At 40.7% G+C, this 72089-nt stretch overlaps 1 protein-coding gene and 1 pseudogene across 2 annotated transcripts; both read right to left on the reverse strand.

Annotated features, from left to right (window-relative positions):
- Nucleotides 1–22478: 22478 nt before the first annotated feature.
- Nucleotides 22479–31509, reverse strand: LOC308689347 (protein NLRC3-like; annotated as a pseudogene). The gene is made up of 4 exons: nucleotides 31257–31509; nucleotides 30888–30935; nucleotides 23382–25193; nucleotides 22479–22656 (listed from the first exon to the last, which is right to left on the reverse strand). The product of its transcript is annotated as a protein NLRC3-like (transcript).
- A 7131-nt stretch (nucleotides 31510–38640) lies between these two features.
- Nucleotides 38641–40564, reverse strand: LOC308689348 (piggyBac transposable element-derived protein 2-like; the record flags this gene model as incomplete). Its single annotated transcript, XM_081362997.1, has 2 exons — nucleotides 38641–40262; nucleotides 40366–40564. The coding sequence occupies 2 exons, from the start codon at nucleotides 40562–40564 to the stop codon at nucleotides 38641–38643; spliced, it is 1821 nt and encodes a 606-aa protein (XP_081219123.1).
- Nucleotides 40565–72089: the final 31525 nt, after the last annotated feature.

Consider the following 72089-nt stretch of genomic DNA (forward strand, 5'->3'; position numbering starts at 1 on the left):
GGGAGTCACGTGGCCAGGACCAGGATGGCAGCTTAGCGGAGAGGCTCCAAGAAACCATGCACAATTTAATATAAAAACCCCTTATAAATACGGCCAAATGCGGCTTTCCGTGGATTTCAGCATACCGCTTTTAAGTTCTACAAAAACATCCCACAGTCATCGTAGAATCTACAGTTGGGCGATCTACGGTATTAAATGACACATAAAAAATGTTTAAGCAGCTGTGAATAATGGTGGACAATCAAGATGTACAGCAGGAGTGAGTTTAAATAACTTGAAGTATGCTTCAGTTGGAGCATGCAAAGTTTTAAGTATGCCTATTGTAATCATTTTCAGCACGACGTGTCGGGTACAACTGTGTTAACTTTGTTCTATATAGTTCTTATTTTAGGGATATTAGATTATGAAGTATTGTTTTGAAATGGTCAAATTACTTAGGCTATTCTTACAGTTAAAAGGGGGAGATTAATATACTAAATTGAATGTGCATGGTTGACAGGTACTGACTGTTTTGTTGGGATCTTGGGCTGAGCTACGCTGGCTACACTTCAGTTGGAAGTGCCGGGGTTAAAAGTCGAACAGTTCGATGTTCTGATTGTGGGTGTGTGCCTGTAGGGTGGGGGGAGGTTCGTCTGCACTTGCATCTGTAAGGGTGGATTCCTGCAGTGGCTCAAGTTGCAAGACTGCTGAATGACTAAAGAAACGTTATTAGCAAGATGGTAGAAAACTGCACATTTCTTGTCTATTTCACCCACTGCCACTTATACCAATGACGGAAATAAGCGCAGTTACAATAACTAAATATGTGGGAGAGCGTTGCTATATAGAGTGACGATATTGTATTGCAATATGTAGCACTTCAAAGTCAATACCAATTCAAAACTAGTTAGCACATTAGTTGTAATTGAAAAGGTTTAATGGCAAAATATGGTTATGGTTACACTTAAAATAGTTACAAAATAGATGTATGAGATGATGATAACTTATATTATTAATTGTACCCAGCATATGAAAAATGTTACCATATATACAGCATATATGTTAAAAATGTAGAGAAAAATAGAGAGAGAGAGAGAGAGAGAGTAAGAGGAAATAAGGGATAAAGGAAGAGAGCCCCAAGAAAAGGACCCAGAGAAGAAGAGAGCCAGAGCATCAAAGAGGCAGAGCAACAGTTTCAATCTTCTTTTATCCTTTCCTGACCATGTGACTAAAACCCAGATGTGAGACATTCAAACTGACCAATCAGATAATTACACTTCCACCACTGTACTAAATGTGTGACAATTCATGGACCCCCAAAGTACAAACATATTGGCCTACAGGCCTAGATCACTGTCAGAAACCTCTGTGCCTTTAGGAACTCCAAATGGTCCTTGTGGTAGAAAGAGGGGGTGGAAACAGTAAAGCAAATATCTTTGTTCATTTAAAGTATCTTGGATTATTTTCAATCCTATAGAAAAGCTGCCAAACTAACTTTCGCACATCCACCAAACTAGATAGAGCATGTTTGACTCCCACATGGCATGGAGCAAGGAATTTATCTACATTTCGTGCTAGGGTTTATCCCTGATGTTTATCTTCCTGCTGATTATCTTTAATTATCTAGTCAAACCAGTCTGTGACAGTCACTGATTTATCAAGCAGCTCAAAGTATTATTATGGGTAGATTCTCTGTTCAATAGTAGGCCTGAAAAGGTTGGACTGTAAGTAAGGGTTAATGCCCGACGAGGTGTCCATTGTCAGGTATTAAGGGACTGTTCGTTATTTATTTAAGGGGCCACCGGAGGAGTTTTGAGATCTGTTGTCAAAAAAGACATGACCCTCCCTTCGCCAGCAATAATTTTTTCTATGACCCTCCAAAAAGATTGTGAAAAAAGGCATGACCCTCCCCGATAATTTATTGATTAGCCTAATTCTGTACTGGTTTGCGCTTGGCAAAGATGTTCAGATAGCCATTGTTTGTTTGTTTTTTAAACCATAAACTCTTGCTTTCTCATCTAGCTGTAACGATAGACCAAACCTACGATTCGGTTCGTATCACGATTTTTTATTTTAGATTTGAAAAAAAAATCATGTTTTCGGTGCTGATGCGGTGTGACTCGTTCAACATGTGGGTGGCGTTGCGAATAAAGCATCTAAAAGCTGTCACAAAGAACCGGCAAAAGTAATGATTATTAATATGTCATATATAGCTAGACATTTTAATTGTTTTTAATAAACAAGTGTTTTCTGTGTCTACTGCAAAGATGAAGTTGACGATGCGTCGCGATCTTCTCAGAACGCGCCAGAGAGAAATGCACATTTCATAAGGAGAAAGCAGTCTGTTTTCCTTCGTTTTGAATTGTTCTGCATGTTTAAAAGTAGACATTGCAAGCTTTCTATATATTTCTCAGGTCTATGAGGCAAGTAGCATAGGCTACCTTACGCTGAGTTTCGGTTCATTTATGAGACAAGAGTCCAGTTCACTCGCCCGCGCCTCCGTGTCATGATTATCTATTTTCTACTATATTTAGACTACTTCTTATTTATTAAATCCAGATGAAACATTGATTAAAATTAAGATAAAATTAATAAAAAAACGAAATTCACTTTAAAGAAAGGCTTTGTGCTTTCTGTTTGAGGTCTCTGTGCAATTTTTAAAGTCGCTTCAGAGCAGTCATGTCCGTGCGTAATGGAGAACTGTCACGTCCGTAACATTTATTTTTTTTCACATAAATGCAAACACGAAAAATAAAATAAAAATAATATAAAATTTAATTTTCTGTGGAGGCCGATCTTTATTCATCCGGTGGGTATATATATTTTGGTTTGCACAGTGTAATTTATAGAATTACTGAAAAAATATTTTGCCACCTAAAAGTTAAAGATTTTTTGTGTGTCACGTCACATGTGTATTTCCCTCATATTAAATATAAAACGCATGTGTAGACTGATATTTTTCTAATGTCTTGACTCCTTTCAGACGTTTCAAATAAATGCATTTTCTGAGAATTTTTATTTTAAGTTTTGACTGCAAATGTCACGTCCATTCACTGGAATCGCCCAATTTTAACGAATTTATCCTCAACTAGTTTTTGTGGTGTAGGTCTATGTATTTTATGTTAACTTAAATAATAGCCTACTAATAGTGATTTAAAGATGTGGTAGCGCTGCGAAGATCGCGAGTCGTCAACTTCATCTGTCTAGCCGACACTGACATAAAAAATAACTGTTTTATTAGTAAACAATTAAAATGTCTCCTGCTGTATTGAACATATTTGCCTGTTCCTTACAAAACACTGACAGTGGGGTTTTTGACTTTTTTTTTTTTTGAGCAGCTGCGGACAAATTATTTCGACACACACACACACACACACACACACACACACACACACACACACACACACACACACACACAATATTGATAAACAGGAATTTTTTGTTGCTTTTTTAATACAATAAAAATTTCATTTAATTTATTGTTTAATAAAATTATAAGCCTATTATTTTTAGTTTATTAACAGCAACAACAGCTGTAAAGATGAAGTTGACGATCGCCATCTCCGTAGTAGTGAACAGGCCTAGAGAGAAATGCACATCATTACATAACCAGAGAGTAGCCTATTTCCTTTCGTTTTAAATTGTTAAAAAGACATTTCAAGCTTTCTTAAGATATATTTCATGTATGTGAGGCATATGCTGAGTTTCGTTAAGTTAGGATGAGATGCGCTCCTGTTTACGAGCAGTGCAAGTGACCACGCGGGCGCCTCTATGATTGTGTTGTCTGCTATATTTGGTATTTGGCAATTGGTTGATAAAAAAAAATAATAATTAAAATTAAGATACAATTTATACAAAACGAAATTCACTTTAAAAAAATCGTTTTCTGCAAAACAAAACTTAATTAAGTGGTCAAAATCATGTCTGACCCGCTCCATGTCTCTCGATATTGCGTATACTCGTGTGTGCGGTTCACTTTTCATAATCAACATAGATGAAAAAATAACATTATTATATTTTAACAAAAATTAAACTAAATGAGCTTATTTAATGGTAACAACACAGTAGGCCTACAGACTCTGTATTTGTACAAATTGCTGCACATTCATTTTATTCTGAATTTTGCACACACAAGTTGAAAGGCATTTGTTATGCATGCATGTAAAACATATCTGCAACATTTATCAAGTTCACTGATAATTATGCGTGCATTTATTAATTATTATCTTAATGAATAATGTAACAAGGACGAAGCATGTAAACTGTTTGTTTAGAATTTGGATCGATCATCGTAAATAGATCCGAATGAAGAAACGTACAAAACCATAGGCTATAGAAAATGGGTGGGCCCGGAGCTAAATGCCCACCCGGGCCCAATGGTAGCGCCGCGGCTGGTGGTAGCCCTACATCTTACACATCGTGGAAACAAAATAAGAATGGAAACTAAAATATGGTAGTATCGCGCTACAGCGCACATTCTATCAGCAGTTCTGGCGCCTCAGTCCCAATACTGTTAAACTCGACGTACGTTCACATCACATGTTAATCCAGCGGTAGAGTTACACTCACAGGTCACTGTGCACTTAACAAAAGTTCATTATTTGCTCGTGCTTTAAAGCTTTGCCGGGTAAACATTTCTTTGGCATTCTGTTCTGACATGATGCTGCATTTTTTCTAAGCGCGAACTGAAGCGCACACTGTCAAATAGCGCCAAACTGGATTTTTGTTGGGTCAGACCCATCTGATATCGAAGGGAGGCTGATAACGCGAGATCAACATGGAGCTAAATGGAAAAAAATAGCACCAAACAAGCCACTTTGAAATGTTGCTGTTTTAATGAATATAAAAGTTGGGTGACCCTCCCCCTAGACTAAAAAAAGTTGGATGACCCTCCCCTCAACAAAGAAAAAAAAGACATGACCCTCCCCTATTTTCCTCCGGTGGCCCCTTCCATAAATACCGAACGGTCCCTAATGGACGACGGTAGCCTGACTTCATCATACTCATATTCTAGTCACAATGTGAGTCTGATACTGCTCCATAGAGATTTGATTATGGGGCGTGTCTCAACCGAACCAGAAAAAAACAAAAAACTCTGCACTCGATTGGATAGACCAACAACCAATCAGAGCAACAGAGTAAATGACGCATGTTCTTCATTCATATTTCTAAATATAATATTAACTGCTCAATTGTGGATTACAACAAAGTAACACAGAACATTCCAAAGGTCCTTATTCAAGCAATAAAGAATAATCTTTTAAACATTGTATCACCAAGACTACACAAAATTAAACTCGATTATGTGGACCTGGTAGATACAAAATGTAATAATAAATTCCTTAAGCAAACTCTTGTTAACATTTTGTACCCGGGTAGAACAAGAAGCACTCTCTTCTTTCTTGGTTATAACAAATCTGAAATATCTTCAATTAGAACAAAATTCCAAAAATATCCAATTCCCCCTAAATTTAAGGAAGTACATTTTAAAACAATAAATAATATATATCCCTCTAATGAGTTTGTAAAGAAAAGATTCAAGTTTGAGGTAGACAATTGTCATATCTGCAACATTAATGTTGAAACAACTGAACACCTGTTTTATGAATGTCAACTGGCTCAGAATTTATGGAAATCTCTTCACAACCTGTTGTCCTCCAGATCTATAAACATAGATTTCTTTTCATATCAAAACATTCAGATGGGTGTAATCCTACAAAATAAAAATGATGAATTTTTGGTCAATAATCTAATTATAGCAACAAAATATTATATACATAAATGTCGATTTACTAAGTCCTCCCCCACATGGTCTGCACTTAAAAATGAACTTTTGCTGTTTCAAAACTGTCTTATAAAGGTTGAGAATGCCCAGGCTAAAAAACTGCATAAACGTTTAATAACACTTCAGATGAGCTGAGTCCCTCTTATTTGGTTTGTTTTATGTTATTTATTTTGTTTTAGTTTATTTTTATTGTTTTGAGTTCTTTCAATCTAGTTTGTTCTCCCTTGTCATGTGAACAGTATAGAAAATGTCTTTTCAGATGATTTGCAGGAGGTGTGTGTAATGTTGCGGAGGAAGACAGACGAAGACGAGGATCTAAACGCAGGGTGATTTAACAAAGTAACAAGTGAAACACAAGGGCTATAAATACACAGGGACCAACAAGCTAAACAAGATAACAAGGGGGTGTGGCTAATTAGAAACACCTGGGAAGACTAATAAACTAGAAAACTACAAAGGACTACAAAACATGGCACAGAACAGGAAATAACAAGTCCACACAAGACAAGGGGAACACAAGACAGGAATCATGACAGAGCCCCCCCTTTAAGGAGCAGATTCCAGACGCTCCACACACAAAAATAAATAAAGGTCAAGGAGGGTGGTGGAGCAGAGGTGGAACGGGGGAGGGATGGAGGGCCAGGTCCGTGGAATGGAAGAGGACCTGGAGACTGCGGCAAGACGGGAGGCCAGGGCGGAGCAGGCAGTGCAGGTGACCAGGGCGGAGCAGGCGGTGCAGGCGACCAGGGCGGAGCAGGCGGTGCAGGCGACCAGGGCGGAGCAGGCGACCAGGGCGGAGCAGGCGGTGCAGGCGACCAGAGCGGAGCAGGCGGTGCAGGCGACCAGAGCTGAGCAGGCGGTTCAGGTGGCCAGGGAGGAGACGATCCTTCAGGCGGCCAGGGCGGAGACGACCCTTCAGGCGGCCAGGGCGGAGACGACCCTTCAGGCGGCCAGGGAGGAGACGACCCTTCAGGCGGCCAGGGCGGAGACGACCCTTCAGGCGGCCAGGGCGGAGACGACCCTTCAGGCGGCCAGGGAGGAGACGACCCTTCAGGCGGCCAGGGAGGAGACGACCCTTCAGGCGGCCAGGGAGGAGACGACCCTTCAGGAGGCCAGGGAGGAGACGATCCTTCAGGAGGCCAGGGCGGAGACGACCCTGCAGGCGACCATGGCACAGGAACAGACACCGGCTCAGGCACAGGAACAGACACCGGCTCAGGCACAGGAACAGACAACGGCTCAGGTACAGAAACAGACACAGGCTCGGCGGAGACCATCTTGTCCTGAGACACTGGTTCGACGGCGGCGGCGGCCATCTTGTCCGGAGACACTGGCTCTGCGGCGGCCATCTTGTCCGGAGACACTGGCTTGGCAGCGACCATCTTGTCCTGAGACACTGGTTCGGCGGCGGCAGCAGCAGCCATCTTGTCCGGAGACACTGGCTCTGCGGCGGCCATCTTGTCCTGGGACACTGGTTCGGTGGCAGCGGCCATCTTGTCCGGAGACACTGGCTCGGCGGTGGCCATCTTGTCCGGAGACACTGGCTCGGCGGCGGCCATCTTGTCCGGAGACACTGGCTCGGCGGGCCTGACGTGAACAGTCTCTGGATCGGCAGAAGTGACGTGAACAGTCTCTGGATCGGCAGACGTGACGTGAACAGTCTCTGGATCGGCAGACGTGGCATGAACAGCCTCTGGATCGGCAGACGTGACCTGAACATTCTCTGGATCGATGGTCTCGGCGGAACGAGATTCTGGCATGGGGGCCTGGGGAATTGAGAGCGCTGAGACCAGTGAAAATCTCGGGAGATCAGCTGCTCGGGCAGATGTCAGTGGCAGATCAGCCAGCTTGGACACCAGTCCTCTCCACCCTCGGACGGGTCCAGTGGACGCAATTGTGCTGGCTGATGGTGCGATCTGCGGTTGACCACTCTCCACGGCCGACGGAGCTTCGGCTGTATAGCCCCCCCCCCAAAAAAAAGTCTTAAGGGTGAATCCTCCTCCACTTCGCCCACGGTGAAGGGAGATCCACACAACTGCAGAGTCAGATTTATATATTGGGCCAGGGTCCAGCCAGGATATTCCTCCAGCATCATTTGGGCAATGTTCTCGTCCAGCCCGCTCCAAAAAAGGTCCATAAGCTGGGATTCATCTAATGGTGCTAGATGACAGCAAGTCAAAAACTTCTCCACATACCCTTCAATAGACTGACCGTCCTGAAAAATGGAGCAAAGCGCTTTCAAAGGATCCTCTTTACCTCCTGCTAGATCCATATTTTGGTCAGTTGTTCTGTAATGTTGTGGAGGAAGACAGACGAAGACGAGGATCTAAACGCAGGGTGATTTAATAAAGTAACACAAAACAGAGAACACAGAACTCAAAGAACAAAAGAACAAAAGAAGAACAAAAGAAGAACAAAACCTTGGGAATCACAGAGAGATACAACCATTACACATACAACAACTGACAAAGTAACAAGTGAAACACAAGGGCTATAAATACACAGGGACCAACAAGCTAAACAAGATAACAAGGGGGTGTGGCTAATTAGAAACACCTGGGAAGACTAATAAACTAGAAAACTACAAAGGACTACTAAACATGGCACAGAACAGGGGCCTGTTTCAGAAAGGAGGTTAAGAGAAAACTCTGAGTATGTTAACCCTGAAATGAGGGAAACTCTGAGTTTTCTGTTTCAGAATGGGAGGTATGTTAAACCTGAGAAAGCAGAGTAAGTCAAGCCTGTTTCAGAAAGAGAGGTAACTTATACTCAGAGTCAGTTACCATGGTAACTTACTCTGTGAACCTAACCTGGTCAGGAGCAGGTTTTCTTCGGTAAACCCAGAGTTTCTATCGGTCTCCTCCCCTTTTTTAAAGGGGAAGCGGTGTTTAAACACCTCATTCATTCTTTCAGTAAATTTTTATTAATAAAATTAATATTTTATTAATAAATAAAATATTGCTATTTTTACTGCAGTTTTTTTCTATTTTTTTTTATAAGATGAAGTCTATATAACTCCTTAACTGGCAACTGAAAATACAGTAGTAGATTAGAGTTATATAATGTAGTTCTAAACAAATTCTACAGAATTAAACTGTGACATTTACTGGAAATCACTGAAATGTGTTCATCTGTGCAACAGAAGTTGATGGACCGTCCCCCTGCTGTTCTTCCACACTCTGAGGGCGCGGGGAGAGATAAGAATACCCGTTTATACTTAGATTTAAACTTAGATTATCCACATAAAAATTTGAAAAAATCTGAATGGGTAGATTGTTTGATGTGTAGACACATAATATTAACATTACCTCTGTAGGCCTCTCTGTGGCAGCAGAAACTATTTATCCTCATCGTCCTGTGAAGATGAGCATTTGGTCGAGTGCACTTTATAACACTATTTAATTTCGGGTGTATTGAGTAGGCGACTTACAACTGCCTGGGGTTCTGTTGGGACAGGAGGCTCCAAAAGACAGATATTACCATCAGAATCTGTTAGGACCAACAAAAAACCCAACCTCAAAGTAAAATAAATGGAAATATCAAAAATAGCCTATCTAAAAAATAACACATATGTAAACCTCTTACATTTTATGAAGGCCCTTGGATCTTTGGGAGTGACTGGCTCTGAAGTCCCTCCAGGAATTCCCTCAGCTGTAAATGCTGCTGCTGCTAGACACTGGATGCTATTTAGTTATTTAATATGTCAAATGTTTGTAAAGTCAGGTAGCCTTCACCCATGATATGCTCAAGCCTTACCTGATTGAATTATGTTTTTATATTTAATTTTCAGCTGCTGCCATGTTCTTTTAATGCCTGCAGGATTGCTCCACATGAAAATTAAAATTAGGTTGAATAACATAGGCCTACTGTTCTTCCAGTTTCACCTCTGATATTATAACAGTTGGGTAAGTTACTCTAAAATAGTTATCAATGTTATCTTCAACAGTGTAATTAGATTAATGTAATACTTACTATCTTTAGAAAGTTTTGGTCTACTTATTACTAATTACTAAATCCCATATCAACCTCAACCACTTGAACAATACAAGGAGAGACAAGAAACTGCACTTTTAATGCTTTCAAATAAACAATATACAATTGCATGAACTATTCTTGATTTGACCAAAGTGTGTAGAGGGAGAACGTTGCATAAAAAATATACCTTTTAAAAATGTATGTTAAATCCACTATTGTTTTATACAGAATTGTTCTCTATAGTCTATGCAGTAGCCTATTTAATGTAATTACATCAGATTTTATTTTAAATTACAGAATAATTAAGATTTATCCCTTTAATTAAATAACAATATTTAGATTACTTGGTAATTAATTACACCCAACACTGTATAACAGTAATTCCTCTTTTTGTTTGGCGCTGTTGCCATGGTGACTCGTAATATCTGCGCTCCATTGATAATGGCTTTTTATAGTTGTGGTGCACGCGCTTAACTCAAAGTAGGTCAACTCAGAGTTGATTGAACTAACTCATTTCAGCTGTTCTGTAACCGAAAACTCAGAGTTTCCAATCTCAGGGTAAGTCAACTCAGAGTTCAAGTTTTAACTCAGAGTTGGTTGAACCTCCTTATTGAAACAGGCCCCTGGAAATAACAAGTCCACACAAGACAAGGGGAACACAAGACAGGAATCATGACAGAGTGACTCTTAGTTTATAATACAATAAGATTTATATTGTACATTTTGAGGATGTCATATTTTTCTTCTTTGTCAGACGTCTTTATTGTTTATTGTGATAAGGAAAAAACTCAAAGTTGTTATAAAAAAAAAAAAAGTTCTTCATTCATATTTTCAACCAACAAAATGTTGTGGCTCTCTATTCCTCTTTTAAAATGAATGTGCTGTGGATATCTTCTATAACAGACGTGATGGCGGAATAATTGGATAATTAACTTTATACCGAAAACTCATTGTCGAGCACATTAAGAGTGCATGGTATTCATTGTGTTTCTATATCTGTATTTTCTTGTTGTTTATTTTTACACTTACATTTATTTTTTGACAGTTATGTGACCGGATGAGCTGTAATTCACGTCTGTTTGGTGTCATTTCATATGTCCTCAGGTATGATGCAATGTTTGTATGATATTACGTTTTCTGTGTTCAGAAAAAAGACTGAGCTCTTAATTATTGAAACAAATGGTTTATTGTTTGTTAAACTGGTGAAAAGAGTTTTATGCAAGCTGTTGAGGAGAATGTTATCTGACCGGATGAGCTGTAATTCACGTCTGTTTGGTGTCATTTCATATGTCCTCAGTAAACACGCGATGATTGAGCTCAGCATACATCTTCGTGTGGTCCTTTCTGGAAGGGTTGGAAGCAAGAAATAGAGGGGGTTACAGAGGCGTGAACTGTCCGACGCGCAGCGGAGGTCCATTAATACCTGACAATGGACACCTCAAAGGGCATTAACCCAAATAACACATTTTTAAAACATTAGTTTATATTTTAATTAGTTTTACAATCGAAATCTAAAGTTTTTACAAACAATAACTTGGTTTCCCTGGTTACGCCTGACGGTTTATTTACTAGGTGTCCTCTATCACTTTTTAATGGACACCTTGCAGCCAATCAGAATCGAGTATTCACCCAGACCATGGTATAGTAGGTGATGGTTTATATCTAGCTTTCCTCAATGGGGTGTCGATCAGAAAACACTGGACTTGATCAGTTCCAGGCAAAGGAGGTTTGCTGACAATCTTTGGCTGTACACAACACAGCAGTACACAGGTTTTACAGCTTAATAGTGTGTTTAGGTTTTACAGCTTAATAGTGTGTGTGGTCTACAAGGGGAAAGGAATAAAGATATATATTAACAAATGTCTTGAGTTATTCATTATTATTACACAAACATTATTTCCATAAAGCTACAAATCTCTCAAATAAAGTTCAATTCTAGAATAAAATAAAGAAATCAATATACAAGCAACTAAATTATTATGCAACACCGCCACCCAGTGGTCAGAAATGGTAAAACATTCAAACATTCATCAAAACATTATAATTATGAAGTGATTTAAATGAACAGCACATAATCAGAAACATTGCGTTCATAGCAAGTTTTTCAGCTGTTAATATGAGGATCACACATACATACATGCACGTCAAATTGAATATAATCGGCACATTCACATGCACTCGACAGCACACGATAGACTGCTTCATCACTGTTAAATACTCATCACTTAATGAAAGGATGACATTGTATCATGGCTTTACAAACTCCTTAACCAGCATTTATCATTAACTTGGTAAAAAGTCAACTTACATTTGTTTATTGACGTACACTTTGCACACACAGTCCCGCTTGCACTTTCCGCTGAGTCACTCTCGCTGATGATGACTGGCAGAAAGTAGCAGATGCGCACGTGATTTGGCCTTTCCAACAATCTCTCAAAGTATATTCTCATTCATCAACACAGTTTCACTGATCCAGAATAAACATAAAACCCAGGATAGAGCGGCTGAGTGAATGTGGTCTGGACTGTGTGGATGAGACTCATTGTGTCTCTGTTGACGCTGTAGAAGGACAAAGTTCCTGCACTGTAATCCACACACACTCCTATTCTACGACTGATGGGCTTTACAGGGAGTTCAGTCTTAATGTTATTGTGTATGAATGAGTAACCGAAGAGAGAAATTGACAAACTCCAGGACTGATCATTATATCCAAACCGACACTTAAAACCCCGTCCCTTCCTGCTGATGCTCTTATATAACACTGATATACACACGTCATCAATCCCACTCCTCTCAATCTCCCAGTAACAGCGTCCACACACACTCTCTCTACACAACACCTGCTCATAATAATCAAATCTGTCTGGATGATCAGGATACGAGTGATCTGTGACAGTGCCAGTAATCACTCTGTTCTTCTCAGACAGAAGGAGGCATGTATGTGCTGTGTTCAGATCCAGAGTGAGCTGATGGGAATCTGATGGAGAGAAAACCCATTAGAATCAGGAATTATGAATCTGCCTGATCTTTTAATGTAGCATTTAGAAATATAAAGCAGTCAAAATAGTCAAAACAGTCTGAAAGTCTTTTGAAAGGTGGCCATTTTGTTCACATGATCAGCGACTTAGAGCATCATGGTAGAACATTAAAGTCAACTAGTCAACTGGTCTGTGCAATGGGGTGTAACGGTTCTCTGTAAAAAAAAAATCAAATCGTACAGTTATCCACCCGCGGTCCTTGCATTGCTGTTCATCTCACATATGACAACGCATCTATGATATGGTTTGTTGAGAATAACACCACATAAAACAGACAGACAGAGTTTGGCTAATGTATGTGTCAGTCAATGGATAATCATACTGGCTTCCCAATAAGTTACAACAGCGATGATCAAAAACATGGAAAAAATTTCACTATTTGTAAATTGTTCAATGCAAGTGTCATATGCTCTAATATGAGCAGTCATTTATTATTTAAGCCTTGCCAATTTAAACATATAAGCGCAAGGCATTAAAGAGACTTGCACATCTCAAAATGCGCCTAAATACTGAGTTCTCTTTCAAGTCTTGCGCTTGAACCAAAATTCACACGTCAAAATGCCCCTCTTAGCAAGTATCCTAGCAAACACAGTCAGTTATACCTTAAGTGAACATAAACAGATGAGAAAGACACGCATGTGTAACAGAATCATTGTACTAGATCTGTGTGTTATGACTTAAAGTGACAGCAGCCTAATATTCCTGCTGTCTGTGTTTTTAATGTTGTAGTTTGTTCACTAGGACATCTATGTGAGCTAAACTGAGAATCATTTATCATTTCTACAGTAATGCCATATTGAATATATTCTGAAACTAAAAATCATATACTATGAAAGCAATTAAATGCAGCTGAAGACCTACACAGATATTCATCTTTCAGTTTCATTACCATCTACACAAAAGGAGAAAACATAGGACTAATTTTGTACTGCATTTGTAAACATGAATCATGTAACAAACTGTAACATGAACTGGGGCGGATTCAGTCTCCTCGCGCCCCTCAGGAACCTGATGATCAGGTCGTGCTTCCCCACAGATCTCCCATCAACTGCATCGTGATGTGCGGCAAAAGAGGCAACATACACTTTGAGGGTGGAGGGAGACAGCTCTCCAACCCATCTTGCAGGAAGGAAAGCACAGTACTGATCAAACATCTTCGGGGACCTTCTCAGTGAGAAGAACACCACTCAACGAACTGGTTCCACTTCAGGACGTAAGCATTCCTCGTAGAGGGTGCTCTCGCAGAAGTGATGGAGTCTACGACAGCTTGTGGTAGATCACCCAGAACATCCGCATCCCTTCCAGGGACCAGACATGGAGTTTCCAGAGGTCTGGACATTGACCCGAAGACCCAACTGACTGATATGCTGGAGCAGCAAGTCCCTGTGCTTGCACAACTGCTCCCGAGACTGAGCTTGTATCAGCCAGTCATCGAGATAGTTAAGGATACGAACACCACGCTCTCTCATGGTAGCAATGGACACCTCCGCGACGTTCGTAAAGACGTGGTGCGACAGGTCCTGCCTGAAGGGTTGGATTTTGTACTGATATGCTCGACCCTCGAACGCAAAGCGCAGGAATGGCCTGTGGGAGGATGGAGACATGAAATTACATGTCCTTCAGGTCGATCGCTGCAAACCAATCTCAGGGACAGATGCATTCGAAAATGCATTTCTGCATTAGCATCTTGAACGGAAGCTTGTAAAGAGCCCGATTCAAGACTCGCAGGTCCAAGATAGGCTGTAAGCCACCGCCTTTCTTGGGTACAATGAAGTACGGGCTGTAGAATGGACTTCATATTGGCTGGAGGAACCGGCTCTATCGCATCCTTCGCCAGTAGGACTGTGATCTCCGCGCGCAAGACAGGGGCACGTTCGCTGAGCACCGAAGTGTAACGAACACAGCTAAACTTGGGGGACGCTGGCCGAACTGAACCGTATAGCCGAGTCTGATGCGGAGGAGCCAGCTGGACTGGTTGGGATGCACTTTCAAGGCTTCCATGAGCCGGGGCAGGGGGACCAGAGGCACCACAGACCAAGGTGGGGCAGTGAGGTGGATGACAGGGACACGACTCTGAAGGCTCGGGGGCGGCCTGAAGAGGGGTCTGAGTGAGCAGTGCAACACTTACCTGTCTCCACAGATCAGCAGGGGGTGCATGAGAAGGCGTACTCGGGTCCTTGAACTGCACCAGCTGGCGATACAAGAGGGGGCTGGGGTAGCAAGGCTTTACAGGGTTGCACACAGCCAGTCTGGCCCTCTTGGGACCCAGGAATAGAGGAATTTGCCCTTTCTTTAAAAAAGTGGGTGGAACAAAAGCAGAAACAAAACAAAGATTCTCCACCCAGCCCTCAGGAAAGAGTGGTGTGGTCACCATGTTCCGAAGAGCTCGTTCCTCTATCCTTGGGTGACGGGCTGGGCGCCCTGCCTGCGGTCGGCTCCACACTGAGGCCTGGGTGAAGGCTACTGCTGTGGCCTAGCGGGAGTGGCGGCAGGGGGACGCCCTCTGCGACGAGCAGGCAGAGGATCTGCCACCGGCAGTCGAGTGGAGGCAGCAGCGGGCTGCCGGGGCAGGATGGGCCAGATCGTCTCCATCTGCGAAGAACTGTTGGGTGAAGTTCTCCACCGTGTCAACGAAGAATCCAGCCTGGGAAATGGGGGAGTCCAGGAACTGAGACTTGTTGTTCTCCCTCGTATCGGCCAGGTTGAGCCAGAGATTGCGCTCCTGGAACACCTGAGTGGACATCGCCAGATCGACTGCACAAGCCGCAACTTTTGTGCCCTGGAGAGCGAGGTCGGTTGCAGTGCGGAGCTCACCCATAAGCTCACGGTCTGGATTACCCTCATGCATGTCCATGAGTGCTTTGGCCTGGTGGACCTGCAGCAATACCATGGCATGCAGGAAGGAAGCGGCTTGCCCACAGGCTTTGAAAGCCTTGCCCGTGAGAACGGATGAGAACTTACAGGCCTTAGAGGGGAGACGAGGATCACCCTTCCAGGAAGTAGCAGTCGCCGGACACAGACTCAACTGGAGTGATAGCCTCGTAACCCTTTGCCGTTCCTCTGTCAAGAGTAATGAGAGTGGAGGAGGTGCTAAGGCGGCTTCTGGCATAAAAAAGGTGCCGTCCACGACCTAGTAACCTAGTGAAAGGCCCACAGGGACTGGCTACCAGGTGGGGAAGCCCTCACTGTGATCCTCAGATCACCCATGCCACACGGCACAGTAGCTCACTTCTGGGGTGGGCCAGAAGGGGCGCTAGAGCGGGGCATGGGAATGGGGACTCCAGCTTCACGGATGAAGGCGAGTCTCGATCTCAACACCGAGATAGTCATGTTCCCGCAATGAGAACATGAACCATCCACAAAAGCTGCTTCAGCGTGCTGAATGCCCAAACACAAGATACATCTATTGTGACCGTCAGCTGGGGACAGGGAACGACCGAATCCAGAAACGCACGGGTGGAATGGCATCTTGAAAAAGATTGCTCTTTCAGGAAATGGGACTCTCACCAGTGCCGGGGCACACAGGGGAATGACCGCAGCAACACTGACAGGGGATGGTGCAGCCTGTACCAGCGAAGCACTCACTTCTTCGCCCTCTAACCAGCCGTCAAAACAAACACACAAAGAGAATGCTGTTAAAACAGCAGTTAAGAGCTAAGATGCTCGCTATTGCTGCTGTACTCGCGCTGTAGAACCACCAGCACTGGGAGAGCCTTCTAGAAGAAGCACTGACATACTCACTCGTTGAAAGAATCAACTTCAGAGACATTGACATGAAGACCGATCGGCTCTGAAGCGAGCGACAAATGGTGCATGCATCCGCTTCCGTGTTTATACCTGCGCTGCGGGGCAGAACGCAAGATGCAAATCTCGCACGACAATGTGCATTGACTCTTTTTATCGATACTCAAAGTTATAATACACTAAGCGTGATCTCAATCAGTATGGTACATCTGACTATGTTGAACATGACCGAACTGAAAGGGAACACCTTTTTATTTAATATCATTTTATTTAATATCACCTTTTTATTTAATATCATATAATATCAATTTAATATATGTATCTTTGCTCTGTTCTATTTATTTGTGCTGTTACTTGAAGTTTGATTATTTGCTCATATTTTCTTTTTTCTTACTTGACAGTAGTCCTTTTTTCCATGAACATACAGTAGCACATACCGAACAGTACCAGATGTGTGTGTTTGTGTGTGTGTGTGTGCAAGTGTGTGTGTAGACATACATTTTCGTACTCCTGTTGTTATCCTGATCTCTCCTCCATGATCCACACTAGAAAACACACACAATTTCACAATCAATCATAGACGTAATGGTTTTTACTGTACAAACTGTATATTCTCTCCCCTTACACTAAACCTACCATCGCACAAAATTAAAAAAAAATACAAGAAGAAGACAGAGTTAATAAAGTTACACGTTTTTTGTTTAAATAAATGTATAAATAAAATAAGAGACAATAAAATAGAAATAATTTAATCTAATAATTAAAATCTAAATTAAATGAATGAACAAAAAAAAATCTATATTTAATATGCTTCAAAGACTGGGAAAATATAGGAATGAACTAAAAAAATAAAATAAAAATCAACGAAAAATCAATGACTTGCTGACGTGCACAAAAACCAGACATGTATTGGGCTTTTCTTGATTTCATCTTCATCCTCCTCCTCCTCCTCCACCTCTTCATCTTCCTCCCTGTTAAAGTAAGGACACTCTCATATGTCCTGACTACAAATGAAAACATCCTCAAACTGCTGAGGTGTTGTAGCTGCAGTCTGGACTAGAGGCCTGGGAGGGTTGTTTGGAGGACTAGGAGATGGTAGGTGCTGATGAAACCAATAGTTCCTCTAAGGATGAAGGACCTGACTCAGGCTGAGTTTGAGTACCCCTACTCCTCCATGGATGTCAATACCACCACAAATGTCATCTGAAGCACTTGTACCAAGTATTGACAAGGCCTTTTCTTCCTCTGCTGTGAGAAGGGGGGACTCATTGGTCCCACCACCTGTTTTATTAAATGTTGTTCACTGCAGTGCCCTTTTCCTTTTAGCAAGGCTGGCACAGTCCTGCCACTTCTTCCTGACCTCCTTCCCTGATCTTTTAATACCCCTAGTTGCAGTCAGTTTGTAGCAATATCCTCCCAGATATTTTATTTTTGTTTATTTGTATGACTGCCCCTAAACCTGCTGGGGGACAAAAAGTTTGTATAGCTCCACCTCCTCTAAAATTACATTAATCTCCTCTTTTTGAAAAATGTATTTTCTTTGTTTTTTTGGTTCAGCCATTTTGCTGGTGTCTCCACCCGTAGGTTTGTGCTTTTATAGATGATTGGCCTAGTAGAAAATGCACATCAGATGAAAACAATTAGTCTAAACATTTCAAAATACAAGCTTGTGCTACAATTATGAGCCATTCTACAAGGTGACATTTCAGCACTTGACATACAGACAGTGACTATTAAGTATCACTTAAAGCACATCTGCGTGCCATCGTGCTAAGTGCATTTTTGTGAAACGCATGTGAAATGAACACGAACGTTTGTAAAGTCGCTCGTAGAAAATACTTGTAAGTGCTAAGATCCATCGTTATCAGGTAACGCAGCCCAGGAAAGTTAAAACATTGATTTAAGATCAGTTGAGGTCCTGCATTAATCAAACTTTCTTTATAATCCACATGCATAAAGTGAGATTACTGTGACAATGACAGTAAAATGTAAACAATAAGCTGTCCATAACAAAAGTGTCATCAACAGCCCATCTCATACTTAACTAAAACTGCACACATTCAATAAGACAGAAATCTTATGATTCTATCAATCAACCACACATATCCCAGTCAGACCTGCATCATTGAGTGAGACTTGGCAAAAGCTTAACTATAGATTTTAAAACTCTGTTTCTGTAAATTTCATTCTCTAATTGACCTGATTGAAACCTTAGGTTTGCATTAATGATTTGCAATTAAAACAACTAATTTAGACAATTTTATAATTGTAATTACGAAATTCTGTATTTCTATGTTTAATTATGTGTTTAATCTTATGCATATCGCTGGTAAATATACTAGTTATATTGCTACCTTACCTTTAATACATCCAGACAAAGTCTAAATTCCACTACCAGATCACTGTGGTAGTGAAGAATCTAGTGATCAAATGAGACCTGCTCACTAAATATATGACTCTGAAAAAGGAAACCTTATTTACACTCGCACTTTTGACATGAATTCATCATGGGGTTAGACAAAAGATGAGATCAAACACCCACTATACAATACAATAAAACCCACTAATCTGGAGAGAATATCTTAGAGAAAGAGCATAAAACAGCCTTGCAGCTCAGGATTTTGTAAGTACAGAAGTCCAGTATTTACATCAAGGTCTTTTATTTTAGTATGTGTTTTGTGGTCTTATTTTAATGACTTATTTATTTATTTATTTATTTATTTATTTATTTTCAATAACCATGCATAAACTTTATTTTGTCCAAAATACAAACATGTACATACATGTCACTCACATTTAGCACATTTGAGACTTTAGCAATTAATGTGTTTATAAGCAACTGAAAAACACAATTGTCAGGGAATGTCAAAACTTTTCCAGGGCCCCAAAAATTACATTCTGGGAACCAAAAACTAACATTCTGGGAACCTAAAATGGTAAGCTAGGATGGGGCCCATTGGCCCACATTTTCAGCTGGGATATTATTTGTAAGAACAAAATATTTTTGCTTATTAAGCATGCATGCTCATTGTAAATACTGTTGGCCCCCAGTGGGCCACAGATGGAATTTGGGAGACACAGACTCAGCCTGCACTTTGGTATGTACCACAAAGCCTCACCTAGAGCCCAAAATGGGGGTTCAAATGTGCCCTGCCTTTCATGCTGGTGTCAGGGCCCACAATGGGCTCCCGAATGTGTGTTTAATTTTCTCCCTGTGGGCTCCACAAAAGGACATGATTGTTAGGCAAACACTGAATGTAAAGTCTTTGCCTGAGACAGTCTGTATTGTAAAAAGTGCTATATAAATAAAGGTGACTTGACTCACATGGAGTTTATGTAAATTACCTCATAAACAGTTCTGGGTTTGAATATATGTACCATTTCTCACCACAAGTTGGTAGTGTTGGTATAAGATTTCATGGTTTAATTCATTTGTAACATTTAACCTAAGAATTTCTTCAAAAGCGTATGTAAACTGTTCATGTAAATAATGTCTTTGGATACCACTTGAAACATGTGAGTTAATTTATATATTTATTCTCTTTCTATTGTAGTTAGACACACACACACACACACACACACACACACACACACACACACACACACACACACACACACACACACATAAACCCCATTCATAAACCTGGATATATATACGCATGCACCTATGGTGAATTTATTATCCTGTAAAGTCCATCTAATAAGCCTCCTTTGTGTGAAGCTGATCAGGTCCAGTGTGAAAAGAGCATACTTTCGATAGATAAATAAATGTAATTTTGTGGGGAAATCATTGAAATGGTTTGTCATTTTTATATTATTGTTTGCTATATTTATTTGTTTGGTCAGTGTCTTTGTCTTGGTCAGTGTCAGTGGCTTGTTTTTTAGCTGTTGTAAGTAAAATGATGGCTGAAATAACTGAAATCATTTGACAAAGTGATATGGAACTGTAATGTGGTCAAGACATGACTGGAACTAATTAAGGTGTGGGTTTACTGGAAAATAATTACACACCTTAGAAAGTTCATCAAACAATCAGAATGAAGCATTCATTAGTATAACTACAGCTAAACCTCTGTTAATTATCAATAAGAAATGTTATAGAGGTATGAAAGAAATACAGCTAAACTGGTTTGTAATACGTGAAGATGGTAATGCTGTTTTTAGTTGTTTAATAAAAACTCTTCCTTCTTCACATACTTGAGTTTGTCCAGTGTGCAGTTTGGATCCTCCAGTTTTTCAGTGAGCAGCTTGACTCCTGAATCTCCTGGGTGATTGTAGCTCAGATCCAGCTCTCTCAGGTGTGAGGGGTTTGAACTCAGAGCTGAAGACAGGCATGACGTGAAGAAGCTCAGGCTTGACAGGCATGACGTGAAGAAGCTCAGGCTTGACAGGCATGACGGTCTTGACAGGACGAGACTCTGGAAGGGCGGGCTTGACAGGACGAGACTCTGGAAGGGCAGTCTCGGCGGGACGAGACTCTGGAAGGGCAGTCTCGGAGACTCTGGAAGGGTGGTCTCGGTGGAACGAAACTCTGGACGAAGATAGGAGGTATGGCAATCAAGATGGCTGGTGACGGTGGTTGAGTGGTGATGTTAGAATCAGCCTCACCCACATTGAAGGCTGAACTGCTCAACCACAGCACATGATCCAGGTATTGTTCGAACGTGCCTGGGATTGCAGCTGCTGGAGCTTGCTGGTGCAGATGATCATCCAGTCCACAGCAAAAGACAGTTTTTAGGACATTATCTGCCCAGTCCACATGGTGAGAAATTTCGAGGAACCTCTCGACATATTTCTCAATCAGTTGGCCATCCTGGAAATAGGTTACAAACTGATCTGCAGGATTCAGCAGGGTACGGAGATATTGATAAGTGATGACTGATACGGATGATGACAGGTTACGGGTGAAACTGATTTACAAGAAAACACATGGTGCACAAACACAGAAGGCAAAACAAAGTCCAAGACAGGTGTCACAGTGACAACAATCGTCAAAATTCATACTAAGCCATATCCCATTGGATCAAACATTTATTACTAGAATTGCCAGCCAACTGGTAAAAAACATTGTTTCAAATAATCGTTATTTGGCATGTGGTATTATTTTGAACCCTGAATGAGATGCTAAGGATGTCCAGTACACAGCCACTAGATGGCACTACTATCTTCTTCAGTGCTATCGGAAGCAAACCATGCCAAGTGGTACTCACTGCAGAGTCAAATGACGTCCAGCTCCTCCTCTCTGGACGTCTAATGGGTCTTATTTTGTGTCAGGAGTAATTAAAAAATTAAAAGTAAATAAAAAAAGGAATTGATACCTTTAATATGGAGACAAACACACAACTGCAACAATATATGATTTATATGTGTTCTCCAGGCCATGTTGGGTATTTTCATAATAATATATTATCTTTATAATGCAATGCTAATCAACATAGCCTTTATCATTGTGCAGAATACTATAAAATAATATATTTTCTGTCAGATTTTTTGATCCAACGCCACATCAGATCACAGAAGAGTATTTAAAACACCCGTCTTGCGTTTTAAAGCAAGTTTGGAGCAAAAATATGGTTTTAACCTCATAAATTGTTGTGTATTGATGGTGTGCTAAGCTATAAGGCATATTTTTCTGAGTTTACAATAAACTGCCAAGTGTCTGCTTTCAAATGAGACCATACTTCTGCTTTTAGTGCAAAGGGTTCATGAACTGCCATTTTTGGCGGGGGTGAAGGTTCACAGGTTAAGGCCAATTTTCTATTTCAAACTTCAAACAGTCCCCACACCAAACAATATTTTTCTCAGACTTATTCAGTCCACATGGGTCATACTTCTCAACTCAGAAAATATGGACATCTTTATAAATACGGAAACAAAATCACAGTCCTGCAAATGTTGATTTTGTCTCTTCAAAATCCTTCATTGTGATAGTATATTGTTAATTATTTAAAAAACATTTACCTCAGTATCTCCAGCTGACAGTCTGAGCTCTTCAGTCCATCAGAAAGAAACTTCACTCCAGAAACCTTCAGGTCATTGTTACTCAGGTCCAGCTCTCTCAGAAAGAAGTTTGAGGATTGTAGAGCTAAAGACAAACTCTCACAACATTGAGCAGTGAGATTACAGCTATGTAGCCTGTGTGGAGAACAAAAACCCCCCCAGCAATATTAATGCTTATTTCACTAGTTCACACTTACAAATATGTCAGATAGAATAAATGCGTATTTGGCGTGCTGTCCGAGGAGAGGGCTCCGGGCTCGGTATTCGGCCCGAACCCAGAGTACTCCCCCCGTATTCCTGGCTGTGAAAGAACAAGCCAAGAGTGAGGAGTCGGGGTGGTGGAGGGATGCTGAAACCTGTCAAGGAAGTTAGGTGAGTTGACAGAGTGAATATATATACATGCTTCCTCTCATGCTGATAGGGTAGACATGGTAATTGTTTGATGAGTTGATTGATTGATTGGATTATTTGAACGTGCTCCTCCCGAACTTTGTTTATAAAACATCATTAGATAGTGTTTATGATCTGTAGCATAGATAAATTTTAAAATTAAAAAATAAAATAAATATATATATATATATATATTTGACTGAAGTGATGTAAGCAAAGCTATAAACGTTGTCTTTATAAAATAACTAGTATTTATAATTTCTTAAATTTTTGATAAAATGAAGAATAATAAAATGGTTAAAATCCAGGTTCCTGAGTTTTGCCTGACATTTGCATTTAATTTCATCTCACACATTGATACATTTATTAAATTTTTCTGAAGAGTTTTTGCAAACAAGTCACCCATGTAAGATTAAGCCCAATTAAAATGACTAACAATGTATATAAATGATAGTAAAGAAGCCTCTTACAGTGCTCTTCTGGTGTTTTTGATCACTGGCAGCAGTCTCATCACAGCTTCATCAGATCTTCTGTATTTCTGCAGTTCAAACTTCTCTTGAGTCTCTTCTGACATCAGGAGCACAAACACCAGACCAGACCATTGAGCAGAGGACATATTCTGTGCTGAGAGATTTCCTGAGCTCAGATTTTCCTGGATTTCCTCCACAAAGTCATCTTTCAGTTCACTCAGACAGTAGAAGAGCTACTGATTTCTCCTTATCTATTTTCTTTTTGATATAGTCAACAGTGTCTTTAACGTTCTCAGATTTGAGTTCCAGTCCTGGCAGTAGTTCCTCCAGGTCACTCTGATTGGACTCCAGTGAGAGACCCAGAAGGAACTGGAGGAAAAGGTCCAGGTGTCCGTTCTTGCTTTCTAAAGCCTTTTTGATTGCAGCCTTATGAAGCTGAAACAGTGGCTTTTTGGACAGTGTCCATGCCAGTTTTTCTTTCCAGCATTGAAGAAATAGGTCAGCTTTCTCATCTTTGCCCATCAAAAACACATAGAGAGCAGCAAGGAATTCCTGTACGCTGAGGTGTACGAAGCTGTAAACTTTTCCGGCTAAAAACTTTTCCTCCTGAAAGCTTTGAGTGCATAAACCAGAGAACACAGACACTTCACTGACATCTAACCCACATTTCTCAAGATCTTCTTTGTAGAAAATCAGTTGACCTTTCTCCAGCTGTTGAAAGGCCAGTTTCCCAAGCTTCAGAATAATCTGATCAAAAGACCTGACTTTGGCTTTAGGTTCAGGACTGTATTTCATTTTGATCTGTTGATGCTGAGTAAGAAAGATGTGTATGTACATCCCTGTGAGAGTTGTTGGTGTTTTGTCATTGCCCTCTTGAGCCAGTAGAGGCTCAAGAACAGTGAGCGAGATCCAGCAGAAGACGGGGATGTGGCACATGATGTACAGGCTCCTGGATTTCTTGATGTGACTGATGAGTTTTCTAGCAACCTCAGGACTGCTGTTTTTTTTAAAGTATTGCTCTTTCTGCTCATCGTTAAATCCTCGAACCTCTGTTACTTGATCAATGTAGTTTTGGGGTATCAGATTGGCTGCTGCCTGTCTGGATGTGATCCAGATGAGAGCAGAGGGAACCAGGTGTCTCTCAATTAGGTTCGTAACTATCTTACTTGCTGTTGTTTTTTTATGAACATCTGTAAACACTGTAAACATCTGTAAAAAAGAAATCACTTTCATTGAATCTCAAGGGGAAGCGACATTCATCCAGCCCATCAAAGATGAACATGACCTTACTGTCATCTTCAGGAAGGGAGGACAGTTCTTCACAACCACTAAAGAAGTATTTGTTAAGCAGTTCCATGAGGCTGTACTCTTCTTTAATCAAATTCAGTCTACAGAATGGGAGTGGAAAAATGAATACTATATCCTGATGTTCTTTTCCTTCAGCCCAGTCAAGGATGAATTTATTAACAGAGAATGTTTTTCCCACACCTGCAGTTCCCATCGTCAGCACTGTTCTGTTTTGTTGACCCATATCACTCTGGACTTTGAATATGTCGTTGCACTGGATAAGGGTCTCTTTGGCAGTCAATTGGTTCCGACTTGATTTGATCTGTATCACCTCATGGTTGTTCACTCTTCCTCCAGTCTCATTCTCCAACACATATAAATCAGTGTAGATATCATTCAGGCACTGCCGATGACCTGTCTGTGAATTACCAATCAATATCTGCTCATGGTCCTGTTTTAATTTGTTCTTCAGGCTGAGGCTGATTTCTGTGTAATCATGAAGAGCATGTTTATGTTCCTCTGCAGCTGAGCATTTGAGAAAGATAAAAAGTCAGCAAAGAGTAAGTGATCAGTTTTTAACTCCAACAATTCATGTTTTCACTATTATACTCTAGGGGATGCTAGTATGCATCTTCTGAAAGAGTACAGACCCTCCGGATCAAAACACGAAGAAGAAGCAGAAACAAAGCGATAGAGCATCAAACAGCCTATAAAATCAAAACTGCCCAAATTTACCAAACGTAATGTCGAACCCACAAATCAATGCTTGATCATCATTCTGAATCTGATCCTGACGTAGTCTTTTACAAAAAGCTGAGAAATGTGTTTTGGTCAATGTATTTTTTTATGATACTTACCCACATAACCAGTGTGGATAAAAAAATGAATGCATGAAGCTAGAATAATTTTTTGTTCTGGTCTTTGTTTGCACATCTTGTTTTGTTTGCACACCTGGTAGGGGTGAGCAATGTGAACAATATCATATCATGATTTGAATAATTGTATTTCATGCTAACAATATATATCACATTTAGTTGTTTTTGCTAGAGATAAGGTTCTTTCAATTTCAAATTTAAATTTCAAATTGATATAATTTGAATAAAAATATTTCTCAACACCGATTTCAACCGATATACCAGCAAAAACTAGGACTAGCTTAACCAACGTATGTGGTTCCATTTTTGATTAACTCCTAACGAGTGCTGAGTGGCCCCTCTAAACCAGAGTACCACTTAGCGACAAAAAAATGAATAATCATATTTTCAAAACTACTACCTTGATCAACACAAAACATTTAAAAGATTAGAGTCTGAACTTTACAATGAATGTAGCCAATTTGATTAACTCCTAAGTAATGCAAATGCTTTATTTGCTATTCATATTCATATTCATAATTTATAAAATATGTTTTAGTAATGTAGCCAGCGGCGTCAGGTACTGGAGGGAACTATATGAAACAACAATTATATAACGTTCGACTACGCCACCCGGTATATACCGGGAACTATCAGCCCCAAATCAGGGAGCGCACAGGTTCGTTACCAAAAGAAATGGGTGAGCAGAGAGACATAGGCCAGGGAATATCAATGATGAGGCAGTTTTATTCAAATACAAAATTTAAAACCATCAATACATTAATCTATCAAGGGCTCAATATTCACATGTCAAAAAGAAAAGGAAAACACTTTACAAGACTTCAAAAATAAAGAAACAATAAATTCAAACAGACAAATACACGAGAAAGCTTAATTGAGAGGGAGATGGCCTGCTGTGACCCTCAATTCACACAACACGCTTAATATCCCCACACACCCACTCTGGTGTAGTCAGATCACTCAATAAGCACAGCACTCGTTGTGAACCCCGTTAAACAGCGGCCAAACCCCTCCTCTATACCTTTCCCCGTCACGCTGTTTACAAGAAAAGAAAAAGACAAACAATAAACATTAACTAGCTGGTATGAGCCAGCCCCCAAAGAAAGAAACAGTCAGTTCACAAACACAAATGAGAATAAGAAGAATACACAAAAACAACATTCATTTCAATCTTACAATTCGGAACAAACAAGAAACAAATCAAAATAATACCAGCAGGGCCACGATCGCCCGCACACAAAGAGCAAGCCGGCGAGAAAACAGCCACGCTTCCACTTTAGTTCTCACACTGCGGCGAGCAATCGTCCAGGCTCACGGTTAAGTTCAAGTTCGCTCCGACGAAAAGTTGACCAAAATAAGCCCAGGCAAGACAGCAGTGCGTTACGTCAACAGACGCGCATCTCGTCCCGCAATATAGAGGTGAAACCCTTGCACTCGTCACTCAATCTGTCGAACATGAAATAAAAATTACTAATAAAACAATAAAAGAGACAAACCACGCGAATGGCTCTCATACATACCGGAAACGTTCTCAGCGCAGCGTGCGTGTTCGCTGGCCTCAACATGCCGCCGGTTGCTCGTCAATGAACTACACAGACTCAAAATAGTAAATACACGTTCCATTGACAAATCCTCAAAACAGACATAGGTTACCAACCTCAAAATCCGGGGAAGCCTGTGCACGGCCGCACAGAGCCGAGACGGCACTTCAGCTACTCTCCCATTCATAAATGGCGGCCTCCGTAAAGGGGCGGTACGGGTGTCAACGCATCCCAAGTGACAAAAACCTCCCCATTTTATACCATGACAGAAGACTGCCGATAGGTTCAGCGTTCTCACATGACACTGGCCAATGATCAACACTTCACCCTGCTACAGTAACATGTACTGCAATGTGTCAAAAACATCATTCAGCTCATGAAACATGCACATATAGAAAATGAAAATGGCACCGCATTTTTTACAGCAGATTATTATAATTAAAATAAGCCCAAAATCAACAATCCATTGCATTGATCACAAGATATTTTATCATAGAGGAACCATTTTAAAAATGACAATTAGGGGGCATCAAGGAATGAACAAAAAGGCTATCTTGGTTCCGAATGCTGTAACTTTTGATTACTTTATGCCATCACCACAAAATTTGATCCAGATGCAGCTCACATGTAGGTCTTGATGTAAGTAATCAACTCAGTAATTTTCATGGTGATATCTAAAGGTTAAAATTTTTACCCTATTCACGTGAGAAAAAAATGCATAGGCGTATGAATAGGCTATATTTGGGTCTTTTTCGAAACTTTCCCCTAATGGGATTCTCCGGGACTTTTTATTCCTTACTCAGGACATATTGAGGATACAAAATCAGTTGAGTTTGCTTCTGTTGCAATTTGTTCAAGTTTGACCCTCATGAAGTGTCTACTTTTAAATGAACAAATTCAAATCAAATGTTCTCTGATTATGTACTCCGTATTAGAGGTCTGCGCGGGATTGTTTTTTTTCGTCCTGCTCCCGCTAGATTCTATTCCGCATGCACCCGTTCCCGCTTACAATTCACTCTCTTTGTTTACCCGCTATCCGCTTACAATGCTTTTCTTCCCGACCCGACCGATCCTGCTAAATTTATATCACGTTTCTAGAATGTTACATTTAAATGTCCCCTACTGAAAGAGAGAGATTGGGTTTAACAAATATAAATTGTAGGCTATACAAAAATGGTAGCTATTTGATATTTTGATTAAAATCATTATTTTATTAAAATTATTTTAACATTTTACAGTCAAGACAGTAGCAAAAAAAAAATGTCACAGAAAAAAAAAAGTGCAGAATATGAATAAACGAAAATTGTTGGCTTACAGGCCTAGCTATTGCGAAATTAAATCACTTTTTTAACAGAACTATTTAACATCCATGCAAGAAAAGAATGTCATGACAACCATTTCAGTGTCTCTCGTCCAAAAACTGACCAAAGTCTGTATGCTCTCTTTTAAGGTGCAGTCAAAAAGAGTTGGCTTACTTGCTATACTGACAAATGTTTTTTTTGTTTTTTTTTACCGAACTATTTAAAACATCCAGGCAAAAACAATAATGACGCTGACTGATGTTTCAGTACCAAGCGTCTCTCCTCCAGAATCCGACCACAAAGGCTGAATGCTCGCTCTGAAGTTGCATTCGTGGCCGGGATGCAAAGGACATACCTCGCCAGGTTGCTCAGGGCAGGGAACTGGGAACTGTGAGAATGCCACTATTGCAGAAGATTTATATCTTATCTATACTCCTGAATCTGGATATTTAATGATTTTGTTTCACATTAGTCTTCAGTATTGGGAGGACAACCCAATCTGCAAATTTACGGAGAACGGAAGGCCTTTTGGCAGATGTCGGCTCAAGATCTTCACCATGTGTATCAAACTTTAAATCCTGTCGCCCTTTTTCATCCATCATTTTCAAACCTTGCAGATTTGGTATCAGAAAGGTTGCTATTCGATAAAGCATGTGAACAATGGCGAAGTGCTATCTGTTGACATTCCTACAGCTGTGTCACATAGACGGTTGCAATTTCAGAGAGTAGAGGGTCCTTTGTGGCTGACTTGCAGTGCTCAATTAATTTCACGGAAGAACCAGTGAGGCACTTGGAGTCAGTTTCCAAGTCATCAGTTTCCTCCTTGAAGGGTTTAAGAAACGATACGACCAACTTCAGTGTGTTGGTGCTGATGTGTCTGATCTTGTCATAAATATTGCTCTCAGCCAGAACAGATACGATGTCTTCAGAATGTTCCAAAACAGAATTCAGTCAAATTCCACCGTGTCTCAAAAGATTGTTCCAGTGACTTTTTCAGCTTGCCCTGCTGTCCTGAATGTTTGAAATATGTAACCAACTTTTTAACATCAGTAAGAAGCTCAGCGATCTCTGGTGACATTTCCATCACAGCAGCAGCAAACGCACTGGACAGGGTCATGTTTAGTATGTGTGCTGTGCAGTCTCGTGTATCCTCGTAAGGCACTGATCATGTTGGCTCCATGATCTGTGACACGATCTTACTGCCCATTTCTGTCGCATCAATGCCAAATACTCTGAGATTCTGCTGCAGGAGCCTTTGAATGTTTCCACCCGTCTTTGAGGTGCTTGGGTCGAAAGGGGCAGCAAAAAGCACTCTTGAATGACATTTTGCGATATGTTTCTGTTCATATGTCTTCGGTAATTGCGCATCCAAACTTGGATATTATTGCAGTGATTTCTTCAACAACATTTTTACGTAGACTCTGAGCCCTCGTTTTTGGGTCTCTTGATACTGTTACTACAGTACATACTTGATACTATGTCTGATCCTTACCTTGCTTTGCTCAATTACAGAACCTCTCCACTAGAGTGTGGTATGACCCCAGCTGAAATGCTTATGATTCGGAAATTTCTTACTACACTGCCATCTTGCTCAAAACAGAAAGGAAATGTGAAAATGAAGCAGAAATTTAAGCAACTGAAAGAAAAACAAAAGTTCTGCATGACATTGGGGATGGATGACATCGTCAAAATCAAAATTTACAGGAGCAAAACAGCTACAGTTAGGCAAAAAGTAGTTCCAAGAACTTATACTGAGAAAAGAATTATGCTCAAATTCTCAGATGAAATGATCTGGCATGATCTGCTGAGATGAAGTCTGAAGAAGAAAGTGTGAAAGACCTGAATCAAAGCAATGCTGAGTCTGGTTCAACTGCATTGTTCACATGACTGTAAAATAAAGTGCTACTGCTCTTATAATGTTGGGGAAAATGTTCTTAGAACAACATTCTTAATAAATGACAACTTGCTACAAATTAAGTTTGATGATCAAACAGTCAAGTAATAACTCAGATAACCAGATAACTTTGAACAAGGTTCTATTAACATTACAGGGAAATCGTTTTTTTTATCAAGCTTGAGAAAACCAAGCCAGAATGTTAGCCAAAGTTCTGAGAACGTTCTCTGTTAGCTGGAACTAGTGAGGATGCTCTAATAGAGTGCAGATGTGATGTGTAAGCAATGGCTCCTAAGCACCAGCATAACAAGATGTACAGTTAGAGATTTACAAGATTACTTGCATAGAAGTCAAAGAAAAAGTATTTTTTATTAGAACGTACCAAAACTATTTTCATTTGAAAATTAGATTATTTCTTTCATCTCTATTATCTCTCATCTCATCTGTAATAGAAAAATAGTTTTGATATGTTTTATACTGAAGTTATGAGGGGGGAAAAAACAACAAACAAAAACACAAACACAACAAAACCACCCCCACCCCTGCAATATTGCTATGGCCCACAGTTTGGGAAGCCCCATCTTACTGTTATGCTAATGCTGGTTTACCTGGTTTTACTCTGTGTTTCTCTGCTGTCTTCAAGCATTTTTGTTGATCTGTGAGGAGAAAGAAAGGAGAAATATAGAAGGTTAGAACTAAATAGAAGTTAAAGATAAATATTAAGTGATCTATTTCTTTATAGCACTACAAAGGGGTCAATAAGTTTTGAACTTCAGCCCTCTTTAACTGGTACAGTATCTGTAAAATGACTCTCATCTCTGAAACAGGCTAAACCTTTAAGTGGAGTGACAGTCATTCTTGGCTGACAAATCAGAGGTTGTGTGTTATGTATGCAAGTCCTGCATGTACACGTTGTTTCAGTGACTGTTTGCATTGTAATTAGTGTAATGTCAGCTTCGGCTTCCAGCTGTATTTACCTCTAAATTTGTCCACTAACTGCTCAGCCAAATGGTTTTCATTCATCTTTCTCAGGATGTCCAGTGTGATCTTCACAGCTCCTTCTGGTCCACAACGTGCCACCATTTGATCCACCGTGTCAGTGACGTTGGGCTTCTCCAGAGCAGCAGTTGAAGCAAGACCATCATTCTGTAAGTGCCATCTAAACTTCTTCAGGTTTTCACAGCTTAGATCCTCCAGTGTCTCCTGAAGCTGGTCTGGAGCAGATGTCATCATCTGTCACTGACTCACTTCTTCTGGACAAAAAAAAGAAAAAAGATTTGACCTGTCATTTTACCCCACCAACACTGAAAACAGCAGTTCTACAAACATGAAGATGGCCTCTAGAAGGTGGATTGGTTTTTAGCAGTGTTCACCCCCATTGTAATTTATGCTACACGGCTAACCTGGGGTGCGTTTCCTATACAACGTTTTAACTCGCTGCTTCACTATCATAGTGCGATGCATCGTTGAAGAATTCAACTAGCTAGTCACGACTGTTTCCAGAAACTGTATTGTCGCAAATTAGTCGTTCAAACACATTGGTTAATGATGTCACGCAGATGGTGGAGTAATAACTACTGTTAATAAAACTGTTTGAGATCTAATTAATGCAAGATGTTTTGCTATAAATTACAAACATGGCATCTGAGGACTATTTATAATTTTTCTTAGTTATTTTGCTTTATTTCCAGATTCAATCAAAGTCTCGTTTTTAGTACTAGAGCTCGTTCACACGTGCGCTTTCCAAGAATGACGTTTTGAATCACTTGACAAACTAAAAGATGTAATTAACATTTGTATGTATTCTAAATAAAAGACACAGATTGTACTGAATGTCAGCTTGCTAATTTGGCTCAACATAAGGATTTATTGAGTCCACATGCCATGAACGAGAAAAAGAAACTCTGTTTCTAACCACAGGTCGAGAGCTGTCATTCCAAACACACAACTTTGCGATGCTGTTTGTGAATGTTCGTTGAAACGATGGTTTTGGGAAACACCGACTCGTTAAACTATGCGGATATCATCGGAACTTGCGACCATAGTTGGCTACCGATGCTTTTGGGAAACACCCCAGGTTTTATTTTGGGTTAGTGACCAAAATTTTAAGATCGCAGACCAAAAATGGACCAATCAGCCGTCGAGTAAAGTGACATGTGATGCAATAAAGCCACACCCCCTATATCTCTCACTCCAAATTTGAAGTTTTGAGTGAAAGAATTTTAGAGACAATCCATCTTTTGCTGCTAATTATTTATTATTTTCAGATATGTATGTATATATGTATGTATGTATAATTCATTTAATATATTCAAATAATTATTATATTAATTGCTCATTAAAAATTTTACCATAGCAAATTGTATCAAGCCATATATAATGTTTTTGAACATAGCAAACCATATAAAAGATGTTTTTGTCTTCCATAAAGGAAAACTCTAGCTTAATCTGTGATAAACATTTTTGCCAGTAGCCTTGAACAGTTTCTCAGAAAGCTTGTGTGTTTGTTGTCTGTAGCATTTAACACGTTTCTCAGAAAGCTTGTGTGTTTGTTGTCTGTAGCCTTGAACAGTTTCTCAGAAAACTTGTGTGTTTGTTGTCTGTAGCCTTGAACAGTTTCTCAGAAAGCTTGTGTGTTTGTTGTCTGTAGCCTTGAACAAGTTTCTCAGCCGCCAGGTCGTTTTTGAGCGTAATGATAATTATTAAAGTTTATTTTTTTCCACGACACGTGTATTATTTTGAGCTATTTAACTATGTAAATTATAAGGCCTATATGTTTGATTCACTTGCTGTGATATAGTCAGATATTTTCAATCAGCTGCTTCTCAAACTTTCGCCGCAGCAACAGTTTATTCTTGCTTTGTAAATGCTTTTGATTTCATAATAATATTTTCATAATGATCTCCTAATCTTTACGCATCTCTCTCCTGAAAAGTGAGAGATGTATCAACATAAAGATACATCTCTCTCTCTCTCTTTGCCGCAAGTGTCTCACTTTGAGCTGCACAACTTAAATCACAAACTCTGGATCAAGTAAACACAGTCAGTTATGTCTTAAGTGAACATAAGAGTTGGGAGAAAACTAAATGTGTACCAATTCACAATACACTATATCCCAAGGCACTTTGTGAGACTTCCAGTACACAATGAATAATCAGAAATTGTATGCATAATTTTATTAATAATAATATTTTTGATTTTTATATTATTTTAATGTAAAAAATAAGCCTTTGCAAAACCTCAGCACACACAATCCTGTATGAAAAGAGTAGAGTATTGGGTTAAAATGAGTGTGAATTATTAGCATTACCTAGTGAATATGTTATGCACCGTAAAGGTGTTAAATGTGTAAATTTGAGTGAGAGATCAAGAACACAGGTTTACTTTTTCCCAGTTTCAGAGTATGTTATAGTTAAAAGGGTCATAAACTGCATTTTAAAAATATTTTTTAAGGTCCACCAATACTGGTAAGATTTTTACATCAAAAGCAATCATAATTTAGTAAACAAAAGGCGATTTTCTACCCTATTTTGACCCTCGTATTGTTACGGAAGCAGACGGACAACAAGGTAAGTGAAGCTGTAATGTTTATTTGAAACAACAGAATGTCAAGATGGATCAACGAGCTGGATATTGGTGAGTATCAGAGTTCAGAGGAAGGGAGTTCTGGAATGTAACTCGTGATGACTGATGATAGTTTTTCCTTTTTAGCAGGGACGGCAGGATGAGACTTCAGAGCGGAGATGAACTTGGGTTGTAGACGATGACAGGTGACAGCACACACTCACGCACCACAGGATGATACTGAAGGACTTACGGCTCGTACACCACTCGAGTTGATATCTGGATTAACTGGAACAGACAGGATACGTCGTAGAGAACTGGTAAGTAAACACAGGTAAGTTTAGTAGTGAAACTCGCAGAGAGAAGCACTAGAGTCCGCTTCGGATAAACGAGCCCGGACAGTGAAGAGTGCGTGAGGTGTGCTTATGAAGCAGTGGTGATTGAAGGGGTGCAGGTGTGACTAATTAATATTCAGGTGACTGTGAACGCTGGGTGATTGTGGTGGATGAACCTGGCCAATCCGTGACACGTATGAAATATTATATTGTATAAAGCACTATTTAAAAAAAAGGTAGCTTGACTTGACTATTCTTTGTTTGAGTCCTTCATTATGCATTTTATTACTTCAACCATAACATGACAAACACATTAAAATGAGAAAGAGAAAAAAAATTGTGATTTCGCACAATGTGAATGTGCAGCAGTGATTCACTCACAAAGACGCACTTGATCATCTGTTAAGCCGGATGCACACTGAGCGATTTATTATCGTCCTTTACGATTGTTGTTTGTCATACGAACATGATCCTCGCTGTAAGTCATGTCACACTGTAAGATCTCAGTTGTCATTAATGTCAGACTGTACGAGATGCGTTAAAAACGGACGCACACAAGAGTTTTACACCATCAATCAATGACTCGTTCGGTGACTGTGAGCTGCATTACACGCGGGATAGAAATTATGGTTACAAAGAAATCTCTAACGTTAATTTTGGTCATGGCTTGAAAAACAAAGGCATTATGACGGTCGTTGTAGGAGAAGTCACTGCAGGACTGAGAGTCAAATCTTCTGGCACTGCCAGAATTTCATAAAGTCTGATTGCAACGGTCATTAATTGGCTGTCGGTGAACATGTCAAACTAATGATCAAAGACTTAAGATTTTAGCCTAGTCATAGAATTCTTTTAGGATTTGCAAAATTTGTCTCAGACAGCCAAATCGTGGCCAAAATCGCACAGTGTGCACCCGGCTTTAGATCATGACATAGAGGTTTAAATAAAATCATCACATTTTTTTCAGCACAGCAAAAATCAGCGAAGAAGTGACTAGAGTTCGTTAGAGTTGCCGAGTTCTCCTTTAAGGATGCAATACTACTCTATAGGTACTCAAGATTAACAGGAGATTGACTGAAACTGAGTGTTACACCCCCCCTTTAACATATCTGAGATATGTGAGCAATTGCCTTTTTTTACTCTCAACGTGGTCATAAAGCGCATCACTAATTGCACAAGTGTTACCTAGTCATTCTTCAAGAAATACTAGTGATCTGGATCATTATTTTAAACTTAAGAACAACTAGTAGTTCCTGCAGAGTGACAAGGTAACAATTAGTGATGCATTTTATGACCACGTTCTGAGTAAAAAAAAAAAAAAAAAAAGATTAGTAATTAATTCATTTAATTAATTATTTATAATTTACCATAGTTAGCTGATAGTTATTAATGAGGTCAATCTCATTCAGTAATTATTGATTACCTAATAAGGAACTATCTCAGTCCTAAATTTGATATTACTTACTGATTAATTAATCTTGTTTCCATATTAGTTAATAGTAGTAGCTGAAGTGTTAATGTAGTATCTACTCATTTGTCATGAACTACTTCCTGCATAGATAAAGTATTACCTACAGTATACAGTATACAGATATTTAGATATTTAATGCTAGTGGGAACTCTGGATCATGGGGCTTTTATTTTTAAGGTGTTCAAAGTTAGCTGAGTCCCAGCAGCATTCAGCAGACCCTTCAGCATGGGTGACATGTACATGAGCAAGAATCTTACTCTTTACACATAGCCCATGTCTAGAGTCTGTCACTCAGCAGTGGAAAGAATGCAAGGCGTCTTTTCTTCTGTGCCGCAGTGAAGAACGACAGAGGGGGTTGCACATTTAAAGGGTTTTTTTTTTTCTGTAAAACATGAATTACTAGTTTCAGTAGAGGCACTCGTGTTATATCACGCACCATCACTCTCAGGAATTTTCGCTTACAAAAATAACTGCACCATCACTCTCAGGAATTTTCGCTTACAAAAATAACTGCAGTACTAAGTAGTATAACTGCAGTAAAATTAAGAACAACTGTAGATGTGAAGTATTTTGAATCACAGACACAACAGCAGTAAAACTGCAGTACAAAAAAAGTACAACTGCAGTATATAATGAAGTATAAAAATACACGAACTCTCTTATTCATCATGCTCTTAAATTGTTTTCGAAATAACGTACAGGTGCTTAATGAGGTTGTTTTGAGTATGAGTTATATTGGACACATGTCAGGGTTTTGTTCTGCAATATCTGGCCTTGTCAAACTTCAAAATAAAACTAAAGATACAACATAACTGCTAATGTCTGACGGACTTTGAGGTTTTTGCATCTGAAGTCTTCAAAGGCCTACCACTCGTACTACACTGTACTGCAGTTATGCTGTAGTGTGCAACATATAGCCACTTTTTTGCCTTTGGGAAACTTTACACGCATAGATAAATAGCCCTCGCTTGACCAGATCTTCTTCCTTGCCGCCTCGAGAGAACAGTCAGTCAGTGTCTTTCCCTCAGTGTCTACTGTAAGATGGATGTTGTGACGTCCTCCAAGAAGAATGTCATTTAGTTTCATTTTTAAGTAGCTTGACTGAACTAAGCTCTGCATGTCAGTCGCTCCTGATCTCCGTTCTCTCTTTTTTTTTTTTTTACTTCCCGCATCTCTTGTACTTCACTTGTTGATTTTTAAGATTATAACTTAAACAACTTCTTCACTAAATTATTAAAGTTATTAAAATTAAACTAAACTATCACTTTAAGTAACCATATCCTTGAACTTACCTGGTTTCTTCACAACATGACCACTTATGGTCGTGAACGGTTCTCTTTCATCATCTCGTGTTCGAGATCCACCTATGGGAAGGGCATCCGTACCTGACCTCTGCAGAAGCATCCAATTGCACCAAGTCTGGCTAGACAGACAGAAGCGCGCAGCCAATGCCAGGTGAGGCCACACCCCCTCACCTACAGGCATAAAACATCTGGGCGCGCTGCTATTCCTCAGTTGACATTCGCTTCTCGCGATCTCTGCATCTCACAGCTCGGTTGAATTACACTGCTCACCTCGTGTCTTCAGGAGGACATATCGGCCAGATCAGCCTCCGCCGGACGTGACAGTTGTTTTATTTCAACTGCTGAAATAAAAGCAGGATGAGGCGAGGCGCATCTGCTGCTGCTTTGCATTCGGAGCCGCCCACGCTCTCGCTATTTTCACCGTTTCTCCTCACGGCTGCCCGCCACGGATTTCTCTGATTTCTTCGCTGGTATGTCACTGTCCAAGCCTGCAGCCTCTCCAGGGGATAGCCTTTCACGGGCCTGCCCGGCCGCGTGTGGTGCCCTTATCGCAGCTAAAGATCTTCATCAGCTTTGCGTTGTCTGTTTGGGTTCTAAGCACGCTCGAGAAGCCCTGGAGAACCCGGAGAATTGCAGTTTCTGCCTCATGCTGCCTAGGAAGCTGCTTAAACGCCGTTTCAAGGTGGCAGTGACACAGTGCTCCGAGCTCAGCCCTTCTGACTCGGACGGGGGACACGGTGATGGCGACGCGCTACCGGGGGCCTCCCGGGGCGCGACGTCTCTCGTCTGGGCTGACCAGCCCAATCCCGCCTTCCCCGAAGAGGACATCTTCGGGGACAACCTCATTCTTGCCCTCGAACCGGCCGGTTCTGGCGAAGAGGAGGATGCGGCCATTCTTGGGGTTTCAGAGGACGAGGAGGCCACCCCACCCTCTGGTGTTCCCCAGGCTACCGCTCACGCGGCTTTGCCTCAAGCCATCCTCCTGGAAGTGTGTGAGCGAGCGGCCACTCGTCTTAACATTGAATGGCCGGCGCCTCAGAGCGCCACCGACCAGGAGAGGGATATATATGATGGGAAAGTGCTGGGACCCCCTCCCGGCCCGAGGAAACAACTCTTCCCCATCCTCCCGGCGTGCACTAAGCACATGAGAAATTATTGGAGCGACCCGCTCGACTTCAGACACGGTCTCACGGGACTCGAGGTTAACCCTCTATGGCATGACTTTTTATTTTGGAGGGGAAAAAATATGTTACCCCATTTTTTGGGAGCTTGTGGGTCCCTGATAATATATCCATCATAAAATGTGTCCCCCCCCCACCTCTGAACAAAATATTGGTTCGTTGCCTCAGGGCAACAATGTGCTATGAGGGTACTAAAACACCAAGGTTTTCTATATAAGTGGAATAAGGAAAACATGTAATATATTCATTAGAACATGTTTTATTTTGACAAACATCAATAACAAATGGTTCCAACCAATAAAAAAAAAAACAATGAACAATCAAATAAACAAACTACTACTAATTACAACAACAAATGTTTCTGACATTCCATATAAACATATTGTAACACTTATTAACCAACATCCGAATGACTGTGTGTGTATGTGTGTGTGAATGTGTGTTTGTGTGGTTTATTAGAGATTGTTTGAATCAGAGCTTCTCTTTTTGACAAAGCATACTCTGATTTCCTATTCTGTGTGAAACCTCAGAAAGCAGTTGCTGGTGGATGTAAAACAGAGGTGAACATCACATTTCCGGCACTTGGCTTTTGGTGTACCTGTGCACCCTGGTACCTTGCATCTCCCCTTCTTTTCAGCCATAATCATCCAGTGGGCTGTGGCATCCAGGCGCACATCAGGGACTGGAATTGGAGCAGCGGGTCCTTTTCTCCTCTTTTCCTCATACTCGCCAGCAATTGTGGAACAGGGGCGACCTTTCTTGCGCTCCAGGCTCTTTCCACTTTTGCATAGGGCTTCAGCAATGTAGGATTTGAAGGTATACAGCTTCATATGTTCATTCTTTCTCATGCCAGTACCTTCACAATCTCTTCGGTAGAGCAGCCATGTGGTCACGATGATCATATCCAGAAGGTGGAACACCAGCCGGTGGTACCACTTCTTTGATCTGATTTTGATCCGATACAGTGCAAGCAGTGAGTCAAGCAGATCCACCCCACCCATATTCTTGTTGTATTCTTTCACCACAGCAGGGCAGGGGACTTTGGTGATCATCTTTTGCTTGCGATCCCACCTGTCAACCTCGGTGACTGGGTGGGCTCCAGTGTAATCACTGAGTAGGGTCACTGAGCGATTATCGTACCACTTTACAGCATACAAGGTGGTTTCTCTCACCATGGCCATCTTCTGTTCAAAAGATCCACGTCCCGCTCTTTTCAGCTCAGCATCGCACATCAAGTTGACACCTGGTAGTCTGTTGCCACGAACAGTACCAGTGCAGTGAATTCCCTGCTGAGCCAGTGTAAGCACAAGAGGGACACTCGTAAACCAGTTGTCGAAGAAAACCTTGTAGTTCTTATGCTTGGGTATAGGCTGGGCCAGGCGGAGGACAACGTTGCCACTTGCTCCCACATCTGCTAGCTCAGGGGGTTGTACAACTCTCCCTGTGTAGATTTCCAAGTTGTACGGGACACCATCAGAGCCAGCCAAGACCAGAATCTTGTAGCCCCATTTCTTTGGTTTTGATGGCAGATATTGCTTCAGTCTGTTTCTTCCTTTGAATGGGACCATCTGCTCATCAACAGCCAGCCTCTCGCTCATTGGGATTGATGTCAGTTTTGAGGTTAGATGAGTAACCAGTGGTCGGATCTTGTGGAGTGGATCATTATTATCCTCCTGTCTCTCTTCATTGTTATTGAAGTGCAGGTGTTTTTTGATGGCCTCCCATCTATTCAGTGTCATGGTGTCAGCTACTTGGGACACTCTGCAGGCTTTGTTCCAAAACATGCGTGTGCCTGGTAAACCAAACAATGACATGTACACCACAATCCCCAGGAACTGCTCCAATTCTTTTATGGTGAGGTTAAGCGGCTTGTTTGCATCACATTGTATCGCATACAGATTTGACTGCTCTACAATAACTTCCAGAATGTCTTCAGAGAAAAACTGCTTGAAGTACTGGAGGGGGGACATGATATCATCAGATCTTGGAAGCAGGTCCTGCCATTCTGGGTAAGCATTGAAGTGTGCATTGTGGGGTGTTCTCCATCGGGGTAGGCGTGGAACATCAACCTCTTCTACATCTTCATCTTCATCCTCAGACTCTGTGTCATTGTCAACAGACAGGCATTCTCCTAAAAAAGACAGCAGGAAGCATGTTTGTCATATACCCTTCATCATAGAATGACATGCATGCAAACAAACATGCACACATGTACGCACACACACACATGATACTTTGCTGACTGACCCCTAACTGACCCCTGACCTCCAAATTGTCTCTCAAACCTGATTCAGGGATCCAGTCTTCATGACTCTCCTCAACCTCACTGTCCTCATTTTCACTATCCTCAAGCTCACTGTCCTCACTGTCAGAAGGAATGACCCTAACTGCTCGATCATTTTCCTTCCGCCCGTAAAATTGTCTTGTGTCCATTTCCTGTAAGTATCAGTAGATAGTAAAAACATTGATCATGGAAAATACATATCTTAATGCTGACTGGTCAATGTAATTTGTACACATTATGTGTACTGTTAATAAAGAAGAGAGATAAAGTTTGCCAGAAAACACTACTCATTTAGCCAGATTATGAGATGATAGGCATCATCATCTCTGTGGCAACATATAATAATAATAATAATAATAATAATAATAATAATAATTAAATTGCACATATATTATGCATTCACAGAGCTTCCCAGAAGGACTTGAATGCACCATGTGGTCCTAATTTTGCATCCGATCACATCTCCCCAATTTAGCATATTGGCCAAAAAAAAAGTGGTCTAACTGCACAGTGTTGCCCTGAGGCAACGAACAAAAAAACACAGTTTTAGTATATAAATAAAATCAAAATGTGTCTTTAAACAATCAAACATACTGCTTTACATACTGATGCACATACATATATTTTTTTTATATAAAGTTATTTAAATTTAAACATGTTAAAAAGTGAAATTCAACTTACCAATTGGTGGCACTGTGTCCCATGCGACTTTGCTTCCAGAAAGGACTGCCCCACCCCCAAACAAAAGGCTACAACCACTTTAGCCCCTCATTTGATTGGACAGACATGTCAGGTGATATTATACTTTTTTTTTTAATAAAAAAAAAATGAAAGGGGCAGTGTGAGGTCCAAAAAGGTGGTTTGTTGCCTGAGGGCAACACCATGCCATAGAGGGTTAAGGACATGGCAGCACATGGTATGGGCGAACCTCCTGCCGTTGAGCCTTCCATCGCCAGGCACCTTAACCCCGCTCAGGGCGGGCTGCTCGCTCCCCCTAAGCCGGTCTTGCCTAACAAGATGGACCGTTTTGCTGCCTCCGTTCACCAGGCAGCTTATAAGTCCTCGGCCGTGGCTGTCAGGGCCCTTAATGTTTCTTCGCTTCTCTCCGCCTACCAGGCGGAGATCCTCGAGGAATTAGGGCAACAGTTGGAAAAGGGAAATCCTTCTGAGACCCTCTGGAAGGAGATCCTTACGGTGAACTACCTCGTCCTCCGTAACGCTCGGCAGGCTGTCCAAGCTTGCGGGCGCTCCATGGCGCTTTCCGTGGTGGGAGAGCGCGCGCTCTGCTGAACCTGCCGGGATTCCCTGACAGCGAGAAGCGGCGCATCGCGGGCGCGCCGGTGGAGCCCGGCCGGGCTCTCTTCGGCCCCGCCGTCGCACTGATGCAACAACGGTGTGACGACAAGAAGAAGGAGGATGAGGCTTTCAAGCTTTGCCTTCCCAGGAAGGCGGCTCCACGCCAGGCGCCCCCTGTGCGTTTGCCTAACCCACCGGCCACGGGACGGCAGTTTCATCAGGGCAAGGAAAAGCCCCGCAACAAACCACCGCCACGGCAACATAACCCAGCTACAAACAAGCACTGGAGTAAGCGGCCGGGAGACCTGCGAATCCCGACCCCACCGACTCAAAACGCAAGCGGCCTGCCTGATGTTCAGCCGATGGGGGCATCGAGTCCATGTTCACGGGCCGCGAGCCCTTCGGACTCCCCTCCTTTTCTAGGACCCCCGTCCAAAAGACTCAGAGGGTCCCGCGGATGGGTCAGCTCACCGCCTGTCGAGACTGCCCAGCTCGTGTGTTCAAGAAATGTGTGTTTTCCCCCCACGTTCAGGGGGCCCTTGGTGAGGGAAAGTTTAAGCACAGTGATACCAAACTGGCCACATTCTGTTCCCCTCACTCTCTCAATAAAGGCTTCGGCCCCAGTGTTTGCCCAACACAAAACACACAAAACACAAAAAAATACGAATCGAATGAATTCGTTTCGGAGAGAAAACTTCTCTCCGCAGAGAGAGGAAATCCCTCCGAACCCCTGCATGTCGCCTCCAGTGTGCCCACTAGATGGCGCCATTGCATCACAAATAAACCTGTTGGTCTCACACAGCTCCGCTCTGGCCCGAGCGGGAGCACTCGCGAGTCACGAAGCGGCTTGGCGAACCGTTTCGGCTCCCGAGTGGGTGATGCGTACAGTAATGCAGGGTTACAGATTGCAATTCGCAGTAAAACCCCTGCATTTCAATGGCATTCTATTCTCTCACACGGAAGAGAATGCCGCACACATTCTGAAAGGGGAGATTTCATCTCTCCTGAACAAGGGAGCGATTCAGGTGGTACCCCCCAATCTGATGAACCAGAGTTTTTATTCCCATTATTTTCTGGTCCCGAAAAAAGGCGGCTCTCTCCGCCCTATCTTGGACCTTCGAGTGTTGAACAAACATTTGAGGAAATACAATTTCAGAATGTTGACACAAGGTGCACTCGCCCGTGCCATAAAACAGAACGACTGGTTCACATCAGTCGATCTGAAAGATGCCTTCTTTCACGTAAGCATCTATCCTCCGCACAGGAAGTTTCTTCGTTTCGCCTACCAGGGCATATGTTACGAATTCACAGTTCTTCCGTTTGGACTCAGTTTGAGTCCCCGGTCTTTCTGTCTGTGCGCAGAGGCGGGCTTAGCACCCCTGAGAATATCAGGTCTGAGAATCCTGACTTACATAGACGATTGGCTCATCATAGCCGAATCAAAGGAGAAGGTGTTGCAGGACACCGGCCGTGTGCTCGCGCACATCACGTTGCTCGGGTTCCAAGTGAATGTGAGCAAGAGCAATTTCACGCCCAGTCAGAATGTCATTTTTCTGGGCTTGGAGTTGAACTCGGTCTCCATGCGAGCGCGTCTCTCTCAAGAGCGCGTTTGCTTTCTGATGAACTGTCTGTCGCAGTTCAGAGAAGGGGCGAAAGTACAATATCGTACGTGTCTCAGGTTTCAGGGTCTCATGGCTTCATCCACCCAGGTTGTGCCGTTGGGACTCCTGAGGATGAGGGCGTTCATGAAATGGGTTTTGTCACTACATTTCAGCCCGATTCGCGACCTTTGCCTCTCGGTAACAGTGACACGCGCCTGCTCGGCAGCCTTGCGCCACTGGGAGAGCGAGGACTTTTACGCACGGGGAACCCCCCTCGGGACGGTTACGATGCGGAAAGTTGTGACGACAGATGCGTCCTTAACAGGCTGGGGTGCCACCCAGGAGGGCAGAACGGTGAACGGTCTGTGGCCAAACAGACTACGATTTAGAGCTTTTAACCATTTGGAAAGCTCTGAATCTTTTTCTGCCCCGCCTGCAGGGACATCACGTTCTAGTACGGTGCGACAATACCACAGCTGTGGCTTATATCCGTCAACAACCGTCAGGGCGGCATGCGCTCGTCAAAACTTCACGCCCTAGCTTACAAGCTTCTGGTGTGGAGCAGACGGGTTTTCCTGTCGTTACGCGCAACTCATGTTCCGGGCATTCTGAACAGAGGCGCGGATCTGCTATCAAGGGGAAACCCAATCTACGGGGATTGGCGTCTTCACCCGCAGATAGTGGAAATGCTATGGATGAGATTTGGACGGGCGAGCGTAGATCTATTCGCCTCGCGCGAAAACTACCATTGTCCTATGTTCTTCTCTGTAAGGGACATGGACGCGCCCCTCGGGGTAGACGCACTGGCCCACCCATGGCCCAGAGTGCTCCTGTATGCTTTTCCTCCCCTGTGCCTAATAATTCCTACATTGGCCAGGGTGAGAGAGGGGGCCTGTCTCTCTTTCTGATTGCACCCAGGTGGCCCATGGCACCATGGCTGGCGGAGATAATTCCTCTGTTATACGCCGAGCCGTGGTGTCTTCCCGCTCGCACGGACCTATTGTCCCAAGCCAACGGGGAGATTTACCACCCCCACCCGGACAGGGTGGCTCTCTGGGCCTGGCCCGTGAGAGGACAAACCTGAACGCACTTGGGCTTTCGCCGCGTGTGGTCGCCACTATTCAGAATGCCAGGGCCGTTTCTACACGGTCCTTATATGGCTGTAAGTGGCAAGTGTTCGAAGGGTGGTGCGATGGGCGTGGTCTCACATCTTATCAGTGCTCAGTTCCTGATATTTTGTGTTTCCTTCAAGACCTCATGGAAAAAGGGAGGTCTTTTTCCACCATTAAGGTCTACTTGGCTGCGATTTCAGCCTGTCATGTGGGTTTTGAGGGCTCTACTGTCGGGCAGCACCCTCTAATCCGCAGATTTATGAAGGGTGCACGCCGCTCTTTGCCAGTCATCAGGAGAACTGTTCCGGAGTGGGACCTCTCCATGGTGTTGGAAGCGCTGTCTCAACATCCTTTTGAGCCTCTGGGGAGTATTTCCCTTAAGCTGCTGTCCTTCAAGACAGCTTTGCTCTTGGCCTTGGCATCTGCTAAACGTGTCAGTGAGCTACATGCACTCTCGGTTCACCCCTCGTGCACTAAGTTCTCCCTCAGTGGAGATAAGGTTTCCCTTAAGCCTAACCCGGCCTTCATGCCGAAGTGCTTCCCTGCGTTCACTTCGGAGGTGTTGGAGCTGTCCGCTTTTCACCCTCCACCTTTTACCTCTCTAGAGGATCAGAGGCTGAATGCTCTGTGTCCAGTCCGTGCCTTACAGGCATATATGACCAGGACCAGCGCTTTCCGGAAGAGCGACCAGCTCTTTGTTTCATGGGCCCCCCTGCACAGAGGGAGTCCCATTTCGAAGCAGCGCCTCTCACATTGGGTTGTGGACGCAATAACTATGGCTTATGAAGCAAAGGGAGTGCAGCCCCCAAGGGGCATCAGAGCTCATTCCACAAGGGGCTTAGCCGCCTCTTGGGCTTTGTTTAGGGGAGTGTCACTGCAGGACATCTGCTCCGCGGCCAGTTGGGCTTCTCCTCATACCTTTGTGCGTTACTACCGACTGGATGTCACCAGAACTTCGGTAGCACATTCGGTTTTAGGAGTGGGGTCTTCTTAGCTCCTCCCTGTAACCCTGTTGGGTAAGACCAATAAGAGTGAATGGGCAGGCTGGTCATGTTCATTCCTGTCACCAAACATTTACTTCCCTTTTTGGGTATAGTTTATGTGTCTTGGTGGGTTGGGGTTACTATCATGTATGTGTCTCATGCATGTTTCATGTCCTGCTTGTCCACAGAACAGTTAGGTGTGGCGTCACCTTTGCAGGTTCATGATTAATGGACGTGTCAGGCACCGCCTCCCTGAGGTGACCGTCCTTCTCTGGCTTTCGGAACCTCACTGTGAGTGTATTGGGCAATCGGGGAGCTGTCCATGTCTCTCCCATAGGTGGATCTCGAACACGAGATGATGAAAGAGAACAATAGGTTACTATCCTAACCCCGGTTCTCTGAAACATCGAGTGGAGAGATCCACCAGCTTTGCCCCGCTTGCCGCACGAGAAGCGAATATACTTACTGAGGAATAGCAGCGCGCTCAGATGTTATATGCCTGTAGGTGAGGGGGTGTGGCCTCACCTGGCATTGGCTGCGCGCTTCTGTCTGTCTAGCCAGACTTGGTGCAATTGGATGCTTCTGCAGAGGTCAGGTACGGATGCCCTTGCCATAGGTGGATCTCTCCACTCGATGTTTCAGAGAACCGGGGTTACGATAGTAACCTATTGTTTCTCAACAGGAACAGTCTCTGGCAACTTCTCTTCCTTTATAGACATGTCTTTCTGCTCTTGCTCACTGTGCACTTCTCTTCAGATCTGAGAGTTACGTCCCTGTTTTGTCTAGGTTTGGAGGAAGAAGTAACAGAATTAAAATGGTGTGATGTGTGGAGGCAGCAAGGTTCAGTTCCCAGACCGTACAAATTAAAAAGGACTGAAAACTCATGTCAAAAACAAAAGTTCATTATTTTACAAATTTTGGGAGGATTTCAAGAAGAGGCAAGGCCAAAACAACAAGCATAAACCCTCTAGCTATTAGGGAGAAACTAACTAAGCTACAAAAAAAAAGAAAAGAAAAAAAAAGAAACTAAAGTACAATACCTAACTAGTTAAAAAACAGAAGAAAACAAGATATAAAAGGATATAAAAGGAAATGACACCCACCTCTCTGCTAATCCCTTCCCAAAGAAAAAAACAATACAAACTTAGTAGGTAAATAATATAAATATATACCAAAAAAAAAGTAAGATACCAAACAAAAAGGATTTCTTGTCATAGGCACTGTTACCACAAAAGTGTAAAAACGATAACACTAAAGGAACTCAATCAGCAAGGTTTAAATAATAAAAACACACACACACATTACTTCCTGCTAATGGGAAGTAGAGAGTTCTGGTCAATCCTTGGCTTGCTACAGGGTGTTGTGAAGAAGCCAGTTGTCATCGCTCTATTTTGTGGTACCTCGAAGCCAAGTTGTCTGGTTGAGTATTTAAAAGATCTAGTCAGTGAGTTACAAGTGCTAAGCAAAGGATTGCTTATACAGGGGAAACAGTGCTTCCTGAAGGTCATCTGCGATCCTCCAGCAAGAGCTTTCACCAAGGAACAAAACTTCACAATGATTACTCAGGTTGTGACAAGTGTATCCAAACAGGCATTTATCTTAACCCTCTGAGGTCTGAGCTGTTTTCTGGGCCCTGGAGGTGTTCTGACATGCTCTGACATTTGTGGTTATTTCTGTTACTTGTGACATTTTCATGGCTAAAGTCTAATTACACTGTATTCAGCACAAACTCTGCTACAATAATATATCAGCAGCATGTATGTAAAAGTTTGTAGTTTTGAGATAATGACATTTATGCGTGGTTTGTGAAAATACAAAAATAAATTCTCACTGAAATAAGGTCATGAAACCCATACTGATTATTTCTTCACAAGACTTTTGAAAATTGTATGACGTAGCCTAGAATATTTGCTCTAAAACTATGTGAGAATCACCCTGACTGCTCATTCAGAGAAGACAATATATTGATTTAAAAATTTTACGACGTGTTTTGTGTGATAAAGCAATATGCGAAGGGGCGGATCATCTCATTAATATGAAAGCTTTCCACACCTGAGAAAGACAAAGAACCTCCCTAATGGCCCTATTAGGAGCTTATCAGGGCCCATCATTCTGACCACCCTTGCACAAAGAATGAGGAGATTTAAAAAAGAATGGCTTTTAAAATTGTTTGGATTTATTTACAACACAACATAATCCAAAGATACACAACAAAAAAGTACCATGTTCATGTGCAGAGACATGTACTGTGAACGTTGAAGTCAGCAGGACTCAGTGACATCTAGGCCCTGAAAAAAAAAAAAAAAAAAAGTGAACATACTGATATCAAGAGAAAGGCCTGCACGATTTTGGGAATACATTTTAGATTTTTCTTGTTAAAATTGCTTTTTAAAATTCACAGAATACACACACACACACTCACACAAATGTTTCCAACAATATATTATATAATGAACACCAGGTTTGTTGTGCCTTGCAGGTATAGGCTATGCGCAGTGCTGCATAAAATAATAACAATATAGCAGCCTATATATATTTTCAAAAAGATTTCAGTAACAACTAAGCTAGAGAAAAATATATTGATTATCATGTTACTTCAAATGTTTCCATCCGTTATGATGATATGAAATGAGATAATAATAAAAACATGAAGCCGTTTGGTGTGTTTTGCTTTCATCCAAAATATGATACATTCAAACGCGATCGCGCAGGAAAATATGATACATTCAAACGCGATCGCGCTCAAATATAAAACATTATGGTTACCATATACATATCTACGTTTGACCAGATATCCACAAACACAGTAACAGTAAACACGGGTCTAAATATTATAATATTCCCCATATATCTAGCAACAGTTCAACTGCAACGTGACATTTATGCAACAATAACAAACTAATATGTAAGAATTTCTTACCTTACACCTTTCTTGTCTTCAAATCGCGTTCTTTTTCTTCTGAGGTAGCCTAAATCCAATGTAAGCTCAGGCACGTCTTTCAAACTCGACGAAAAGTGAAGTGAAGTGTTTTGTTGTTGAGGTAACGAGCGCGTTCGCGTTCCATGTGGAGATTTGCATGTGAATATCTTTTGCGCGAGTGGGCGTGGCCAAATTAACTGTAATGAGGAAGCGTTTGAGAAGCTGGACATCTTGTTGGTTTTATACAAATTACTTAAACAGAGAATATTTGTTTTCGTTTTGAATCCGATCATTTAAAAGTACACACTTAAATGTTTATAAAGGTATATGGCTCATAAATGTGTGACAAGTATTCGCTGAGTTTTGTTTCAGTTTATAGACGTGCTCAAGAAAAAAAAGTTCACCGCGACGGAGAGGCAGAACGCACACCCTGTTTATTTTCTTTATTTTACAAAAGCACAATGTTTTGGTTTGATTGTAAGTGGACACATACAAAAGGAGAAATATCACAGATTCTTTTTTTATATTTCTTTTTTCTGTATGACTATAAATGACTGAGTAATTTAAGTTTATAGTGCTACAATGTGGAGAAAATCCAGCAAAACGCGCCCGCGCGTTTGTCGACCTCAGAGGGTTAAACATAGGATGACATTTCCAGAAGCCAACAACCCACAGCGAACTGATCCGTCTTTTGAAATGATGTCTGATGAGGACCATCATGTCACAAAGTCACCATTAATTGATGTAGGTATAGGCATGGTGTAATGCTTTCCTCATGATTAAATGCATCTTGTATGTCTTGGAGTGGTACGCCGACTGTTGAATTTGTGGATTGCATCAGGGCCCTTACTCTGACGCTTGTCTTCTCATCAGATGAAGCTTATCTCTAGTGAACTTGTAGGCCTAAGACGTTTCATTCCCATGGATTTTGCTCGTAAACCCAGAGGGCTTTCAGAAAGGCTCAGGTGGAAAGCCACAGAGTTGTGACAGTTCTTGTTGTACACAGGGCCAGTGGTTCTCCAAAATGTGTTGTTGGCTTCAGTCTACAACAACTTCATGTTGTTATCTGTTGCCATTTTCATTCTTGCAAGTCCTTCATTGTCTGCAGATCTTCACGACTTTGCACACACATTGCTTGTGTCATCTGTGACACATTTTGGTGAATTGTATGGTCCTGAATGTGTTACTTACAATGTTCATGGGCTTACCCATCTTTCTGGGGATGTTCGAATACACAGGAATCTGGACCTAATATCTGGATTTCCATTCGAGGATTATTTAGGTAAATTGAAAAAGATGATAAGAGCCCTGCACCATCCACTGGCCCAGGTTATTCGGCGAATCTCTGAAATGAAACCTTTTACAGTGAATGACGAACTGTCACATGGAAAGACAAAGTTGCAAATGGAGCATAACCGTGGTCCAGTTCCACCCTCTATGATGGGCATGCCCGTACTTCAATTCCAGGAGCTTGTCATAGGTGGTACCAAAATTTATGTATCAAGTGAGGGAGACAGATGTGTAAAGATTGGTGGCTCCATTGCTTTGATTGACAATGTCCTTCAGTCTCAGGGCAAGATATATATTGTCTTCAGGGAATATGAATTAATGGAACTGTTTTTTGTGTATCCTCTGAACTCTTGTGAGCTGGGTATCTATCTGGTTAGCAAAATCTCATCAAGCCTGAAAATCATTGAGTTGTTTGATCATGTTGAGAAATATGTGAGGTTACCAAAACAAGATAAATGTGTTGCAGTGCCACTGCTCCACTTGTGTCAATGATTTAATTTAGCCCTTTTTGTTCCTGTCATCATAATTGTTATTAGATTAAGTTTTTTTTATCAGTTTCCTTAGTTCTTAGTTTGTCTGTCTTGACCTTCTCAGTTCATTTTATTAAGCATTTCATTCACCTGTTTAATTAGCTAAGTTCTTTGGTGTATAAATACTTCCTGTTTGGTTTAGTTCAATGTTGGTCATCTTCAGTATTAACCCTCTGAGGTCGGCAAACGCGTCGGCGCGTTTTGCTGGATTTTCTCCACATTGTAGCACTATAAACTTAAATTACTCCGTCATTTATGGTCATACAGAAAAAAGAAATATAAAAAAAGAATCTGTGGTATTTCTACTTTTGTATGTGTCCACTTACAATCAAATCAAAACATTGTGCTTTTGTAAAATAAAGAAAATAAACAGGGTGTGCGTTCTGCCTCTCCGTCGCGGTGAACTTTTTTTTCTTGAGCACGTCTATAAACTGAAACAAAACTCAGCGAATACTTGTCACACATTTATGAGCCATACACCTTTATAAACATTTAAGTGTGTACTTTTAAATGATCGGGTTCAAAACGAAAACAAATATTTTCTGTTTAAGTAATTTGTATAAAACCAACAAGATGTCCAGCTTCTCAAACTCTTGCTCATTACAGTTAATTTGGCCACGCCCACTCGCGCAAAGGATATTCACATGCAAATCTCCACATGGAACGCGAACGCGCTCGTTACCTCAACAACAAAACACCAAAACACTTCACTTCACTTTTCGTCGAGTTTGAAAGACGCGCCTGAGCTTACATTGGATTTAGGCTACTTCAGAAGAAGAAGAACGCAATTTGAAGACAAGAAAGATTTAGCCTAAGGTAAGAAATTCTTACATGTTTGTTATTGTTGCATAAATGTCACGTTGCAGTTGAACTGTTGCTAGATATATGGGGAATATTATAATATTTAGACCCGTGTTTACTGTTAGGCCTACTGTGTTTGTGGATATCTGGTCAAACGTAGATATGTATATGGTAACCATAATGTTTTATATTTGAGCGCGATCGCGTTTGAATGTATCAGATTTTGCAGCGCGATCGCGTTTGAATGTATCATTTGAAAATTTGAAAAGCAAAACACACCAAACGGCTTCATGTTTTTACTATTATCTCATTTCATATCATCATAACGAATGGAAACATTTGAAGTAACATGATAATCAATATATTTTTCTCTAGCTTGGTTGTTACTGAAATATTTTTATTATTATTTTACCCAGCACTGCGCATAGCCTATGCCTACAAGGCACAACAAACCTGGTGTTCATTTACTATATATTGTTGGAAACATTTGTGTGTGTGTGTGTGTGTGTGTGTGTGTGTGTGTGTGTGTGTGTGTGTGTGTGTGTGTATTTTGTGAACTTTAAAAAGCAATTTTAACCAGAAAAATCTAATATTTATTTCCAAAATCGTGCAGATCTTTCTCTTGATATCAGTATGTTCACTTTTTTTTCAGGGCCCAGATGAGTCCTGCCGACTTCAACATTCACATGAGTCTCTGGAACATGAACATGGTAAAGTGAAAATCAAACACCTTGGAAACTGAAGGTATGTACAATGTTTTTAGGAATGGCACAAAGGTCTCTGTCTTTCAATAAGTGCTTTTTTGCCATTTGTTGTGTCTATTTGGATTATGTTGTGTAAATAAATCCAAACAATTTAAAAGCCATTCTTTTTTAAATCTCCTCATTTACAGTATTGTGCAAGGTTGCTCAGAATGATGGGCCCTGATAAGCTCCTAATAGGGCCGTTAGGGAGGTTCTTTGTCTTTCTCAGGTGAGAAAAGCCTTACATATTAATGAGGTGATCCGCCCCTTCGCATAAGGCTTATTCACACAAAACACGTCGTAAAAATTTTAAATCAATATATTGTCTTCTCTGAATGAGCAGTCAGGGTGATTTTCACATAGTTATGCAGCAAATATTCTAGGCTACGTCATACAATTTTCAAAAGTCTTGTGAAGAAATAATCAGTAGGGGTTTCATGGCCTTATTTCAGTGAGAATTTTTTTTTGTATTTTCACAAACCACGCATAAATGTCATTATCTCAAAACTACAAACTTTTACATACATGCTGTTGATATATTATTGTAGCAGAGTTTGTGCTGAATACAGTGTAATTAGACTTTAGCCATGAAAATGTCACAAGTAAATGAAATAACCAGAAATGTCAGAGCATGTCAGAACACCTCCAGGGCCCAGAAAACAGCTCAGACCTCAGAGGGTTAAGCTGGCTGATTTCCTGGTCCCATCTCCTCCTCTGATTTTGTCCAGTTCCTTGTATCCGCCTGTGCCACTGGTGCCGTCCTGCTCCTCTGCTCTGCCCCCGCCACTTGCTCAGTGCAAAAAAAAACTTAAAAAATAAAATGGGGGAAAACATGCATATGCACCAAATTATGTTTATATTTGTGCATATATGCTTATCAAAACTAGATTTTGTTCTAACAGATATGTTCAAAGTAGTAGAGTTTTCTGAAACGAGGGAGGTGGAGCTGGTCCCAGCCATTTGGGTAGAGAATGGGTAGAGAATGGCCAGTGCTGTTGGCCTAAATCATTAAGGGGCATGGCCCTCTACCAGGCCATCAAAAACAAGATGGCTCCCAACCTTGACTGGGATTGGTGGGATGTCTGAACATTGTTTTCAACAGGTAAATTTTATATTGTCATGCTAGGTTTTACTTATTCTGCCATTTTAGTGTATTCATGACCACTGGATAATGTGTGACTCTGATTGGTCGATTGCAGCATTTTATTGAGCAAGTGGTTCATTATTAGATTATATTGTCCAACCAGCAGTATAACAGACCGTTGTTAGGCTCAAAAATGTGTTTTGTATGCTGTTTGTAAAATTATTAGCCTGAGTCTTGCAAAGTAATACATTTTTGCCTCCCTGAATGATTCTGAGAGGATTGATTAGTGTTTAGCAAGTTTTTTTATTTATTTTTTTAATACAGAGAGTTATGAAGAGGGCAGGAGGAAGGCCAAAGAGGCAGAGACCTGGTCAGATCTCCAGTCAGAGGCAGAAGTGTCTGGGCAAAGACCACCAAGACAAAATGTATGGATATTTTTTTCAGCACATTACTATTCCTTGATGCTTTCATGCTGTATTTTAAGCAATATTTATCATGAAACATTGTAAAATTTGTCAATATAGTTGATTTTGATCAATTTTGTTTATTATTAAAATAGCAAGAGTGGTCAAATTGGTCCACCTGGAGGTCAGGAGGTGTGTTTGTTAGACTCTGAGGATGAGCCTGCCCCACTACCCAAACAAATTGTGCCATCTGTCCCCGCTATAAACTTCCCTACAGTGACCCCAAACACCAGTTTCCCCTCTGTTTCCACCACCACTTTACCAGTATCACCAGGACCAAATGGCACATTCACTGATATGATACAAAACTGGCAGCCGATGGACAATATGCCATGAGAGTTTTCTTTTGCTTTCTTATTTGCTTTTTTAGTAGGTATTAATTCTTAATTTTGAAAAAAAAATTTTTTGAAAATTTCTCCATGTGAAAAAAGGCACATGTGGAAAAAAGGCAGACAAGAAGTTAAAATTTCAATCAACAGGAAAAAGGAACTCAAAGTCTCTCACAAAAAAAAAAAACCCCACTGGAACAGGAACAAAAAGTCTCTCAAAAAACAAACACTGGAACAAAAAACTCAAAATCTCTCAAAAAAACAACAACACTCGAACTGGAACAAGCAAGCAAAAAATGAACGCAACGCCTATTTTTGTATTCTGCGCTTCTTGATGGCCTTCTTCACCTTTTCTGAGGCCTTTTTTTGGCGGCTAATCCCAATGAGCATCGTGGAGCTCGGGGGAAAGATGGCCTTCTTGACCTTGAGCGGCGACAGATGTCTGTGCTTCAAGCTCAACGACTTCAAGGGAGTCAGCAGCACCGTCGGCTTGCCTCTCCGAACTGGGTACTTTCTGCCCAAGGAGGTCGACCTCCTCTTCAAAATACAGTACAGCCTGGTGACCATCCGAAGCGTCTTGCTGAGAGTGTCGACCTGTTTGTTCAGGTCGGTCACCTGCATTCTCAGGAGCTCTTTTTGCTTGGTGCAGCCCGGCTTGTCACACTCCTCCTCCAGCTCCTCTGGGTCTCATAGTCAGGGGGCCAATTCTGAAAAGGGCTTCCGTTAAGACTTTTGCGGACATGTTTTGGTACAAGCTGTCACCCTATTTTTTTGGTTAGAAGACACCCATAGGTAAGATATTAGGGTGGTTGTCAAGCTGAATTTTTTTTTTTGTGACTTGTACAAGCAATTTCAGGCCAATTTTTTTGTTTCCTGCTCAACACGACATGCCAACAGTAAATGTTGTATATCTCCACAACCACAAGGACCATATTCATAAAAATGGTATCAAATGAAAGCCAACACTAATGGGATGTCTGCTGAAGTGTCAGAATGAACATTTATTGTACAGTGTAAGAGACAACAGAATTAGAACATGAAAAAAACAATCTCCGCCTAAAGAGAACCAGTTTTCAAAGTGAATATCAGCTTGGAAACATAACCTAGTATCCCAAAACCTCTATCAATCAGTACCCATATCTATGGGAATGAGTCAAGCCAAGTTTAAAGCTTGTAGGGAGAGACAGTGCAATGCTGCACAAGTTATAATACTTTAATGTCAAGGCGGAAATTTAGAACGGTAGATGATGGTCTATGGTGCTATTTGACTTAATTAGTGTACCAGGTTGTAACACAAATTATATTTAATTCACATATCACTATAGTTATTAATTCCATCCTAACAAAACTGCTCTCTCACTTCTTTAGGGTTAGGGGTTAGTAACTAGTTAGTAGTAATAACTATGTAATAGTCGTATGGCAAAGGTATGTTTTTCCCCATCAAAGCAGTGGCTCTCAGGTTGGCAGAGGTTGGCTCTCAGGTTGTCAGTCTCATCCCTTTGAGACTGAATGGATTGAATAAGCAAGGTCAAGCTAAGCGCAATGCAAATAATGGTGTGTCTATTATATTGCAAAAATATTGCACAATAGTATACTACAATAATCTCTAGAAAGAGCACAAAGACACCACTTCCTGAAAAATCACTTCAATCAAAGGGCTTTATCTTGGCTGTAGTTTCCATATTTGTCTTGACAAATGAAACATTTTTCCCAATCAATATCTCTTCCTATTTTTTTTTCTTTGGACGCTAGGCTTACAGCTCCCACTGGATCCATGTTATCTCATCTGAAGGCAAAGACATTTTTCACTACACTAGTCTGATTGGTTTCTGAGTGGATCACTACAATGTCCTCTGACATGAGCTGAGGGCTTTGCTATCTAACAAACTTATTAACACTTTTAGCTATAGAAGACTGTAAAATAGGCTGCTGTGCATTAAATAAATTAAAAACATAATATTTCCATTACACATCTGCACAAAACTTAATTTACCTATTAGTAAGTAAGCTAGTAATTATGAAAGTAAATTAGCCTAGCTATACACTCACCTAAAGGATTATTAGGAACACCTGTTCAATTTCTCATTAATGCAATTATTGTCACGACGGGATAAATAAAAAAATGTTCGAGGACTCAAGTGCAGAGAAATTATATTTATTTATAAAAGAAAAACAAATACAAAACAAAACCCACGAGGGGGGAAAACATAACCAGAAAATACAAAATCAAAACCTGAACAAGAACTTACTGGGGAATCACAGGGAACAGGAAACATTAGACAATGAACCGACACAGACTGCAAACAAGAGGGGACTTATAAAGGGAACTAATCAAGAGGGAACAGGTGGAAGAACTCAAACAATAATCAGATAACAAGGGGGAGGGATCAGACAATGACATGAGCACATGGCCCAAAATAACAAAACACCCACGTGCAACACAAGACAGGACAGGCATGTGACAATTATCTAATCAACCAATCACATGGCAGTTGCTTCAATGCATTTAGGGGTGTGGTCCTGGTCAAGACAATCTCCTGAACTCCAAACTGAATGTCAGAATGGGAAAGAAAGGTGATTTAAGCAATTTTGAGTGTGGCATGGTTGTTGGTGCCAGACGGGCCGGTCTGAGTATTTCACAATCTGCTCAGTTACTGGGATTTTCATGCACAACCATTTCTAGGGTTTACAAAGAATGGTGTGAAAAGGGAAAAACATCCAGTATGCAGCAGTCCTGTGGGCGAAAATGCCTTGTTGATGCTAGAGGTCAGAGGAGAATGGGCCGACTGATTCAAGCTGATAGAAGAGCAACTTTGACTGAAATAACCACTCGTTACAACCGAGGTATGCAGCAAAGCATTTGTGAAGCCACAACACGCACAACCTTGAGGCGGATGGGCTACAACAGCAGAAGACCCCACCGGGTACCACTCATCTCCACTACAAATAGGAAAAAGAGGCTACAATTTGCACGAGATCACCAAAATTGGACAGTTGAAGACTGGAAAAATGTTGCCTGGTCTGATGAGTCTCGATTTCTGTTGAGACATTCAGATGGTAGAGTCAGAATTTGGCGTAAACAGAATGAGAACATGGATCCATCATGCCTTGTTACCACTGTGCAGGCTGGTGGTGGTGGTGTAATGGTGTGGGGGATGTTTTCTTGGCACACTTTAGGCCCCTTAGTGCCAATTGGGCATCGTTTAAATGCCACGGCTTACCTGAGCATTGTTTCTGACCATGTCCATCCCTTTATGTCCACCATGTACCCATCCTCTGATGGCTACTTCCAGCAGGATAATGCACCATGTCACAAAGCTCGAATCATTTCAAATTGGTTTCTTGAACATGACAATGAGTTCACTGTACTAAAATGGCCCCCACAGTCACCAGAATCTCAACCCATTAGAGCATCTTTGGGATGTGGTGGAACGGGAGCTTCGTGCCCTGGATGTGCATCCCACAAATCTCCATCAACTGCAAGATGCTATCCTATCAATATGGGCCAACATTTCTAAAGAATGCTTTCAGTACCTTGTTGAATCAATGCCACGTAGAATTAAGGCAGTTCTGAAGGCGAAAGGGGGTCAAACACAGTATTAGATGGTGTTCCTAATAATCCTTTAGGTGAGTGTATGTCTGGTAAGTATATAGCTAGTTGGAAAACAGTTTAGCTTACCTGTTTCTGGCAACATTTGATGGTAGAATGGTATAATCTTGAGGTAAATGTTTGTGTAGACAAATAGATCAAGTTAATCTGTTGTGTGATTGTGTGATTCACTCCTTTATAAAGTTTTGTTCACACTGTACTGTTGACACCTGCTGTGATCATCTTCTCTGGATCTGCTGCCTCAATCTGCTGCCAAATCACAGCTGTGCTGACACAACAGTGATCCTTGTGGTGTGATACTCTTGTCAAGTCAAGTCAAGTCAAGTTTATTTATATAGCGCTTTTCACAACACAGGTTGTATCAAAGCAGCTTCACAGTAATAAATTAGAACAATACATCAATGTTTGTTTCTAGTGGAACGTCTACGTTTGGTAATGCTGATCAATAGTATCGTTGATTGATTAATTAAATTAAATATCCCCAAATATCCCCAACTGAGCAAGCCAAAGGCAACAGTGGCAAGGAACCGAAAAACTCCATCAGGTGACCTAATGGAGAAAAAAAAAAACCTTGGGAGAACCCGGGCTCAGTCGGGGGCCAGTTCTCCTCTGGCGTTTATGAACTAGAGGTCGGATTTAACTGTAGGATTAAAAGTATTATATGAATGCCTGGCTGAAGAGATGCGTCTTTAATCTAGTTTTAAACTGGGAGAGCGAGTCTGAGCAACGAACAGTATCCGGAAGACTATTCCAGAGTTTTGGTGCTAAATGTGAAAATGCTCTCCCTCCTTTGGTGGACCTAGATATCCTAGGTATGACCAAAAGCCTCGAATTTAGTGACCTTAAAGAGCGCGATGGATTATAGGGCGATAGAAGATCCGTTAAATAGACTGGAGCTAAGCCGTTTAGGGCTTTATAAGTCAGTAGCAATACCTTGTAATTAATACGGGACTTTATAGGTAACCAATGTAGGGATGATAAAATCGGTGTTATATGATCATATTTTCTTGATCTAGTTAGAACTCTAGCGGCGGCATTTTGGACTAACTGTAGCTTGTTTATTGAGGATGCAGGACAACCAGCTAATAACGCATTACAGTAATCTAGTCTCGAGGTCATGAATGCATGAACTAACTTTTCTGCATTCATTTTCTGCATCTTGTGGTATTTATTGATTATTATTTTTTAATGATCATGCTTGCACATAAGTTGGATTATATTGCACATGTGCCCAAAATTACAATAGGTAACATGGAAGAAAATGGAAGCACTTTGGGGAAAAAATCCGCTTTTACCACTTTTAAGAATATAGTGTTAAAATGGACAAAAAAACATTTTCTAAGCTGACAACCTGGCTAGAACACATGTTGAGGGGTTAAATATTAATACTGGATAGGTTGTATACTTGTACCAAAAAGTGTCCAACAAAGTTTTAATATCAGTTTTGGCCCCCTGACTATCAGGGGTTCAATGGATCTTCTTCCAGAAACTGGTGCACCTCCAGGTCGAGAGTAGACACCATCGGGACAGCCGGGTCGGAGGCCCTCAGGGCAGTCAGCTTGGCCAGGCATGCCCTCCTCTTACAGTGGCGGAGCACGTCGTCCTGTGCCCCCACAGAGATCTCGGAGTGGGTACGGATGTGGCGTTCAAGCCAGTTGGAGAATTTTCCACATCGGAAGTGGGCAGAAGCTTGCACGGGTGTTCACTCGCCCCGACTCCATGGCCAAGAGCAGCTTCCTCTCCTCTTGGTTCTTCACATTGTGGGTGAGAACCAGGTGCTGGCCGAGGCCGGCATACATACGCATACACAGAAGGCATGTTTCAACGGGCATCTTGACACAGGACAGCAGACAACGGTCTCATGGACTCAGTCGTTGGAGGTCTAGTGTGGACTGACTAGGGTCGACTCACTGCCTAAAGCCTCTAACTGTACACTTACCTGTAAACGGAGTGCGATTGAGAGTAATTTACTGTACACTGTAGCGACTACGACTCTGGGTAAATGTGAATTAGCTCAAGGATATAGGGAATTTTGGAAATATTAATAATCATAACTCATGGTCATCATAATTCAGAAATCGCATGTACATTCACTTTATCAATTATCGAGATTACCTTGTTCTGTAACTGGTCTGGTCATCCATCATTCGTCCAGCGAATAAATTTAAAGGGGGGGTACAATGGTGTTTCATGTATACAGAGTTGTTTACACTGTTAAAGAGATGGATTCTCATGCTAAACATGGGCAAAGTTTAAAAAAAATATTTTGGACGAATAACGGAGAATTTCTGTGCCGAAAATCTTACTTCCGGGTTGTAACAAGTTTCGGCTGTTTTTTTTTCGATCGTGGATCTAATGACGTAGATCAGAGTGGAACTCCTTATATGAGCATTTCTCTCGGAAAAGCTTGCCCGCGTGCACGTCGACCAGAGGAGAGCGAGACCGCGCACATCAACGCGCTTCAACAGGAAATCATCGGCAGCGCTGCATAGGATTTGTTCAAGAATGTCTCCAAAAAAGTGTGTATTTGGATGTGAGGGAAAGCTTACCGTGTTCAGCTTTCCAAAGAACCCAGTGTTACAAGAACAGTGGATGCAGTTTGTTTTTCCGGGGCAGCAACGGAGTGTAGGAAGTGCGGTTATGTGTTCTGGTCATTTCAGTGACGAATGTTTTCTTAACAAGGCCCAGGTCGACGCTGGATTTGCAAATCGTTTGCTATTAAAACGTGGTGCGGTCCCAGTGATAAAAGACCCCATTCATGTAAGTACAACTGGATCGGATTTCTGTCTTTTGCTGGAAAGCTACCGCTTGACTCTATAGCTCCGCCTCCAGGAACTCGGCTTTTTCCGGAGATAATCGGAAAGCTGTATTTTTCTTTAATAAATATAATAAAACTAAACACTTTTTGGAGATATTAAGGATGCACTACTACTCTATAGGTACTCAAGATTAACATGAGATTAGGTGAAACTGTGCATGTTATGTACCCTTTAAGATTATCACAGTTAAGAAAGGGGTTTCTATTTACAAACTCCAAGAAAGTTTATCTTCTGGCCACGAACATCAAACTTTCTGAGTTTATTAATTAAAACTACTGAATGTAGTCTGTAATATCGAGCTTGTAGCTTAGATATTTTAGTTTCATTGACTTATAAGAACGGGCTTTCAAATACAGAGACAGTTAAAAGGATATATGGATTTTAATAAATGTAACACTAGAGATTATATGAGCTACAAATATAAACGTACGTAAAAATGCAAACAATAAACAAACAAACACTTAACCGAACCAAAACATAAAACATAGCATGAGCTTGAAAAGGCTCACTGAATGTAATATTACCGAGAAAGTTCAGATTCGTCTCCCGGGAAGGGAGAGGCTCGCTCGTATGAGCTTAGTTGCAAAGACCGGCAGCTACGACTCGAACATGTGTTGGTCCGAGGAGAAGACTAGGGCCTTCTTCAGATGTCCCTTGGAGAAGCGCTGCGCCGGGGAGAAGAGGAGGAAGGTTGAGAGATCAGGGATGAGAGAGAGACCGGAGAGAGGGAAGCATGATATTTTGAGTGGGCCAATCGTCTTTAACAACGGATCGGGCCCACCTCCTGACGTTTCGAGATCTATACGCCCCCTTACTCTTAGAAATTGGAACGATAGATTCGTTCGTAACATTAATATCACTGGTATTAATAAAACAATGCATTCTCTGATATGTTGTGTTAAAGATTCAAGACCGTTGGGATTTCTGGACCAAGATGATACCGCGAATGGCAATTCTATGACCCAATTACACACAGATACATGATTTCTCGTGATTATAGTCACATCAAATTGATTACACACCAATAAAGCTATATAGGCATAATATTTGGGACAAGGGATCATGCACACATCAAGAAAATACATTTTAAACATTGTTTTGATCACACGTGGTAGGATCTGTGTGTGTTTCTGTGTGTGTGTGTGTGTGCTGCCCGAGGCTGAGAGTTCACGCTCGCAGCTGAACTTTTGCTCTCTTGCCTATGTGTGTGTGTTGGATTTGATGAGATTATCAGCCGGCGCATCTGGTCAAACAAAGTCTTGTTGTTTTCTGACGTGTAAATCAGTGTCTAAAAAGATCCCTAGGGGGTGCTTTCGAGATCGCTCTATTGGTCAGCGGATGTTCGCCAAGCAATGAAACAGAAGAGTTTTGTTGATTCAAAAGTGAGAGATCTGTGTTTTAAGATAGCCAGTCGCTGATTTACGCCGTTTGTGGCGCCATTTGGTCTGCACGTCCTGGCGGCGGTATCTTGAGACAATAGGGGTAATTTCAGTAATTTAATCATGTAGAGGGAGAGCTGACAATCTGATCATCTTCTTTGCGTTACAACACTTACCTGTAAATAGAGTGGATCATCCCAGCTATAGCTTAATAGGCTTTCCATGGTCAGACTGGAACCATTACAGGTTGTTATTACAGTTTTATTTTCATTTTTTATATTTTAAGATTAATGTTTCATTGTAAAAAAAAAAAAAAAAAAAAAGATATCTGTTATAACATGTTATAAAACCATTAAAATATGACTCCTGAATGCCCTGTCCACGGAAAGCCTGTGTGGATCCCACTAGGTAAGTTATGGTTGGACAAGTGACACCTGTAGCTCAGAGCTGCCAACTCTCACACTTTCGCCGTGTGACACATAGTTTTGCCTGTTTTCACACGCACTCACGCCACACATCCAATTTCTCACGCAAAAAAAATCCGATCTTGGGCCAAGACTCGTTCGTTCCTTTTAAAACTCCCCTACCGTAGATGGCGCTGATGAGCGCCACTGAACCCTATGCTCTGCACCCATATATGCAACAGAAGAAGAGATACCGCGAAAGACAGCGGGAGAAACTACCTCGAGAAGTCTGATGATGAGAATCTGAGCTGAGACTAGGTATGTTACAATACTCACTCTCTTAAACTTTAAATCTTGAAAGAAATGGAATTAAATGTCTGAAACAGAGTTTTGTGAGCCTCCTGCATATCTCGATTCGTTGGCTAAGCCTTGAACGTTGTGTGACCAGGATCCTGAGGCTGTATGAACAGCCTGGCCAGCTACTACAAATCTGCTAGTATGGTCATCAATTGTCAATTTCATTATGCAGAAACTACATGGATTGTTAGCCACATACTTGTATTAATGACAACCTCTTGTTTTGTGTTATTTATTGATTGATTCAAGATGAAAATCAGGCCAGGTTCAAGAGGCTTGTGCAGACATTCACTGACCCCATGACAGAAGTGTGCTGTTCTTCCAAGCCACCGTACCAACTTTCACTTCTTTCAACTTGCTTCTTCAGAGAGAGCAGTCGTCAATATTTTTGTTACATGATGAGGTGGGATTGGATTTAGCTGTTTTTTCCATTCTGTGTTTCTTGCTGATATCTGCAGGGATCTTCTAAAACAGGTTTTACCCACTATTTTTGTAAATGTCTGTTATAGATGGTGAAATTCGTACGCAAGCTATGTTCCAAGTTTATGGCTCCAGCAGCTCTGCAGGGCCATGAGGAGCCTTGTGAAATTGCCTTTAAAAAGAAAGCAAACCATTTACCAGGTTAGTGTTTGACTATTATTTTGATCAAACACTGTGATATGTGATATTTAGCCTTGTTACTAGCCTTTGCCACTTCATGAGTAGAAACCTAGCAAGGTGGCAATCCTTCCATTAACCGTGAGCTTCTGGTTGGGTTTCTTGCCCTATGTGTCTAGCTGATATTGCCGTATCAGCATGTTAAACCATTTATGTTAACCTGATATGCTGCATCTGTGACAGGAAGAAAGTTAAACCCAGTCAGCAAACAAATTTGGCCCAGATTTGGCATGTGTCTGGCACAGCTGGCATTCATCCGGCACTGGCATACAGCATGTGGGCCAAACATGGCCCGGGTTTGGCAGAGATGGCACTGGATTTAAGACGGCACCCAAGACATGGGCCAGATGTCAAATGGAGTATTTGCCCCAGATGTCAAATATAGATATGTGGGCCATATATGTATGGCCGATCTTGAGCCACATTTAAAATCCCTTTAAAATATTTTTGAGTAAAATCCCAATGTTTTCCCATACAGAAAGTTAATATATTCACATATATGTGAAACACTGTAAAATATATTGAAATACATTTTGATAATATATTTTTAAAATGCATAACATAAGCTCATGTTGCATATTCAATTATGTGTCTTTATATGTAAAATTATATTCATGCCTCATATATGACAGGCGATTATATGATGTATGATATTATATCTTATATTGTAGAATAGTATATCCTGATATTATATATGACTGACTTCAAACAATGTTTTGCATTCACTGCTTTCATATTCTCATTCAGTACAGTTTGATGTAGCCCTATCCACGTAAACAATACATGATTAGGTTTCAGGACATTTTATTTGACTTTATGTACTACTCAGTAAACAAATTTGGCCCAGATTTGGCAAGCATCTGGCACAGCTGGCATTCATCCGGAACTGGCGCATGTGGGCCAAACATGGCCCGGGTTTGGTAGAGATGGCACTGGGTCAAAAACGGCACCCAAGACATGGCCCAGATGTCAAATATAGATATGTGGGCGGCATAGCCGATCTTGACCCACATTTAAAATCCATTTCAAATATTTTTTATTAAAATTCCAGTGTTTTAATACACAAAGATATTTTCATCTTCCTGTTTACATCCTGGGTCTAATGCCTTCAAGTTAATCCAGGCAACAATAAATATTTAATTATTTGAATTATGAAAATCAACTGTAATTGTTTGATTTCAGTTCCTGCACATTGCTAAATTTAGACCACAATTTTTTATGCCATGTACTGTACACCAGTGGACTTTTCATAATGTCATTTATATGCGATATATGATTAAATCCTGCATTCAATATTATATTATATTATATTATATTATATTATATTATATTATTCAAAGTTACTCTATGATCATTTCTGTTACCAGTTGGTTAATTAAGATGATCACAAATTGAACATATGTGACTGAAAGAGATTAAATATATTTGAGAAATGATAGAAACGTGTTGCCATTTATGACAGATATTTATAGAAACAGCTTCCGCATGAATCAGTGGATTAGTGTCAGTTAGCCCAACTCGCGCCAATCAGGATTTCAAAACCCCGGAAATGCGAAGCTGACCTATCAGAGCAAAATTGGCCGAAAGGCGCAATTATCAAATGCAGTGCTTCATGGGATTGTAGTTTTATTTACCCAGTTGGCTTTAACACACATAGTCTCGTACTTGTGTATTTTTTACAAATTTGCAAATATTTTTATTTCGGATCGAATATTGTACACGTTGTGATTCAAGTTTTAGCTGGTTGTTATGATTCATGGCTTATAACGCTTTAAAGCAACAAATCTCCAAAGAGGAAAAGTGAATGAAAATACTCCCGGAACCAGTACGTCGAAAAAGTGGGTGGGCGCTGCAGTCTTGCACAGACTTCAGATTCAGAAACGGTCAAGCACTGAACCGGGAAAAAGCCAGCAGAGTTGGTAAGTGAAAACTTGTATCATTAAAGTTTAATTAAGTTCGTAAAAGGACTTAAGTAAAGTTTTAATTAATTGATGTGTGAACATGCTATCGAAATTATAGTAAACTGTTCTAATTAAAATTTGCACGCCAATTGTTTAAACACAGTTTTAAATACAATAAACTAACATGTCCAAAAAGTTGTGGTTGGAACAAATTTCTGTAAAACTATACAGTGCAGGCCAAAAGTTTGAAAACATTACTATTTTTAATTTATTTTGAAATAAGTTTCTTCTCCTCATCAATCCTGCATTTATTTGATAAAAAATACAGAACATTTTTTTTATATATTTAATATTTTAGTATATTACTACAGTTTAAAATAATTGGTTTTCAATTTATTATACTTTAAATTATTATTTATTTCTGTGATGCAAAGCTGAATTTTCAGGATCATTACTCAAGTCTATCACATGATCCTTTAAAAATCATTCTAATGTTCTGATTTATTATGAGTGTTGGAAACAGTTCTGCTGCCTGATATATTTGCTGAATAAAATGTTAAAAATAACTGCATTTATTAAAAAAAAAAAATTCTAATAATATAAATCTTCTTTACCATCACGTTTTATCAATTTAACACATCCTTGCTGAATAAAAGTATTTATTTATTTCAAAAAAAGAAAGAAAAAAATTACTGACCAGTAGTGTATATTGTTGTTACAAAAGATTTCTATTTTTAAAACATTTGCTTCTTTTTTTATTTTTATTTTTATGTTATTTTACTTTTTATTCATCAAAGTATCCTAAAAAGGTATCACAGGTTATGAAAATATATTAAGCAGCAGAACTGTTTCCAATTTTGATAATTAATTTTTTTTTGAAAACTACACTGTCATGCTGTTTTTAATTTGATTATGTAGTGCTTCATTGGATTGCAGTTCTTTTTATAAAGCCTTTAATTACACAGTATTGTACCTTTTGTCTTTTTGTCCAGTTTTCAAAAAAAAAAGAAGTTCCTTCAAATCAAAGTTCAGTGTGGAGATTGACCCCACCAAGGTTTTTTTTTTCTCTCTCTCTTTCTCTCTTTACTTAAATGCTTAAAGCATGAATGAAAACAAAAACAAATCTGGAACCAGCATGGTTGAGCATGAATGCACTATATTAGAGATTAAGAAAGTGAAGGAGGGAGAGAACATTTTATGTATATGCCTCAATACAAGCTCAGGTTGCATAACAAAAACATACACTGAATTAAAAAAAGTAAAAATAAACATGATCTTGAAGGATCTTTCACCTGTAGTAGAAAGTCAGAATTTGAATTTAAATCTGGGTTCAGGTTTTGTTGTAATATTGCATTTGATTCAATATCCACATTACCTGATGATGCATAAGTTAATTATACATCATGTGTGCTTGTCTTTTTCAGCGGCTGTGAGACGTAGGCTAACCGTCTAACATCTGATGCCACAGAGAAAGACCGTTAAAAGATGGCTGTATCTAACTTGTTGATGAAACATGTTCTAGTGTTATGTTTAGTGAATCTTGTTCGTGACCAGAAACATGGACGTTCAAGCATTAGGCAAAGCAATGAAACTTAATGATCAGAAACATGGATGATCAAGTAACATTTAAATGGAAACGTCATAAACCAAAAAAACGGCACTTGTTTTATTTTTGTTTTTATTTATGTTTAGCTGAACTGACAGAGGAGTGTCATTTTAGAGTTTGTAAAACTGAAAAATGTCATGATGAAAAAACAGATGCCAATGCTTTGATGTTTAACACAATTAAATATTTGTTCAGAATACTGTCTTGGTGTGACTATCCATCTGGGAGGGGTGTGTAAGTGACTTGGTTATGGTGGTGTTGAGGCTGACGTGGAACTCATCTGGTCCAGCGTATTGGAGTTATGGGTAATTAACTTGGTTGAGACTTGGTCCAGTTATGGCCCATGTGTGGCCCTTGTCTGGAATCCAGACCTGGTCCACACTAGGACCGTCATTCATTGCGGTATGTGGGCCAAGTCTTGTGGGCCAGAGCTGGGCCACAGAAAAATTGGATCATGCTCAGGTGTGGCTAGGTTTTGGGCTTTCTGGTTAAAGACTGGTGTTGATATGGTTTACTTAAGGTTATGTTTTGATTTCAAATGTTACATTTTGATCTGGCCCAATTCTGGGCCAGTTATGGGTAATTAACTTGGCTGAGACTTGGTCCAGTTATGGCCCATGTGTGGCCCTTGTCTGGAATCCAGACCTGGTCCACACTAGGACCGTCATTCATTGCGGTATGTGGGCCAAGCAAAAGCTGGTTGTGTGGGCCGGAGCTGGGCCAGAGAAAATTTGCTATGTGGGAACATTGGGTTCACAACCAGGGCTAAACTTAACAGATTACTCGACGAGGGTAACATCACACAGCAGCAGGTGGATTCATTCCATGAAGCTGTGTTGTGTTTCCTGACAAGTGCTGTGGACTATGCACATAAGAAGTTGCCACTGGAAGAGCCACTAATCAAACATGCAAAATTTGTAGATGTACGGCAGAGGGCTGAATGTGACATCGAAGATGTCCTGTACTTTGTTGAAAGGTCAGTTTTTTTCTCTAATTATTGTTTATCATCTTAGCTAAAATGCCCTGCATTTTATGATGAGCTATGTTCACTCCTAAACTGCACATGAGCTATTCTTATGTGGCTTCTCCTCAAAGATGCGTATGAACTGCTGCTGGTTGATGACAATATACCTACAACTTGTAACTCTACATTCATAAATAGTTTCCCCATCTCCTCCCATACCATGGGCCAGAGGAGCATGACCTTCTGGGTGAGGAGTTTCTAAATTATCAGACCATGACAATGATATCCCTGCAGGACGAAATTGAAATGGAAAGCTGAAATGGCAACCCGGAAACATAAGGTAAACTTTTCTTCTTTTTTTTGACATTTGTGGCTTGGCTACATCTGTTGCTTAAAATTGTTGCATGCATATATGTGTCATGTATGTTGCAAATTATGCATGTTTTTATCAGAACTTTGTTAATAGATCAAACAGTATACTTACAGTATTAATCAATCAAAAATCAAGGTATGTTTTTCCATTGTGTTCTTGGTGCATTTTCCATAGGTGACAGGAGCCAAAGAATTCAAGAGGCTTGCTGCCGTCGCCAAGCTGGTCCTGGTGTTGCCCCATGCAAACGCAGACGCTGAGAGGGTGTTTTCAGTTGTGGGACTGAACAAAACCAAGAGAAGAAACATCCTAGCATTGGATGGCACCCTGTCATCAATAATGACCATAAAGATGGCCAATCTGGAGCCCTGCTTTAAATGGGATTATCGGAGCCCCCCTCAGATATCATCAAGGCCTCCAAGAAGGCCACAGGCCAGTATAACCATGCCCACAGATCATAGACAAGGACTTTACCCAGCTTCTGATCTGATTATGATTACTGATTATGCCTCATTTTTTGTTATTTTTGTAATCCATTCATCTGTTTATTGCTTGAAAAAGTTGTACTGTTTAAGCACTTTATTTGTTGCACTTTATTTGTTTCTGTGGGAGGCTTTGAATGAAGAATAATGTCCCTCAACTAATCTTGTGTCGTTTTTGTCTGAACATAAATCATTAAGTGCTCTTAAGAATACAATTATTCACAACATACTGTAGGCTAGGTTTCAGTTAAGAATTAGTTTAATACCATTCTAATCAAAATACCAATCAACCTACCTAGGTCAAATCTTAAACACTGGTCTATGAATAAGGCTTTATTGTGGTCCATAGGCAGTCATTTAGGCACAACAATAGTTTTCTGGTTGAATGTTCAGCTCAAGTCTAGAAGGCCCTACAAGTCATGATGCCGGACATGAATCAGAATAAGTTCAGGTATTGCAGAGCACCCAAAAATCCACTAGAATGCAGGAAATAACATCTTCTTAATCCAAAATGTCCTGGGGGTGGACCTTAAGCTATGTCTGCTTCACAGAATGTAACCAATATTGTCCATCTCCAGTAGGCTGCCCCTATCAACGGCTTTGGGCCTCCCCACAAACCACCAGAATGCAGGGTACATCAACTTAATTCCAATTCTCTGATATCTTAAGCCACCAACTTGTATGGCTGCATAATTTTGATCACCCCAGACAAAATCTCACTCCAAGGTTTTTTGAAAAGTTGGCAGGTATGGTTACTTGTTTGACGTGACCTACACAGGCTTTTCATGGACAGATAAATAAAAGTGGAAATAAATAAATGCATAAATAAATAAATGTGTGGAAAAAATACAATTATACATAAATAGGGAAATAAAAGTAAAAATACTCATTTATTTGTACTTTTTTACATTTATTTGTATATTTATGTATTTATTTATTTATGTATTTTTGCTTTTTTTGCTTTTCTTCCTACATTTATTTATGTATTTATTTATTTATTTATAATAAAGTCAGCTTTGGCATTCTATACCTGTCAGTGAAAGGCATTTTAGCCAACAGAGCTTGCACACTCATGCTTAAATTAAATAATTCTCTGAAAATACACGCTATAACATCATTCACACAAACTTCATACATGTTTGAATAAGATTAAAGTGCATTTTAGAACAAATTACATGTTATATTACAATAAACAAAACTAATTTAAAACTTTTTAGACAGAGCGTCAGTACAACCAGAGAATGTCTAATAAGGGGAGAAGTTTCACTCTCAGTACACTTCCGGCTTCTGAACTGGTTGCAGTTCCACTCTGATTCCACATGAGGGCGCTCACAGGACGAGTGCAGAATGAATGGAGGTCTATGGCGCTATACACATCAAAATCCACTTTTCTCAGGATATAATTTTTTGTCTAGTAATTTGAATGTTGTATTCGAAAGGAGATGCAAATAAATTACACATTGCTGGGTGTTCGATTTTTTAGAGTCACTTATTTGCTTTAAAAAGTCTTTTAAATTGTCAATGACGTCATACACATCGTACGACCAGAGATACTGCTTTACGGAAATCCTTCAGTCACTGGTGCGTTCGCGCTCTGCACTTTCTTTTCACTCGAGGCATCGACAACACAGCTGACACAGGGAAACACACAACACAATTGACACAGGTAAACACACAACACAGCTGACACAGGGAAACACACAACACAGCTGACACAGGGAAACACACAACACAGCTGACACAGGTAAACACACGTGCTAGAAGAGTTTTTTTGTTTGTTTCTGGTCCCGCTTCGGATGCCACGATGCCATCAAGTGGTATCTCTGGTCGTAATCAGTCCTTCACTGACCAATCAGCGTTCATTAGCAGAATGCTAGCATGTTATGGGCAACAACAACTCAACCTGTAAGAAATCAAAAGGACTTAAGTACTCGTTCATTCAACTTTCGACCTATAACCCATGTTGAACTTGCAAAACCTACAATCAAATCTGACATTTCTCAACGGCAATCGGGTGAAAGAGACTAATTTAGCCGTCTAGCCCCATAGACTCCCATTCACTCTGCACTCATGGGCGATCGCCCCCAGTGGAGCTCTGGTGGAACTACAACCAAAACTCGGTACAATAGGACTTAATAGGGAGTGGGTAGGCTCTCCGTAGACGGGCTCTGGTACAACCCACCTCTCTTCAGTCGCATTTACCGCGAACTGAAAGAGAGCAACCGGAACCGGAACATGAGTCTTAAAGGAGCCACGCACCATATTTAACAAAACTGAAAGATTAATATATAATTATAGAAACATGACATCTCAAATAAAATAAATCAATATTAAATGTCCAGAATACAAAATAATTATGTAAATATAAAATAATTGATAATATCAAAAGGAGAGATTTTGCGTGAAATTAATAAATTAATATCACACCCATTACATCTGTCTCATCTATTTCACCAAAACATACCAACTGTAGCTTGACATAATCCAGATAGGCTTTCTGTGGACAATGCATTTGTATGCATATTAAACATTTTTATGAGCTGAAATGTACATGAACTTGTTATATGGTGTTTCCTGTGTATTGACCCATAGCTTTTCCTCAATAAAATCATTATAATTATGAATTATTACCTATTAATGCATTGACCACGGACAGCCTACAGAGGTCAGCATATTTAAATGTAAGTATTATGTTTTCATTTACTCAAATAGCTAGCGAAATCAGAGTTAAAAGCCACAAGTTTTTATTTCTTATAAACTTCATCTTAACAACTCCTCCTTCTCCATTGCGTGGCTTCATCTGTCAGGTGGTGTGAGGCAAAACTTGTGCTAATATTAGTTTAATCATTGTTTCAGGGAGCAAGGAGCAGACAGCTCAGTATATTAAATTATGGTCTGAAAATTACCATTTCTTTACAGAGGTGAAAAACTCAGCCAGCGTGGCTTGGAGGAAAGACAATGACCTATTTGTAATATTTGCACTAGTCTGTCTCACTTGTGTATTATAAGAAATATCACTCACCATATAAAGCCCACAACCACGCCCACCAATAGGGGGGGACAAACGGGTCTGTTGTCCCGGGCCCAGGGTAGAGGGGGGGCCCAGAACTGGGCCCTCATTAAATTATGGAATAATTGTTAAAAAATAAATAGAATAGGCATATTTGTGGAAAAAATAACTGATATTTGAGTTACATAAAAGCTTTTTATTTGTTTTCTTCCTAATTGTCCTTGAAATAGTGGTCAAGAACCCCCCCCACCCCCAACACAAAAATGGTTTGGCCAGTGGCCACTGATCAAAATTTGATGTTGTCATTTGATTTGAAGTTCAGTAGGCTAACGTTACGCTCAAAATGTCTGGTCAGCACTTGAGTCCGGTGCTCAGAAAAGAAAAGAAAAGAAGAAAATAGAGGCCTTAGAGATGTCCTAAACAATTAATAGGCAAATTTTTTGTCAAATTGCAATGTGCCTTGTTGTATGTTTGATATATGAATCTTTAATAAAAAAAATAAAATAATAAAAACACAGAGGAAAACCAAGAAACGTAACTTCACTCACGTCATTACGCATTGTGATGGCATCATGGCATTTTATTACCATCCATTTGATTGCATCTGACAAGCTACAGATGTGTTATGAGGATGAATTGCACAACATGCCAATATTATTGCAGAACATATTTCACTTTTCTTTTTGCAAATGTGTTAATTTGCATTTCTGTTGTAATCTTCGTTTGATTTTGTTTGTTTTACACTGCAGATCGATCAAACGGGTGTTCGTGTAGGCTGTTAATTGTAAGACTTGCTTTGTGAAGTCTTCATGTTATTTATGAGAGGCGAGTATTGCCATTTCTTTTACACAACGATCTACAGTTTCACACACTTTCACGTGTTTCTTCCATCTGCCGACGGTGTCGCCATTTCTCATTTCACCCGTTTTTGTGCGTACGCCTGGGTCAGAGTTTGCGTGAAG

Source organism: Scardinius erythrophthalmus, assembly GCF_964197995.2.
Source record: "Scardinius erythrophthalmus genome assembly, chromosome: 4".
Classification (NCBI taxonomy): Eukaryota; Metazoa; Chordata; class Actinopteri; order Cypriniformes; family Leuciscidae; genus Scardinius; species Scardinius erythrophthalmus.